We start from the raw sequence: 67,591 nt of genomic DNA, 5'->3' as shown, positions 1-67,591 counted from the left end.
CTCCCTCTCTCTCTGACCCTCCCCTGCTCACGCTGTCTCTCTCTCTCTCTCCTAGAAATAAATAAAAAAAACATTTTAAAAAAATAAATAAAATATAAATGTTTCTTTTTTTTATTTTTATAATGTTTATTTTTTGAGATAGAGAGAGAGAGTGTGTGAACAGGGGAGGGGCAGAGAGAGAGGGAGACAAGGACTCTGAAGCAGGCTCCAGGCTCTGAGCTATCAGTACAGAGCCTGACAGGTGGCTCAAACTCATGAACTGTGAGATTATGACCTGAGCCAAAGTTGGATGCTCAACCGAGTGAGGCCACCAGGTGCCCCTCTTTTTTTTAATGTTTGTTTGTTTTTGAGAGAGAGATAGAGTACAAGTGGGGGAAGGTGCAGAGAAGGAGGGAGACAGAATCCGAAGTGGGCTCCAGGCTCTGAGTTGTCAGCATAGAACCTGACATGGGGCTCAAACCCATGAACCTCTAGATCATGACCCGAGCTGAAGTGAGACACACAACTGACTGAGCCACCTAGGAGCCCCTAAGATTTCTTTATTCTTGATATTAAAGGTAAAGAAACACATGCATATTTCTATTGCTTTTATTTTTATTTTAAAAAAATTAATGTTTTGTTATGTGAAAACTGATTTGACAATAAACTATTAGAAAAAAAATTTAAAAAATAAATAAAAATTAATGTTTATTTTTGAGAGAGAGAGAGACAGAGCGCGAGCAGGGCAGGAGCAGAGAGAGAGGGAGACAGAATTCGAAGCAGGCTCCAGACTCTGAGCTGTCAGCACAGACCGTGATGAAGGGCTCAAACTCACAGACCATGAGATCATGGAGAGAGCTGAAGCCAGATGCTTAACCGACTGAGCCACCCAGGTGCCCCATTTCTATTGCTTTTAGCTATTTATTTATTCTAAGTTTATTAATTTTTTTGAGAGAGACAGACAGCTTGAGTGGAGGAGGGACAGAGAGAGAGAATCCCAAGCAGGCTGTGTGCTGCCTGTGCAGCTATCTGACATGGGCCTCAAACTCATGAAACCACAAGATCATGACCTGAGCCAAATCCAAGAGTTGGATGCTCAACTACTAAGCCACCCAGGTGCCCTGCTTTTAGCTTTTTAGGCTAAAATTGTTATTGGTGGGGAATGAAGACCAGCCCATATTCATAAGGGTTGTGAAAGAGATCTTGTAAAGTGTAACTAAGATTTATTAAGTAGATACAAATGAACCAGGATGCAGGGGATGCATGGAATCAAAAGTGCTCTGGAAAAGCCTTATGACTCAGAGCTAACTGTCTATTTTTAAGCGAGGATAAACCGAGGTGTCCTGAAAAAAGTTATAATGGAAATTTGGCCTGAGATAGGGCTCGGGGAGCATTTGCAGATGGAGTGTAGACAATTCTGAAGAGGAGCAGGGCTCCTTGTGAGAAATATTAAAGGGGACTGTTTGAGTGGAAAGGAGAGACCAAAAATCACAGGATAAAGGTAGGACACACAAAAGCAGTAAAAGTGAACATTTCTGTAAAAGACCAGTCAAGGAACTCACATGCACACACTAAAGAATTTAAAATATAATAACATATGCCTAGAACATGGGAAGGAGAGGAGAAAAGAATGGGTTCCGGCTTAAGTGGCCATCAACAGTATAGGTGGTTATACACAAACTGAATGCTAACCAAATATCTAAAACCACCAATAAGCATGCAACAAATAAAGAGGACAAAATCCAATATATTACTAAAGAAAATCAGCAGTACATGAAAGAAATACAAGAAAGGATCAGAGAAAATCTCTGGGAACAACCACAAAACAAGTAATAAAATGGCAATAAATACATATCTATCAACAATTACTTTGAATGTAAGTGGACTAAATGCTCCAATCAAAAGACATAAAGTGACATAATGGATAAAAAGAAGATCCATCTTCTATATGCTGCCTACAACAGACTCATTTTATTTTATTTTTTTAGGTTTGCTTATTCAAGAGAGAGCAGGAGCAGGGGAAAGGGCAGAGAGAGAGGAGGAAGAGAATCCCAAGCAGGCTCCACACTGTCAGCACAGAGCCCGATGCAGGGGTCAATCCCACAAACCATGAGATCATGACCTGAGCTGAAGCTGGAGGCTGAACCGACTGAGCTACCAGGTGCCTTTGGACAAACTAGATTTTAAAACAAAGACTGTTAAGAGACAAAGGCACTATATAATAATAAAGGGACAATCTAACAAGAAGGTATAACAATTGTAAATATTTATGCACCTAAATTAGAAACACCCAAATACATAAAACAACAAACATATAAGAACTAAATAATTATGCAATAATAGTAGGGACTTTAACACCCCACTTACATCAATGGATAGATCATCTAAAAAAATCAACAAGGAAACAATGGCTTTGAATGGCACACTGGACCATATGGACTTAACAGATATATTCAGAACATCCCATGCTAAGAAAGCAGAATACATACTCTTTTCAAGTGCATGTGGAACATTCTCCAGAATAAAGGCCACATATTAGGCCACAAAACAGGCCTTAAGTTCAAGGAGGTTGAAGTCACACCATGCACCTTTTCTAACTGCAATGCTGTGAAACTAGAAGTCAATCACAAGAAACATTTGGAAGACCACAAAGACATGGAGGTTGAATAACATACTGCTAGACAATGGATGGGCCAATCAGGAAATCAAAGAAGAAATTTAAAAAATACATGGAAACAAATGAAAAATGAAAACACAACTATCCAAAACCTTTGGGATGCAACAAAATCAGTCCTAAGAGGAAAGCATATAGCATTACAAGCCTACCTTAAGAAGCAAGAAAAATTTCAAACAACTTAATGTTAACACCTAAAGGAGCTAGAAAAAGCCTAAAGCCACTAGAAGGAAGGAAATAATAAAGATTAGAGCAGAAATAAATGATATACAAATGAAAAAAACAATAGAACAGATCAGTGAAACCAGGACCTGGTTCTTAAAAAAATAATAATAAAATTGAAAAACCTCTAGCCAGAGTCATCAAAAGAGAAAGAGAGAGAGAGAGAGAGAGAGAGAGAAAGGACCCAAATAAAATCACAAATCAGAGAGGAGAAATAACAACCAACACCACAGAAATACAAACAATTCAAAGAGAATATTATGAAAAACTGTATGCCATCAAATTGGACAGCCTGGAAGAAATGAGATAAACTGCTAGAAACCTATAAGCTATCAAAACTGAAACAGGAAGAAACAGAAAACTTGAACAGACCAATAACCAACAAATAAACTGAATCAGTAATCAAAAAACAGAAGTCTAGGGGCGCCTGGGTGGCTTAGTCAGTTAAGCGTCCGACTTTCGCTTAGGTCATGATCTCGCGGTTCGTGGGTTCGAGCCCCGCGTCGGGCTCTGTGCTGACTGCCAGCTCAGAGCCTGGAGCCTGTTTCGGTCTGTGACTCCCTCTCTCTCTGACCCTCCCCTGCTCACGCTGTCTCTCTCTCTCTCCTAGAAATAAATAAAAACACACAAAAAAATTTTTTTTTAAAAATAATAAAAATAAAATTAAAGCATAGTAGTAGATGGATTGACTAGCAGATCAAAAGCAGCTGATGATATAATCAGTGGGCTATTAACACATTAAAAAAATCACCTGGAATGTCACAGAGTGATAAAGAGATGGGAAAGATAAGAAATATGGTAAAAAGAAGCAGACAGTCTAACACAGTGCTGCCCACTTGAAATATAATGTGAGATTATACATAATTAAACATTTTCTAGTACCGGGCTGTCTGTGTGACTCAGTCAGTTGATTGTCCAACTCTTGGATTCATCTCAGGCCGTAGGCTCATGGTTCTCAGGATTTAATACTGCATTGGGCTCTGCATTAACAGCATGGGACCTGCTTGGGACACTCTCTCTCCCTCTTTCTACCACTTACTACCCTGCTTGCTCTCTCTCTCTCTCAAAATAAATAAACAAACTTAAAAAAATTCCAATACCCATATTAAATAAAGTAAGAAGAAACTGGCAAAATTAATAAAAGTATTATTTCAATATATAATCAGTACAAAAATTATGAATGAGATATTTTAAATTCTTTTTTTTTTCATTTTGCACTTACACCACTGCTCAGTTTGGGCTGGTCCAGCTCAAATGCTCAGTAACTACATGTTCTAGTGACTTCTGTGTTGGACAATGTAGATCTAACTTCCATCTAAAAGGTTCTTCAGAAGAGAAGAGAAATGGAGGAGGCAATAGTTAAAGAGTTAATAGTTGAGAGAGAAGTTTCCAAGGTTAATACGAGGCATGGATCTTCAGATTCATGAAACAGTGAGTCTTCATTAGAATGTAAATATTTTGTAGTGAAACTGTAGAGAGCCTATCACAGAGAAGATATGAAAATTAACCAGAGAAGGGGAGCCTGAGTGGCTCAGTTGATTGAGCGTCCGACTTTGCCTCAGGTCATGATCTTGCAGTTCTTGGGCTCAAGCCCTACATCAGGCTCACGGTTGTCAGCCTGTCAGTGCAGAGCCCACTTCAGATCCTCTGTCCCCCTCTCTCTGCCCCTACCTAGTTTGCGCTCTCCCCAAAATAAGTAAATATTAAAAAAAAATAAGAATAAAATTAACCAGAGAGATAAGACAGATTACCTACAAAGAAACTTCAATTAGACTAAAACAGTCATCTTTAATCTCTTTAATGCTGAATAAAAGTAAATGTCAGTGCAAGAATTTGTATACCCATTTGAACAATCAAGTATGAGAGTCAAGGGGTGCCTGGGTGGCTCTGTTGGTTGAGTGTCTGCCTTTGGTTCTGGTCATGATCTTGCAGTCTATGGGTTCAAGCCCCATGTGGTGCTCTGTGCTGACAGCTCAGAGCCTGGAGCCTGCTTCAGATTCTGTGTCTCCCTTTCTCTTTCTGCCCCTCCCCCAGTCTCTCTCTCTCTCGCTCTGTCTCTCAAAAATGAATAAATTGTTTAAAAAAAAGAATGAGGCAAAATAAAGACATTTTTAGTCAAAGACAAAATGTATCACTAACAGACTTTCACTGAAGGAGAATCATAACAAAACACAAATACAACAAGGTACCTGGAGGTCTGGGGTAAGGTGGCAGTGTGAGAGACAAGGATTTCCAAAGAGAGATTGAAAGATAATAGTGACACACTTGGTCTACTTTGTACTTTCTTTTCCCTTCTGGAGTTTCGATGGCAGCGAGTGTGCAGAGCCTGGGAATCACCACTAGCTTAGACTTGCTAACCTTACCTCCCCATCTCTGCACTGCACAGAGTATGAGGGAGAGAAGTGGAAGGGTATCTTCTTGTATTAGCAGGCTAGTACATGATAGCATTTCCCTATTTGATCATCTATGGGATACAAATCGTTTAAAAAGTTCAGTGCAGGGGCACCTGGGTGGCTTAGTCAGTTAAGCGTCTGACTTTCGCTTAGGTCATAATCTCGCAGTTCGTGGGTTCGAGCCCTGCGTCAGGCTCTGTGCTGACTGCCAGATCAGAGCCTGGAACCTGTTTCAGTCTGTGACTCCCTCTCTCTCTGACCCTCCCCTGTTCACGCTGTCTCTCTCTCTCTCTCCTAGAAATAAATAAAACATTAAAAAAAAATAAATTGACCCGCTTTTGCAGTGTAACTAGATGTTTCTACCTTCAGTGGAAAATCAGTAGTATTGGCCATAACTAGGATGTAGCTATAAAAACAAAAACAAGGAAGCCTAACGCCAGCTAGATACTGTTGCCTCCTCTCTCTTTGCTAAAGAGAAAGATGAAAGAATATTAGAGAGCCATTAAAAACATAATGACACTGGGGCGCCTGGGTGGCTTAGTCGGTTAATCGTCTGACTTTCGCTTAGGTCATGATCTCGCGGTTTGTGGGTTCGAGCCCCGCGTCAGGCTCTGTGCTGACTGCCAGCTCAGAGCCTGGAGCCTGTTTCAGAGTCTGTATCTCCCTCTCTCTCTGACCCTCCCCTGCTCATGCTGTCTCTCTCTCAGAAATAAATAAAACATTTAAAAATAATAAAATAAAGTGGCAGACAGCTTAAAAAAAAAAAAAGAATGGGGAATATGGCTTGGGTGGGCCTCATGGGGGTGGAAGTAGAAATCAGAAAGTTGTCAGGAACTGAGGTGGTATCCTTCTGTGCAGGTGTTTGGGTTCCCTTCCATGACATTCCTGCTTCTCTTCACTCATCTACTGAGTTTTCCCTCCACCAACTTGGGTCTCGTTGCTACCAAGTGACGGAGTTTGATTTCAGTTCCCTTGGCTAACTGGCTCAGTCTTTCAGTTCCCAACTCCTGAGAGAGGAATTGGATTTTGGTCCAGCTAATCTTTTCAGGCCAGTCCCTATACACCCTAGGTCATGGCTGATCGATCAGTAACAGCCCCTTCACTGCTCTTGCAATCTGAATAGCAATGCCTAAGCAGTCACATAGTGCAGGATATGGACAGTTAGGGCAGCAGCAGTTTATAGCAGGACAGATTCTAGCACTCATCCAACAAATATTTATTGGGTGTTTGCCATGTGTGTAAGCCACGATGTGGTAACTGGAGACTATAACTGTGGATGAGACCTACAAGGTCCCTGAAACCTCATGAAGGGAAGTGAGCTTTAGACAAGTGAGATAGTAAAATCATCGAAGACTGTTAAGTCCTAGGAAGGAAATCAACCGAGTGACATGATGGTTACTGGGCTGAAGGTAGAAGAAATTGCTTTAAATGGGATGCCACAGAAGGCCTCTTTGCAGAAACAATATCTCAGTTGAAACCTGGGGAGTGAACATAAAGGCTTTGAGGTGGGGAAGAATTTGGCATGTTTGAGGGAAAAGAAAACAGAAAAGAAAAGGAAAAGGAAAATAAAGAAATGAGGGGCACCTGGGTGGCTGTTAGTTGGGCATCCAACTTCTGCTCAGGTCATGATCTCATGGTCCGTGAGTTCGAGCCCCATGTCGGGCTCTATGCTGGCAGATCAGAGCCTGGATCTTGTTTTAGATTCTGTGTTTCCCCTTCTCTTTCTGCCCCTCCCCTGCTTGCACTCTGTCTCTCTCTCTCTCTCAAAAATAAATAAACATTAAAAACATTAAAAAAGGAAAGAAAGAAAGAAAGAAATGGGAAAAAAAAAAGCCAACTGAGCAGAGTAAGGGGTGAAGTTGGAAAAATAGACAGAGGCCAGGTTATGCAACACTTTGTGCCCCCCAGTGATGGGAATGGTAACCAGACCCTCTCAAGGCTCAGACTATCAGACGTATGCAGAGAAGGTTTGAAGTTCAGCATGGAGAAGAAAGGCAAAAAACAAAACAAACAAAAAAACCCCAACAAGCCAAAACAAAACAAAACACAAAAAACCTGCAAGAAGATGAGTGGGAGTTTTTAGTGACATTGGGAATGTCACATTCCTGAGAATGAATTACAGTTTTGGACCGAAGTTTAGGAATATGGGTTACCTTTCAATGCAGTCCATGGAAGGAGATTTCTAAGCAGTAGCTAGTAATAGGCATTACTATTGCTATTACTATTACTACTACTATTACTTCTCTCTCTTATGTAATGAAGGTGCTACATGGAAAGAAAGTAACATTTATGCAGCATGTCTCCATATGATCTTATCTCCTATCTTTACAGAAAGCTGGAGAAATATGTTTTATTATAACCGTGTTTTCTAGAAGAGAAAACCAAATATCAAAGAAATTAAGAAACATGTTAAAATGACCAGTCACTTAGTGGCTGGCCTGGATTTTGAAAGCATGTGGATGACTTCAAAACCTGCATTTTCTTTCTTTCTTTTTTTTTTCTATAAGTTCACTTATTTATTTTGAGAGAAAGATAAAGAGTACATGTGCTTGAGCAAGGGAGGGGCACAGAGAGAGAGAGAGAGAGAGAGAGAGAGAATTCCAAGCAGGCTTCGCACTGTCAGCACAGAGCCAGAAGTGGGCCTCGAACTCACGAACTGTGAGATCGTTCCCTGAGCTGAGATTGAGAGTCAGATACTTAACCAACTGAGCCACCCAGGGGCCCCTTTATTGCATTTTCTACTTGGTGATACAGTTTGAAAGAGAAAGGGTACAAAGTAGGGTTAGAGATTGTGCTCTTGGACTTGATGTGAAAGAAAGGAAATGATCAAGGGTCGGTAGTGTAATAGTCCTGTCTGCCTCTTGCATCTCCCACGGGACCACTGTATAGCCCCAATAGTAGGAGCAGTAAGAGCTTACATAACCTTTGAAAATGTTAGAGAAGCTGGTGTGGAAGTAGTGCCTGTGGAACGTGCTCAGGAGAATAACTAGTAGGTGATAATTAGCTGTGGTGGCACTGGTTGGGGGAAAAGAGGATTCGGTTTCGGTAACTCGAAAACTGAGCAGATAGTGTAATTGACATGTTAAAGGACTTGCTGCAGGTACTTTCTCTGTTGGATCTCCCATTTCATCTCCTGGATAACATCTTGGGCAAATCAGCTAACTTTTAGGTCATATCTAATGATTTTTTTTAATGTTTTATTTATTTCTAGGAGAGAGAGACAGCGTGAGCAGGGGAGGGTCAGAGAGAGAGGGAGTCACAGACTGAAACAGGCTCCAGGCTCTGAGCTGGCAGTCAGCACAGAGCCCAACGCGGGGCTTGAACCCACGAACCGCGAGATCATGACCTAAGCGAAAGTCGGACGCTTAACCGACTAAGTCACCCAGGTGCCCCCATATCTAATGATTTAAAGTCCATACTATCAGGGTGCCTGGGTGGCTCAGTCGGTTAAGGGTCTGACTCTTGATTTCGGCTCAGATCCATGATCTCATGGTCACGAGATCAAGCCCCTCATTGGGCCCTTGTTGGGCGTGGAGCTTGTTTAAGATTCTCTCTCCCCCTCTCTGCCCCTCCCTTGCTCATGCGTGCTCATGCATTCTCTCTGTCTGTCTTTGCTTTCTGCTCAGTTTTGCTGTGAACCTAAAACTGCTCTCAAGAAAATAGTTTATTACGAAAAAAAAGTCCAGTGCAGGCTAAATCGGAGCATTAATTTCATATCTAATTTAAAGCTTCTCCTCCCTCCAACTCTCAGCGGGAAATTTGTGTCTGGCTTATACTTTTCCTCTTTTTCTTTCTTTTCCCTCTCTCAGTGTGCCGTGTCTGGGTCTCCGCTGGCATGAGGGCTGGGGTGTGTGGGTTTGGGGAGGGCAGAGAAGTGGGAGGGATTAAAAGAAAGGAAGTAAAAATCTGTCACATGACTAATGCCATCGGAGACGGGGGTCCAGGTTGCTGATTTTCTCTTGTGGGGAACATTTATGGGTTCTTTGGAGGTCGTAACTGTGGGCCTTGAGATCCTTTTTCAGTCATAACTTCTTGATGTCCACTCTTCCAGCCTCTTATTACCAGGCCTTTTTACTCTGGCGGGAAGCCATATTGAGTTGGCCGCTTGTCTATGCCAAACACAGGTAGTGGGGGCCCCTCCCCGCCATGGCTGCCCTGTTTCCTCGTCCCACTGTGGAATGTATCAACCCCCTTCCCCAATTCAGAATTTGGCAGGCCCAAAGTGGGTAACCATCTTCATGAATGTGCACGAAGGCCCCAATCTCCTGGACAGACAAGTCTGGTTCACCTCAAAACTCTCACTACGGTGGTTGCACAGAGATAGCCTTCTAAGTTCCTGCAGTCAGCAGGACTCACCAGCTTGGGGAAAGATCTGGCAAACACTCCCAGTCTTTTGTAGTGCTTCCTCTTTATAGTGAGGTGAACGTTTCATCCTCTTTCATGATTTCTTCTAATGAATTCCTTTTGAGTTTTTATCTCTCCCTGATGGAGACTGGAAGTGGATGAAGGTTTTAGGAGCCCTCTAGTCAATTTTTAGTAAGTCTTTGAGGATGAACAGGTAGGCCTTCTTTAGAAGGTGAAGATACTTGTTCTCTGCTTTGGAATTTTATATCTCATTAGCATTCCGGTACAATATATTAATTGCACGCCATATTGAGGAGGGAGGAGTGCCTTTTTAAAACAACACAAGTCTTAGTTTTGTGCTGAGATTCATGGAATCTCAGAGTTAGGAGAAATCTAGAAGCCATTTAATCATTTCCCCACCAATGCCATGAATCCTGTTTACAACTTGATGTTAGTCAGTTTTCATCTGGATACATCCAGGAAGTAGGAACCCACTCCCTAACTTTCAGATCTCAGCTCTGTCAGGTACCATATCAGTTTTACCAAACCTTTTTAAACCCAGTTTGTCATCCAGGAAAGATGTGCAAATAGTATCTTCTTTACAGAACATTGTTGTGAGGATAAAAGAAGATAAATATATAAGTTACCCAACCCAGTCACAGAGGAGTGCAATGTTGGTTCCCTTTATAGGTTCCTTTAGGGGACAAACATATTCTGTTTTTGGATTGTCTTCACCCAGAGAAAAATATTCCTCATATTGAACTGCCTCTGTATATTTTTATTTATTTATTTATTTATAAATATTTTTATTTATTTCTAGGAGAGAGAGAGAGAGCGAGAGCGTGAGCAGGGGAGGGTCAGAGAGAGAGTAACAGACTGAAACAGGCTCCAGGCTCTGAGCTGGCAGTCAGCACAGAGCCCGACGCGGGGCTCGAACCCACGAAGCGCGAGATCATGACCTAAGCGAAAGTCGGACGCTCAACCGACTAAGCCACCCAGGAGCCCCCTCTGTATATTTTTAGCCCTTCCCTTAAGCTCTCCCTTCAGTGGTCACAGAGAATGTCTTTTCTCCCGCCACTTGACAGCCCTTCAGATATCTGTGATTTTAGTTGAAGGAACTGGAGATATTAGAGAGAAAAATCCATTATTTTTCTTTTCTGAGCTGGGAGTCCAGGTAGCCGTTAGACTTTGGTGTGACCCTCCGAGAGGGATTTATTGAGTGAATGGGGCAAAGACGGTATTTCACTTTCTAACATCAGTTCTCTCTGGCACTGGTGGGTTTAATCACAGGCTGGCTATGATTCTATAGGATTCTATCTTGGAAAGTGTGTGTGCGTGCGTGCGTGTGTGCCAAATGTCGTTAGACACTTGAACGCCTTTGAGTGGTGCTATTCTTTGCCACATAGTGAGCACTTTATAAGATCGTTCATTGCCCTGAATGAATGGTTAAACGTGGAAGCTATAAAAGCAGCCAGACGGCTCTCCACGAATACCTAGGCTGGTGCTCAAAAACTCCTCTCAAAGGCGAGGTAGGGGAGTCACCGCTAAGAGGCCTCTTTTGCGGCTTGGGGAGACTAGCCCCCGGCTCCAGTTCTTAGGCACCGCCTCTTTCGCCCGCGGGCTGGCCGCTAGGCGGTGCTGGGGAGTTTGCCGCCCGCCAGCCAGGGCGCCCCAGTGCCCACCCTCACCCCTCATGCCCCGCCCGGCGGAGAGACTACAACTCCCGTGGTGCTCTGGGAACGGGAGGGCGGGGGGCATGGGCGAAGAAGGCCGCGAGGGCGGGCTTTCCGGGAGTGTGTTTCCGGCGTCGGCGGCGGCGGCCGGGGACGGTGTGAAAGCGGTAAGATGGCGGCGGCGGCGGTGGTGGAGTTCCAGAGAGCCCAGTCTCTACTCAGCACCGACCGGGAGGCCTCCATCGACATTCTCCACTCCATCGGTAAAGGTCGCCGCGCCCCCTCCCTGACCCTGCCGGCTCAGCTCGGCCTGTTGAGGGTCGGCGGCGGCGGAGCGGGGCCGGGCTATCCAGCTCTGGTGCTGCTGACTCACTGTGTGTGAGGGGGGCCGGGCCGGGGGCACAGGCCGCTCGCAGCTCCCTGGAGCCCCCCGGGTCCCACCCGGGTGGGAAGCCCCGAGGCAGCCCCGGCGTCCCCTCGCCGGCTGCTGACTCACGGTGGGCTCGGCGTGGAGCGGGAGGGTGGGCCGAGCCGGGGCCCCCACCACTCTCCAGCCTTGCCCCCGCTCTGGCCCATGCGGGCTGGCCCGGGACCGGGAGCAGTGCCGGCCGGCGGGCTTGTCGCGGGCACAGCTGAGAGCCTGGACTTGAAGGGCCTTGGCGAGACCCGCTGTAGACAGGGTTTCCCGCCGTTGTTATCAGCACAGCCCGCTCCGGGTGGCAGCGCGAGCGCTCGCTTTGCTTTTGGAGTTTTCTTCCTCGGGACGCTGGGAGCTGCTGCCTCTCCCCAGCCTCACATCGGGAGGCTCCACTGAAGGGAGACCTCTTTCCGAGTGTGGGAAATACGGAGGGGACACACACTGACAATTGGCATTTGGCTTGAAGAGGCGCCCGAGACGTCCCTTTGCCCCGTGTAGGGTGTAAGAGCGAGATGGGACCGCCCGGCTAGAGGAGGTGACTAATCGTCCTAGTGTCCCCTGCAGAAGGTGGGAAGGGAGTTCGGGGAGTTAGTTGTCAGCCGCGGAGTTCAGCGAACCGGCCGGCCGGCTGCACGTTGCCGGAAAAAATGAGACAGTTTTCTGAACATTGTAGTGGGATTGCCTTACGCTTTGCGCACAAGAGGAAAGCTGAAACGGGAGCTCCAGCCCGTCCCTTCCGACAGGTTTCTGCCGGCATTCAGGTGTGAACAGAAGTAAACTTGTGATGACAGAAGGCTTTTCATGTTCAGGCGTAGAGGTTAGGGCATGGGCTTGCTCTCCATCGCACACGTAGTAATGTGATCTTTTCGGTGTAGCTGGAGAAGACTCGAGTGGGATCAACAAGTAGTGTAAGAATGCGCGTGCAGGGGACCTCCGGGATGTTGGCTTTCGTGTTGACTTCCTGGTCTGTTGAGTTTTGGTACTTCTGACTCGCACTCTGGAGAAAAGGCAATGACAGGATCTTGATGTCTCTTTGTTTTTGGGGTTCCTGGGAGGTGCGGCGAGGAGACTAAGACGCATCTTGTGGGTGGATCCTATTGGTAAACGAAAGGTTTTCCTTTTGAAGTTCAGATCTTGAATTAAGTTGTTGTACTTACAGAACTGAGTCTCCTCAATCACATACGTTTTTATTCTGTGAGCACACACTAATGTGAGAAGTATGAATTTTATTTTTGCGGGCGTGCTTAGTGCCTAATATTTTGTCTTTTGTAAAGTGAAAACTGTGGTAAAAATTGTAGTTGGAATATTTTGCGATTTCCACTGTGGTAGGAGAGAGTGGCCTGAAAGGGTCCCTGTTAGAGCAAGCTTGAGTCCTGATGGTCGCAGCCTTACTTTTTCCAGACTCCATCATGGAGTATCAAAATCTTGGTTTTTGTCAAGTCATGATGCTTTGTAAGAGAAGTGATAACTAGTGACGACCGCTAAAATTATGACCACAAACTCGGAGAGCTTATCCAGTGTGTGAGTGATAGAATAGTTACTTATTAGCAGCTGCAAGTGGGACAGATAGAACAAAGTTATTTTAACAGGTCCTGAATCCATCATAAAGCACCAAGCCCTCCTAAGGGTCACACTGGAGCTCCGATTGGGTTGTGCCCCCTGGATGGCTTCGCAGGACTGCTGTCCTTCACACACCCATCAGGGAGGCTTGCCACAGAAGTAAAGTTTGTTGAAAGGCTCTTGACTTTTTAGTCATCAGCAACTCGGTCATTTGATTTTAGTTTGTGGCAGGTAAGCGTATGTTTAGTATTTTCGATAACATAGTGCCTGGCATGGGGCTTACCACCGCAAATGAGGACTTGTTTGAATTTTGCTTTAACCAAGTGACTGCAACAGAAATCTCCGTGTATGTGGGTAAGGGAAATTCTAATTGATAGAATGAAAAGGCACACTTAAAGTCAGGGAGAAATCTGTTTTTGTAATTTACTTGGGACATATCCCACATGATGATTTCACATTTTACAGTTTTTTTTTTTTTTCTTAAAAAAGCTATCTAGAATTTGCCTTTTGGTGACAGCGTTGGTAATTGGTCTTGTGAGGGTGAAATTTCCCTCAGTCTTCATTTTTTTTTGTCAGAATTCTAAGAAGGTTTGCATTTTCCTCTCCCAGTGAAGCGTGACATTCAGGAGAATGATGAGGAGGCAGTGCAGGTCAAGGAGCAGAGTATCCTGGAACTGGGCTCTCTCTTGGCGAAGACTGGACAAGCTGCAGGTAAGTGCTGCAAATGGCTTGCTTTCTCTTTTACCTGAAATGCTGGGTGAGGCTTCAAGTCTCTGTCGCAGTAAAGGATCCCAGGAGTGCATCCACAGGAGTTCCTTAGTAGTCATTTTATTGTCAACTTGTTGAGCTTCAGTTCTTTAGCAGGAAGCTCGGTGACCTTTGAACTCTGTTCTTCTGTGGAGTGGTTTTGTTCTGCAGGTGAGGGAACCTCCTGGCCCTGCTGGGATATGGTGATCTGTGATTTGCTTCTGGTTTGAGTTTGCACTGTGTTCCCTTACATAAGGGCAGCCGCACAAGGAGCAGCACAGTGATTTCAGTTCTGTGGTGTTTGAGATGGATAGCGACTTAGGCCCTTGACTTGAAGATGACTAGGGATTTTTGCCTCCAACTAAGTTGACTAGCTGTCCTTTTTTCCTGATCCAGAGTAAGTGAGACATCAAATGGAAAGAGCCTTCCTGTGATTTCTCCACTGTTACCTGGGACTCTGTGCATGTCATTGCCCAAACATTCTAGTTGTAATTGAACCACTGACTTTCTAGGCTTGAGATGACATTCTGATGATGGGTGTGTGTGACCTTGGAATAAGAGAACAGGAAGGGCCTTTGACCTGTAAAGTGGTAATAGTATTTAGAGAGAAGGCTGCTCACGCTTAAAATGGATGATTTTTGTCAACCTTAAAGTGAATTTAGATATTATTTAATTACAGGGTATTAAGTTCTGGCAAGTGATCTCATGAATTACTTTCCCACAAATAATATTGTTATCCAGGAGGCGAAAGTTAGCAAAACTTCTTGAACTTGAGAACTAAGATTTTTTTGCAGTTAAGGATAACTAACTTATTAGGTTCAGGGAGTAGAAAGTTGAGTAAAGATGTATGCAGTGGGAGGATGTGTTTATGTGGGTTTTGTATCTTATTTAAAATATCATTAAACAGTATCTATGATAAAAAACAGTTTTTAAATGCTTACTATCAACTAGTTACTTTTTTTAACCACAAAAATGATTTAGTTTATTGCATCCTCAAAACAGCTTGATAATGTAGATACTGTTGTCCATTTTACACCCAAGGAAACTGAGCACAGAAAAGTTAGATGATTCATCCAAGGTCACTTACCTAGTATGTGGGAGAGCCAGGATTTGAACCGATTAGTCTCGCCTCAGAGCTCGTACCACTTATGGATTATCAGCGCTTGGTACTGTTTTTTTCCCCCTCCATTTAAAAAATGTATTTGTAAAGTTTTGTTCTTTTTTTTGTTTTGTTTTTTAAGTAATTTCTGCATCTAACATGGGGCTCGACCTCATGACCCCAAGATCAAGAGTTGCATGTTCTTCTGACTGAGCCAGCCAGATGTCCCTGTTCTTTTATTTTAGACTGACTTCCCTCCTATTTAACATATTTGTGGATTTCTTTTTGAATGTCAGTTAATGTGAGCTTTGTGTTGCATAATAGTTTTGATAGTTAGTCCATACAAAATATAATTAATAAGGTAATTTTCCTGAAAGAAATAGAAAGTTAGATAACGTGATTTAAGATTTTTCTGTTGTTGAAATATCCAAATGTCTGTTTTCCTCCAGTAGCACCGATAATTATAAGTAGCATACAGTAATAGTCAACACATCTTATCCAAAAATGTTAACCTTTCTGCTTGAAATTTTATTTATTTTGTGCTTTGCTTTCTTCTTATTCCTTGTCCCCTCCTTTTGGTGACTCAGTACCTGAGAACTTTAGAAGTGTATAGCTAAACCTGTTGGAATTTAACAGGTGAATCATAAGGACTTTTAGAAATGTTTCCAGGTTATTTATCATTGTTTTCCAAAAAAGAGTTTGATGGGTATAGGTATATACAATAGAAATGCTAAAGAAGTCTTGGGGCCTACATTCGTGTACCTAACTGCTATTCATAATCGATAGGTTTACATTTCCTTTGATTTTTGATTCCCTGAGAACAGAAGATATGTCTATTCCCAATCTTCAGTTTTGTTTACTTATGCACTTAATATACAGCTAGCACTGTGCTAAGTACTCCATTAAAAAAATTTGAGATAAGGCCCCTGACCTGCAGCAGTCATTTGGGAATTAGTGACTAAGGCAAGGTTTGCAGCATACTGGTAGTTGAAAGTGGTGCTGGGCATCATCAGACATGATGGCAGGGCTCAGGATCTACAGATTTCATAGCCTGAGATTCTAAAAGGATTATGTTGAATTCTGTGAGATTCTAAAAATGAAGTTCTGTTCAAATAATTATAAATAATCTCAATAGGAGGAATAAGTCAGTATGATTCTATGGGAATAAATTAATTTAGTATGTCAGAAAATAGAAGGAAATAGGGACTATAACCAGGAATGAATAGAAACAAACTAAAATGAACTGAGGACGAAGAGGTCATTTGTTTCTCAGTTAGGATAAGAAGAATAGCATTCAGTGCTTGGAGCAAATACTGTAACGCTAGCAGGTGCTAGGGCAAAAGGCAGGCTGCTTAGTTCATGTTTCACTTCAGCCTTTCCCAGGAAGGAAAATGATTTCCAAAAAGAAAAAGAGAAAACATCAGAAAGAGAGAATTAAAGCCAAGTTAGGTGAGAGAAGAGAGAGCAGATAGTCACTTTAAATAAGTTCAAGTCTCTAGGCTCTGACAGTTTTTGTCTTTTAATATCAAAAGCGTAGTTCTAGCAGATATTTATAGAGCCACCATTATTATTCTGAGAAAAGTCATGGAGGATGAAGAAGTATTAAGAAAACTGAGGATGGGCAAGTATTATTTCTCTTTGCATGAAGATAATGAAAAGAATAATTTCTAGATACTTTAAACTGGTGATCAGTAATATCTGGGACAGATTATTTGATAAGTAGGTTTTAATCACTTAAGACTGGGTTTATTAAGAAAGGATTATTCCAAACTCACCTCCATTCTCTTTGGTTAGCGTTATCAGACCAGTAGATTTGCAGAGCTCCACAGGCTTGCCAGCTGTTTTTATAAATAAAGTTTTGTTGGAACACAGCCACACCCATTTGTTTACATATCGTCTATGATTGCTTTTCACTACAGTGGCTGGGTTGAGTACTACCTGCTAATGAGACCAGATATCCCAAAAAGCTAAAATATTTTACCATCTGGCCCTTCACAGAAAAAGCTTGCCAACTTCTGGGTTAGAGGGATGATATAAACTATGTATCTGATGTAAGCAAGATATTTGAACATTTTCCATAATATTAATGGTGGGTACAAGTTATGAAAATCATTTGTCAACCTGAAGGGAAGTCTCTAGCATCCTGTCATAGGGATCTGTCCTTATTCTTCTGGTCAGCATCTGGCATTATGGCTAAAGCCATTTCAGAAGGCCTCCTTGTTTTCGTAGATGACTCAGTACAGTAGAGGACAGAGTTAAGATTCAGAGCTATTGCCAAAGCCAGCAAGATTAAATTCAGTGTGTTAAGTATAAAGATATATACTTCAGAGTATTAATCAAAACAGGAAGATGGGAATTACCTGTCTCTGCAAAAATGACCTTAATGGACTCAGTCTAAACAAAAAGTGCTATTAGAAAAAAGGAAGTAGGCTACCTTGTGTTCCATGTGGTGGCCAGATCAAGAGAATTAGGCCTTGGCTTTACTGGTCAGATGCTACCTGGAGAGTTGTTTTCAGTTCTGGGTACCACAAGTGGGATGTTTGCAAAGTAGACTTTATTCATTGACAAGGAATCTAGAAACCAGGACATTGGGGGAACAGTTGAGATAGCTAAAGATGGTTAGCTTGGAGAAAGGGAAAGTGAGATATAAATGGTAGTTATCTGCAGAAATTTGAAGCCATGTGGAAGGAGGGTACAGACTTGTGTTTAAAAAAAAAAAAGAACAATTAATTTAGTTTGACCAGCATTCGAATAGTCTGCTTTCTGAACATTCCTTGTCATTAGAGATTATTCAGAATTGTTCTAGCATAGTAGGAAATACTGTGGGAGAAGGGACATTGTACTAGACTACTTTTATTTATTTATTAAAACAATTTTTAAAGTTTATTTATTTTGAGAAAGAATGAGTGGGGGAGGGGCAGAGAAAGGGAGAGAGAATCCCAAGCAGGCTCCGAGCTCTGAGCACAGAGCCTGATGTAGGGTTTGGAGCCCACAAATTGTGATATCACGACCTGAGCCGAAACCGAAAGTCAGATGCCCAACTGACTGAGCCACCCAGATGTTCCTGTACTAGACTACTTTTATTTTTTTATTTTTTATTTTTATTTTTATTTTTTTTTCTAAATTTATTTCTAGGAGAGAGAGAGAGACAGTGTGAGCAGGGGAGGGTCAGAGAGAGAGGGACTCACAGGCTGAAACAGGCTCCAGGCTCTGAGCTGGCAGTCAGCACAGAGCCCGACGCGGGGCTCGAACCCACAAACCGCGAGATCATGACCTAAGCGAAAGTCGGACGCTTAACCAACTAAGCCACCCGGGCGCCCCTAGACTACTTTTAAAAAGCTGTGATTGTGAGGGCTGCTGGGTTGCTCAGAGCCTGGAGCCTGCTTCAGATTCTGTGTCTCTTCTTTCTGCCCCTCTCTTGCTTGCTCAATCTCTCTCTCTCTCTCAAAATAAATAAACATTAAAAACGTTTTTTTTTTAAAGCTATGATTGTATAATTAAGATCTGTATAAATGTAAAAAGGAATTTGAGAGGGAGAAATCAGTGTAGCCTGGGGTTGGCCTGGAAGACTCAGTAGGACATTAGCTGGACCTAAAAGGATGTGTAAGATTTACAGAGGCCAAGGGGCACCTGGGTGGCTCAGTTGGTTAAGCATCCGACTTCGGCTCAGGTCAGATCTCACGGTTCGTGGGTTTGAGCCCTGCGTCAGGCTCTCAGCCTGTTTCGGATTCTGTGTCTCCCTCTTTCTCTGCCCCCTCCCCCCAACTCATGCTCTGTCTCTCTCTGTCTCAAAAATAAATAAACTATACAGAGGCCGAGAAGGTGGAGAAATTCTACATGGGAATGCAGTAGGAGTGAGGCCTGAGAGCAGAAGCATGCATAGTCTGTGCAGGCATGAATGGAGTGGTAGAATGGGGAAAATCTTAGTGGAATCAAAGGTCAGTACCGGGGAGTGAAGGGAAAGATGAACTTTTCTACTGGATAAAGTTTTCCTTTTGTACCTGACACAGTCCCGTGCATCCTGTGACTATTCAGGCAGATGATGATTTCAGGACCCTGAATTAGCATTCTCAGGAGGGTGAATGAAGTTTGCTTGCCCTGAATTAGAATCCTCAGGAGGGCGAGTCCACAACTGAAGAATATTAAAGAGGTGGTGGCACTAAAGTAATTTTAACCTACATTCCAAATACTTCCTTATTGAGTTGAAGTATTCTCCAATTTTTACTCTTGTTTCTAAAGATACTCCCTTAAAATGACTGTTCCATCTTCTTTTCCTATACAAGAGAAGAAAAACTTCTGTGGTGGACACCTTTTTTGATCATAGTATGAGACTTAGGCTTTGCAGATTAATGAGGAATTTTAAGTATATCTTTAATGGATAGTATATCTTTAAGGGGAATACACCCTAACTTTTCTGTGAAAAGTTTATTCAGAAGAGTGCCAGGGAAGGGATATTGCTAAAAGCCTCACCTGGGGAAACTTTGGAAAGGGGAGCTGCTACGGCCGACTTGGAAATTCAACAACAACAAGACATCAGCAAAACACCCCTCCTGTAACTGATCAGATTTGTTGGTTGTGAGGGAGTGATTTTTGCCTCAGGCGTCGGAAGCACAGCGTATTTCACGTTTTAGAAAACTAGAAAACTGCGCTCTGAGACTGAGGGCTTTGCTGTTTCTCTCTCATTAAGATGGGTAATTGAGGCCTAGAGATGTGAGCTTTTTCCAGGGCCCTCATAGTAATCCAGGAGCTGAGTGCCGAATTGAATACAAATTTGGTATATGTTGACTCATTTTTGCTACTCTGTTACCTGCTAGGAATGCCTTACATTCCTACTATGCTTCATTTAGACTGATTCCAGTGGCACAGAGATGGATTTTATGATCTTGGATCATTATTTTAATGGGTATTTTGTCTCTAATATTGATGTTTACTTTTTCTTTTCTGAATTGCCTTCCACACAGAGCTTGGAGGACTCCTGAAGTATGTGCGACCCTTCTTGAATTCCATCAGCAAGGCTAAGGCAGCTCGTCTGGTCCGATCTCTTCTTGATCTCTTTCTTGATATGGAAGCAGCTACAGGGCAGGAGGTAAGCTACTTAGTGCCGGAAGGTAGACAATACGGAAAAAATCTGTTTCAGTGAAAGAAATGCCCGCGTGCACTGTGGTGCTGATGTGAAAGGGACAGCTGGGAGGGCAGCTCCGGACTTGTCATGTCAGTTTCCCTTTGTTACAGGGCATTTGATACTTTGGGTCTGTTCCATGCTTTGCTTTGTAAGTGGAGATTGTCAGTGGTCCCTGGAATCCTCATTACATCAGGGTCACAAACTGATTCTTGTCTTTGAGGTATTGTATTGCCACACCTTTGTAATGTTTTCTGTGTCTGTGGTCCCTTTCATTCCGTGTCACAAAGCTCCTGTGAGCACTAAGTAAGTCTCGTGGCATCCCTTCCTGTCGTGTTTCGTACCACGTATATGCCTTTACTGAGGGATGAGCATTCATGTGTTTGTGTCTCATGTGTGCGGAAGTGACTCTGCTCTACCTGTACCTGTTGTCTGCAAGTTCGGACCAGACCTGTAGTGAGGAGTGCCTCTTTGGAATCAGTGAGCCTCTTCTGAACTTTTTAAGCATAGCCGTATTTCTGTAATTCAGGAGGAGACACCACCAAAGTGAAAACTTACTCTGTAAAAAGCAGTAGATTCAAACAGGGTATTTTGTGGTTGTTTGAATCTGTTTGTAGGAAGAATATAGTCGTTGTCTTTTCTATAGACACATTGCTTAGTGTTCACCCAGTGCGTGTTGTGTGCTAAGCACTCCTACAGGTGCTGGGGATACATTTGTAAAAACACAGTCACTGCTCTCATGAGGCCTATATTTTAATGAGAAAGACAGGCAATAAATATATAAAATGGGGGCGCCTGGGTGGCCCAGTCTGGTTAAACGTCCGACTTTGGCTCAGGTCATGACCTTGTGGTTCGTGGGTTCGAGCCCCGTGTCAGGCTCTGTGCTGACAGCTAGCTTGGAGCCTGGAGCCTGTCTTCGGATTCAGTATCTCCCTCTCTCTCTGACCCTTCCCTGTTCATGCTGTCTCTCTCTGACTCTCAAAAATAAATAAAAAACAAAAACAAAAACAAGATATATATATATATATAATATGTCAGATAGTATAAGGAAGGGGTTAGGAATTGAGGCTTATATTTTAATGAGAAAGACAGGCAATAAATATATAAAACGTCAAATAGTATAAGGATTAGGTTAGGAATTGCTGGTTGGTTATGTGTCCAATTGTTTGCTGTAACCTTTGTGGATTACAAGTAAAAGGTATGAAAGGGCACAGTAAGCATATTGAGTAAATAACGAGGAATTTCAGAAATCTAGGACATATGCATTCCACTTTGAAATCAGGTCTTTTGTAGAATCTGCTTTCTAGCCTTAATGATTTTTTGAAACCTAGTTTAAATACCATATACCAACTTTATTTATAAAAAGTTCATTTGTAGAGAAGTCTTCAAATTTGTGGCAACACTATGTTTCATGATAGTAGATCAAAAATATTTATTTATTTATTTCAAATGTTTACTTATGTTTGAGAGAGAGAGAGAGAGAGAGGGAGAGTGAGCGAGCAAGCCAGGGAGGGCCACAGAGAGGGGGACAGAGGATCCCAAGTGGGCTCTGTGCTGACAGCAGAGAGCCCAACATGGGGCTTGAACCCATGAACTGTGAGATCATGACCTGAACTGAAGGCAGAGGAGCAACAAACTGAGCCACCCAGGTGCCCCCAAAATAGATAATATTTAGATGGCTGCCTTTTGAACCAAAACATTAGAATTATTTTTATGAATGACTTCAAAGAAAAAGTGATTTTAAAGGAGTGTTAACTCTTATCTAACTTAACTTTTTTTTTTTTAACTGTACTTTGTTCTCATGAAAAAGCGACACCATCGTTTGTTTGAAATAGGGTGCCGTATAACGGGCTGACCAAAAAACATTAGTGTGAAACGGATTGATATGTGCTACTTGGAACTTTTTAGGCAGAAAAAGTTAATTATCAAAACTTCTCTTTTGTACACTGACGTCTCTGGAATTTGTCCCTTCCCAGGGCATAGAGTTGACTCCATGGATAGAGTTGCATTTTTTTCATCATCAGTCTTCCTCCTCCTCTGTGGGAGTCGATTAAATCATAATTTAGCGCTGTCCCTAATTGGCTAGTGTGATTTCCTGGCCTTATCATGTGGTCCTCCTGTCTAAAATATCCTTATCTCTGCTTTACTTTTCTTCATATTTATTTTACCTCTAACATCTGTTTCCTCCTTAGAACAGAAGTTCCATGAGGAGAGCTACTTTGTCCTCTCCAGTGCTGTAACCTTGGTACTTGGAGTAGTTTGGCCCAGAGGAGCTACAGGACTAGTATTTGTTGGAGGAGTGTGTGGATTATGCCTTCCCTGTGGTAGATGCTTAGGAGATACTTTGTTGAATTAAGACATAAATGTTTTGAATTGAGACAAAAGTGTAAGTGTTGTTACTACATTTCTCTAGGTGACTCAGGATCTCCGACTTGGGGGAAATTGGAGCTAGTGTTCAGCTTGGAAAACTAAGTTCTTTTAATGTTTGATTGAGTGATGGGAAAGGATGGGGGAGCAAGTTTTAGGTCCCTATCATAGTAGTATTGTGACCTGAGGCAGAAATTGGTTCAGAATGTTGTTAAGAGGGCTAGAAGTTTTATGCCGGGGAGTTTGGTACCCAAGAGGTTGGAGGAGGGAATTTTCCCTTCCCTTTTTCTGATCAGGGATTAACCAGAAGTCAGGTAGATCTATAGAACAGTTTTCAGCTCGTTGTATTCTAAAAGGTGAGGATTGGGTCAAATACAGCACTAAGAGTTTGAGGCTAGAAAGTGAGGATGTATGTGTGACGAAAGGGGGTGGGGTGGGAGAGTGAGGGGATGGTTGGCAAGGGGAGAGGAGGGGAGAATTGGGGTGAGGAGGAGACTGAACCCTACCCTGGCCAGATAGTGAACTGAGATTTCATTTTTTTTTTTTTTTTTTTTTCTAGGAGAGAGAGAGAGACAGCGTGAACAGGGGAGGGTCAGAGAGAGAGGGAGTCACAGACTGAAACAGGCTCCAGGCTCTGAGCTGGCAGTCAGCACAGAGCCCGACGCGGGGCTCGAACCCACAAACCGCGAGATCATGACCTAAGCGAAAGTCGAACGCTTAACCGACTAAGCCACCCAGGCGCCCCCTGAGATTTCATTTTTAAAAAAGATTTATTTTTTATTTTATTTTTAACTTTATTGGTTTAGTTTGAGGCAGAGAAAGAGTGTGCATGTGCACACTGGTGCAGGGGAGGGGGAGAGAGTGAATCCCAGGCAGGCTCTGCACTGTCAGCACAGAGCCTGATGTAGGTGCTCGAACTCACGAACTGTGAGATTATGACCTGAGCCGAAATCAAGAGTCAGATACTTAACCTACTGAGCTATCCAGGTGCCCCCATATTTCAAAATTAACTTTACCTACCTTTCAGGGATCTCTAGGTAGTTGCCTATGGGAAGCCAGTTTTTGGTATAGCCTATCCAACTGAAAGACCACAGTAGCACATTTTAAGAAACCTTACATTGAATCCTGTTATCAAAATAGTTATTTCATGGAAAGGAGTTCATGCTAGAGAACTTGAGATTTGGAATAGTAGTTATTTTTCTCCTATAAGGATTTAATTAGTAAAGGCATTTTAAAAATATGGTTAAGTGTATTGATTTAAAACTTAAATGTCTGACTGGGGCTCTTGGGAGCGTCTGGCTCTTGATTTCAGCTTAGGTCATGATCTCACAGTTTCATGAGTTTGAGCCCCGCATTGGGCTCCATGCACTGACCTTGAGCATAGCCTGCTTGGGATTCTCCCTTTCTCCCTTACATAATCTTGCCTCCCCCCGCCCCCCACCTCCACCGGCCCCCGCTTGCACTCTCTCTTTATCTCTCAAAATAAAAAAAGGAAAAAAAAAAGAAAAAGACCTTAAATGTCAACCACATCAAGGTTTTGTACTCAAATAAGGGCTTCCTCCAGAAGCATGGGCTTCTCATACATCCTTATCCCCTTTATCAATCATTGTCAGCATTAACAAGGCACAAAGCCTCAAACAAAATAGTTGTGTAGCAAGGCCAATGGCCTTTAAAAGTTTTACTTAATTTGAGGTACTGGTTTCATTAATTACAGTCCTAGATAGTGCAGAATATGCACCCTGTAGTGGATAACAGTTCAGTTTGTAAAAAATTCCCTGCTCTAGGAGAGATATCAGTACTGATGTGAACAAGAGCACTGGAGATAGGGCCACGTTCTGATCCCAGTAGCTGTTACGTGACCTTGAGCGAGTCATTTCATGTCTGGACTGTCAGGGAAATGGGGACAAGTGAAGTGCTGGAGTAGAATTCAGTGTTTCTTAACTAGAGGTCTGCATCCACATGGCCAGCCTTTATTCCAGACTAGTGAATCAGGAGCCTTGGCGTCCATTTTTGTATTCTTTGAGAAAGCTCCCTGTGTAAAGCTGGGATGGAAGACATTTCTTCGCCCTCCAAAGATTTGTAGGACTAAGGATTCTTGCATTTTTGTTGTTAAACACATTCAGCAAAGTATTTTCAGTTCCATTTATATCATGAACAGAACTGACTTTGAGTTTGGCTTTTCAGAACATAGTGCAGAATGCTGAAATTATGGTTGGCTTGCTTTTATTTTAGAACTTTTATGAGGTGGGTTGAATTTAGTGCTGGAGATTAAATAGCCACCAGGGGGCCTCAGTGAGTTGTAAAGATTCCCGTGAATCTCTTGTAGTGAGTCCTCCAAATACCAAGTAATGTCATCTCTTTATTCACTAAACTTGGAACTTAGGATCTACAGACAGACGATCTGTCAGTCTGGATTATGTTCCTTTCCTTTTCCTTCCTTACAACATCTCTTTTTTTTTTTAATTTATTTTTTTTTTTACAAATAGTTTATTGTCAAGTTGGTTTCCACATAACACCCAGTGCTCATCCCCACAAGTGTCCCCCTCCATACCCACCACCCCTCTCCCGCCCACACCCATCAGTCCTCAGTTTGTTCTCAGCATTCAAGAGTCTCTCATGGTTTGCCTCTCTCCCTTTCCCCCACCATTTCCCCCCTTCTTCTCCGCCATGGTCCTGAGTTAAGTTCCTCCCAGTCCTCCTATATGTGCAAACATATGATAATTGTCCTTCTCTGCCTGACTTATTTCGCTCAACATAACACCCTCAGGGTCCATTCATGTTGCTACACATGGCCAGATTTCATTCTTTCTCATTGCCATGTAGTATTCCATCGTATAGATAAAGCACATCTTCTTGATCCATTCATCCGTTGATGGACACTTAGGCTCTTCCCATGTTAGCTTATTGTTGAGAGTGCTGCTATGAACATTGGGGTAGGTACGTGTGCTCCTGTCCATCAGCATTTCTGTATCCCTTGGGTAAATTCCTAGCAGTGCTATTGCTGGGTCATAGGGGAGTTCTGTTGCCTTACAACATCTCTTAAGAGAACTTTGTATTTAAAGACCTGTTGTATTAGCAATTAGTTCTATAGAAAGTTCAGTTTCTTTTTATCTTATGCTTTTGTTAGGAATCTTAATAACAAAACTTGCAGTAACAGAAGTGATATCAGATCTGCAGTTCTTAATATGTACTTTTTCAAAGCGAATATGTCACAGATACCTGATGGCGTATAGACCACTTAACGTAGAACACTCCTTTAAATCAGTTACTTTGCATATATCACTGTTTGTGTGGCAGATAGAACTGTGAGTTCAAAGCACCTTTTTAAAAATTTTTATTCTTTTTTTTTTTTTTTTTTTTAAGTAGGCTTACACCCAATGTGGGACTCAAACTCATGTCCCTGAGATCAAGAGTCACATGTTCTACTGACTGAGCCAGCCAGATGCCCCCAAAGCATACCATTACATAAAGCTTTAAAGTCCTTTTAAGTGCTAGGCTAGTTCTAATTTTATTTTTTATTCTTCCTTTAATATGTGCTAAGTGTATTGTGTTGTGATGATGAATTGGTTAGTTGCATTTTGGAAGGGGCAACTGTTAGGAACAAGGCATTTGTGATTAGGCTGAGAATTTCTCCCTTTTATTACCAATGGGTTCATGTTAACACATTACTGTTCCTATTTGCAACTATTTAGGGAGAAATCTCTGCTTTAACGATTTCTTAGCCATTGTAGAAACCTGTATTTCAGGGCTATACACGTTGGAAGTTCTGGGTCTCTCCTGGGAAGGTAGGAGAGGAATCTTAAAGATGAAGCTCTTTTCCAAAAGAACACAATCTAAGCACAAAGATACTTTGTAAAGAGCCAAGTTGATTCTCCATTATGATATAACTATTACACATTGAGATACCATGGATCAAGGCATGTCCCCTGTTGACATTAAACTGAGCAACGTGGGTAACACATAAAAGGAGGGAATTAAAGCTGTTCTCCAAAGCAAGATCTGCGGGAAGAATGTGAGGGCGTAATGTTGCATGTACTGTCTCTTTGTTGCAGGTCGAGTTGTGTTTAGAGTGCATCGAATGGGCCAAATCAGAGAAAAGAACTTTCTTACGCCAAGCTTTGGAGGTATGTGCCTACCCTAGTACTGATTTCAGGTCTCTGGGCATTAGACAGACTGTTGAGTGTAATTAACACCATTCTGATCAAAAGTATTTCCAGTAATTTTGTATTATCCAGGCAGCCAAATATTATTGATAGTAATCCCACTCAGGAGAATACTCTGGTGAAAGTTTTGAGATAGACCTGCTGTTTGGCTCAGAGAAGTAAGCAGTAGCCCAGTAAAGTTAACAGTCACTGTGGTAGGAGATAATGGGCTGGATTTGGTGCTCTCTCCAGAACTTGTATATTCAACAGTAACAGTTCTGTGATTGTCAATCTTTGATTTCTTTCTTTGGCCTTTTTCTTTCCTTCTGTCAGTCAATGCCTTTTCTCTTTCCTAGGCAAGACTGGTGTCTTTGTACTTTGATACCAAGAGGTACCAGGAAGCATTGCATTTGGGTAAGTAAGCTTACCCAAATGGTAGAAAGTAATAAGGCATCCTCGCTGGCTGAGTAAGTATATTCTGAATGTGGCCACTCTTACTAGTTACGTATTAATAACTTTTGTTCTGTTTATTTCTAAGAAGGATTTAAAGTGGCTTACATTTACTGAACCTGTCATGGAAAAATGCCATTTGAAAGTTCTAAGTAACTAACCAGAGTTAGTCTGTCAGGTTTAGAAAACAAAAGGATCAGACTGCAAGTGTTTGACTATTACATTTATTATACTTGTTGATGATTATACTTAAAATCTATTTTAAAGCTTAAGAAGTTAATTGGTGCAAGTGTATATGGCAGCGAGAGTGGGCTGACTACAGGCTTTCCTGGGGGCTTTAAACACCCTGGAGTCTTTGCCTGCTGCCTTTTTTTTAATTTTTTAAAATTTTAAATTAATGGGTAGATCTGGACTATTTTCCCCAGGTGGAAGAATATGGCTTCTCTTTTAAGTTGAAAAAATTGCCAGTATTCAGTTTTTATCCTGCAAAATGGCATTTCATATGGTTCAAATAGTAGCATTAAAAAACAAGTTTTATTGAGACGTAATTCATAGAACATAAAATTAACCCTTTTATTTATTTAATAAAATTTATTTTGAGAGAGAGCACACATGTGTGAGCAGGGAAGGGGCAAAGAGAGAGAGAGGGAGAGAGAGACTCCTGACATGGGGCTTGATCTCATGAACCTTGAGGTCGTTACCTGAGCTGAAATCCAGAGTCACTTTACCACCTGAGCCACCCAGGTGTCCCCAAATTCACCCTTTAAAAGTGCACAATCCACTATTTTTTACCACTGAATTTACACGAATACAGTATATTCACAGTTGTATAGTCATCTCCACAATCTGATTTCAGAACATTTTCATCACCCCAGAAAGAAACCACATATGTGGTCGTTGTGACTGGCATCTTTTTCACTTGGCATGTTTTCAAGGTTCGTCCATGCTGTAGCATATATCAGCACTGCATTCGTTTTTATTGCTGAATATCCATTGTGTGGTTATGACACATTATATTTATTTATTGTCTTTTTTTATTTTAGCCATCTTGCTGGGGGTGAAAGTGGTATATCTCATTGTGGTTTTGATTTGCATTTCCCTGATGGCTAATGATGTTGAGAATCTTTTCATGAACTTATTGGCCATTTGTATGTCTTTGGAGACATGTTTATTTAATCCTTTGCTTATTTTTTAATTGGGTTGGTTGTGTTTTTATTGTTTATTCTAGATACAGGTCCCTTACCAGATAATGATTTGCAAATTTTCCCCCGTATTTTATGGATTGCTTTTTTACTTTCTTGAATAGTGTCCTTCGAACCACATTAAAAACATTTTTATTTTCATGTTTATTTGTATTAGAGAGCAAGATAGTGTGTGAGCAGGGGAGGGGCAGAGAAAGACAGAGACAGAATCTGAAGTAGGCTCCATCCAGGCTCTGAGTTGTCAGCACAGAGCCCAACGCAGGGCTCGAACTTACTAGCTGTGAAGTTGGACACTTCACCAACTGAGCCACCTAGGCTCCCTGAAGCACATTTTTTTTTTTTTTTTTTTTTTAAATTTTGAGAGAGAGCTCATGTCCGGGCATGGGGAAGGGGGAGAGAGAGAGTCCCAAGTAGGCTCTGCTCTGTTAGCATGAGCCCGAGTTGGGTCTTGAACTCACGATCTGTGAGATCATGACCTGAGCTGAAATCAAGAGTCAGACGCCCAAACCCACTGAGCCACCAAAGTACCCCTGAAGCACATTTTAATTTAAAGTCCCATTTATTTTTTCTTGTGTTGCTTATACTTTTGGTATCATATTTAAGAAATCATTGCCTAGTCCCAGATCACAAAGATTAACTCCCGTATTTTATGGCTTTAGCTCTTATGTTCAGGTCTTTGATTTATTTTGAGTTAATTTGTATATATGATGCAAGTCTATTTGGATTTGATTTTCTCCTCTCAGATGGGAAGAAGGTATATTTGGAGAACAGTGGCATATCCAGAACTCTTTCTTCTCCCACCAGTCTTAGTGCCTGGCATTTTTTATGTAGTATTGTGATTGCTAGACAGGAAGAGAATGAGATCAGGTGGTTGTCTGAACTGAATAACTAGTTTCAGCAGGTTCTGGGTGGAGATTCTCATTGTATTCAGATCTTCTGAGGAAGCTTTTTGGACTTTTGGGGCTAAGGTTATGGCTAACAAAGGGGTATGTATTTTTTCCTGCTCCAGGTTCTCAGCTGCTGCGGGAGTTGAAAAAGATGGATGACAAAGCCCTTTTGGTGGAAGTACAGCTTTTAGAAAGCAAAACATACCATGCCCTGAGCAACCTGCCGAAAGCCCGAGCTGCCTTAACCTCTGCTCGAACTACAGCAAATGCTATCTACTGCCCCCCTAAATTGCAGGCCACCTTGGATATGCAATCAGGTAACACCCTAGCTACTCCAGGCATGTTTTCCTAAAGTTCATCCTTATCTCAACATGGGGAGGAATGGGGGGATCGGGATGGAAGATATAATTGGCTGATTCTGCTCAAGCTTCTCAGAAAAACCAGTTAAAGGATATATTCCCTCCTATTAACTGGCCGTGAACTGCCTTAAATATATTAAGAACATGGTTATCTGTGGTGGTTCAGGCAACATGATGGTTAGAGCCAAGAGCCTAGAAAGGTCTCATAAGTTTAAACAGCTCCCTTAACTTCCACCTTAGTTACTCACTGCGGGTGGTAGCACTTCTCTTCAGACTAATACAAGTCTCTTGTCACTTGGAGACCTTGGCAAAGCCTGTTGGACTTTTCCAAAGGACCTCAGATCAGGGCTAAAGGAAAGCCTCCTCCACCAGCCCCAATTTCAGTTTATGTAAGTGGATACCTTTCTGATGGAGTGTGTGAATATTGGGGCTAGGAGGCCATGGAGTGGCAAGAGAATGCTTTTTCTTGTAGTTAGCAGCTTTTATTAGTCTAGTTTATCATTATTGAAAGAGCACTGGAATTGGAGGCAGAAGACTAGTTTAGGGGTGCTTAGGTGGCTCAGTTAAGCGTCTGACTCTTGATTTCAGACCAGGTCATGATCTCACGGTTTGTGAATTCATGCCCTGAGTTAGGCTCTGTGCTGACAGTGCAAAACCTGCTTGGGATTCTCTCTCTCCCTTTCCCCCTGCACACACTCCCCTCCTCCCTCAAAATAAACATAAAAAAAAAAAAAAAAAACCACACACACAAAACACAACTAGTTTGAAGTCCTGGTGTTACCTCTTTGCGGGCTTTGTTTCCATAATGTAAGTGAAAGAATACCTGCCCTACTTGATTATCAGGTAGTGTGAATATCACACGGCATGTCTTGTCATTCAGAGGTTAAGAGCAGAAGTCTACAAACCACCTTTCCTAGTGAAATTTTGGTTCTGTTAGTTGCTAGCTATGTGACTTTGGGCAAGTTACTTACTGTATCTGTAGCTCATCTGTAAAATGGTGATAATAATTGTACCTTCTTATAGGATCAAGGTGAGGATTAAATGAGATGATGAACGTGAAGGTCTTACCACAGTACCTCGCTTTGACCAATATTGGCACTCGCTTTAAGCTGCTCCTCTTTCCTTATGTCCTTCCTTCATGGGCAAGATCTGATTTCTCAGAGGAAATAGAGGCCATGTGTACATGAACTTTTTTCTCTTTCCTCTCCAGAATTTGTGTCACTCATTCTTTACCTGCCTTTCTGTTCCATTCTGAGCCTTCAGTCTTTCTTCTCCACTTGGATCTTCCTCTTAGTCCTTGAACTGCCTGAGCTACAAAAGCATAGTCCTTTCTTCTTTCTAAATTGCTGTCTTTTTTTCTGTCAAGTTGCTTGAAAAAGTTGAAAGAGTATCCTTACTTTGGGGTCTCTCTGTTGACTCCTTGAAAGAAGTCAGTAACTCCCTTATAACCTCTACTTTTGGGGGGAAGTTGACCCTATTGAACACTCTAGTCTTCTTTGACATCACTGTCTTCTTGGTTCTCCTCCCTTGACTGACTCTCTTTGGTCACACTTGGCTGTTTTCCTCTTCCTTATGACTGACTTTTAAGCATGGGTGTTCCTCAGTGTTGTTTCTTAGTTTCTTTTCTCTTCCTGTTCTGTTTCCTGTCTAAAATCCCATACGCACCCATGGCTTTGCTGCTACACGCCACCAGTGATCTCTTCACCTAGGTCTTCAGTAGCTTCCCTCCCTCCTAAGTCCCAGATCCAGGTCTCCAGCTGCATAATGGACAGATATACCTACATGTCTCAGGTGGCTCACTCTCAGCATGTCAGAAAGCAAAGTTATTATCTAATTCTTCCCTCAACCTTTTTGTCCTATTCAAGGTAATAGTATCGTTATTGGTTTAATGTTTCTCAAGCTATTGTCTTGGGTGTAATCTTGATTCCTTTTTCTCTTTGCCCTTCATATCCAGTCCGTTGGTAGATCAGGTTCAGTCTGTCTCCAAACCTACCCACCTACCCTTTCTTTTCCCAAACTACGGTCACCGTTCTAATAAAGGTCTGGGGCATTGGAGCAATGTTTTGCTTATCTAACTGTTCCTGATCACTTTTCCCAAACCACTGCCGACCCCAAAGTCATTTTTCTCAAACACAAATCTGATCATGTAACTCCTTTATTTGGAATTCTCCAGTGGTTCCCCATTATTCCCAGGCTACATGCTACGTTCCCATGCTAACATGGCAAGCTAAAGAAAGGCATCGTTTCATCAGTTACCATATAACTTCATGTGTTCCTGCTTTTATGCTTGTGTATTTTGTCTTTGCATCGAAATTCCCCTTCTCATCTGTCCCCTTGGCAGACTTTCTGTGCATCCTCCCAGATCTAGTCGTGCTTTCTTTTCTTTTGGACATCCTTGTCAAAGCTGTGTTCTTTTGTACATGTTATGGTACTAATCTTGCTCTGTTTTGGTGACCATCTTTCCCACGGTGAGACTGTGAGCTTCACGAGGTCCTTTTCTCCATACCTATTTCCTCTGTGGTAATTATATCCGTTTCTGGCACATAGTAGGCATTCATTAATATTTGTGTTGAATGAGTGATGGGCTCTCAGGTTTTTTTTTTTGTTGTTGTGTTGTTTTGTTTTTTAAATAACCTCCTGGGGTATCTGGGTGGCCTAGTCGGTTAAAGGACTGGCTTTTGATTTTGGCTCAGGTCGTGATCTCACTGTTGTGAGATAGAACCCTAAGTCGGACTCTGTGCTGTGTGTGGAGCCTGCTTAAGATGCTCACTTGCTCGCTCGCTCTGCCTGCCCCCACCTCCATGCTCACATGCGTGCTTGTTCTCTCTCTCTCTCTCAAAGAAAAGTGTTCTCTTTAAATAAATAAATAGATAAACCTCCTATAATAGCCATGATGCTCAGAGTCCTAATGTGGGCCCTGTTAATGTATTTGGGAAAGCAGTATACCAGTTCTTGGGCCTTATTTTACCTTTTGTTTTCTTTTCTTTTTTTTTTTAAACCGGTCTTATTGTGGGTCTGGTCTATTCTCTTCTAGCTCTGGACCGGGAGCTATGGGAAATGGGGATTTGTCTAATTTAGTTTAGCCGTGTTAATAGTTTGTTGGACATTCTTGAGGGAACTCTCCTTGGCTACAGAGAAGGTGGATTTTCTCCAGCTCTCTTTAGTTTAGAACAGTAGAGAAGAAGGGTATGATTCCTTTAGCCTCAAAATGAGAGGTTTCTTGGGTAGAGTATTTTAAAAGCACTGGGGTGTGGCACATGCCACTCAGTAAATGGTTATTAAGTCGCAAGTTCCCAGGTGGTGTACAGGCACACAGGTATATGATAGGTGGGTTAAAAATGTGCTGAAACCCGGGGCACCTGGGTGGCTCAGTTGGTTAAACATCTGGCTTTGGCTCAAGTAATGATCTCACAGTTTGTGAGTTTGGGCCCCACATTGGGTGAGCCCCCTTCCTCCTCTCTCTCTCTCCGCCCCTCTCTGCCCCTTGTGGGATTCTGTCTCTCCCTCCCTCCCTCCCTCCCCTCCCTCCCTCCCTCCCTTCCTCTCTCTCTCTACCTCTTGCTCACTTGCGCCCTCTCTCAATAAAATAAAATAAAATAAAATAAAATAAAGTAAAATAAAAATAAAAATAAAATAAAAATGTGCTGAAACATTGTTCCCTTGGGTCATGTGTAAGCAGCTTCATCCTTTTACTTCACGGTGCTGAATACTTTCTCTGTGGACCTTGATGTGAAGAATGGTGGGAAGCACTGTGATAAACAAGTGGGGCTGAGGTCTGTAACCTCAAGGGCCTGAAGCAGAGTTAGAACTGATACACAGACTCTGAGGGCTTAGATGCCTTCTAAGCTAGAAAAAACTAAATTTTGTGTTATCCCAAGTGATAACGTAGGTTGGAAGTAATAGCAAGTTCAGTCAAAGTTAGTCTTATTGGGAGCAACTCAACTTTCTTTTTTTAAGGTTTATTTTTTAGTTTTGAGAGAGAGCGAGTGAGCGAGTGAGAATGCATGTGCCAACAGGGGAGGGTTAGAGAGAGGGAGACACAGAATCTGAAGCAGGCTCCAGGCTCTGAGCTGTCAATGCAGAGCCTGACAAACCCACAAACTGAGATCACAACCTGAGCTGAAGTTGGACGCTTAACTGATTGAGCCACCCAGGCACCCTTCCAGCTTCTAAACGGCAGAGAATTGTTTAGATAAACTATAGTATATCAGCCTAAGGAAGTACTGCTTAACCATGGCCAGTTAAATTAAGTTCATGGATCTGGCATTGTATGAAGTCCGTATATTGATTGCATCTAGGCAGAAGCATACCTGTAGATGACAAGTATCTGAAATGAGAGTATAAGAGATTGGATTTTTTTTTTTCTGCTTACATATAAAAATGTCAAGCTTAGAAAAGCTATCTTAAACATTATTAAAACTAGTCATTCAGGCAGTCCAGGGATGTTTGGTTCAACTTCCTGACCTATGAAGTGATGTCCTAAGAAGGTAAACATAGCCTTTTTAGTGACTTCAAAAGATAGCAAAACCACAGTGGTGATGGGAAGCATGGGGAAAGGTGTTAGTGTCTTTTTTTTTTTTTTTTTTTTTTTAAGGTTTTTAGGGTCCCCTTTGAGTAGGGTCTCTAACTCCTTTGGAATTTATATTGTCAAGATGACATTGAACTGGGTGACTAAAGACCTGGGTTCTAATCCCAGTGCTGCCACTAGCTGGCATTGACTTTGGGGCAGGCCCTTCATCCCTTCCTGACCTCATCACTAGGTAGATGGGGTTGGGATTGATTTCTGAGGCCCTTCCCAGCTCTGATCTTTGATGGTTCTATTATTTCATAGGGTTCTTTCTCCTTTCTTTTTTCCTTTCTTCTTAATGCCCAGGTATTATCCATGCAGCGGAGGAGAAGGATTGGAAAACTGCATACTCCTATTTCTATGAGGCATTTGAGGGTTATGATTCCATCGATAGCCCCAAGGCCATCACATCTCTGAAGTACATGTTGCTGTGCAAAATCATGCTCAACACGTAGGTGCACATTAACCCCGGGGGTGAGAACTCAAGCTCTTCACCTGAGGCTTTGGCCGTGCAGATGGCATGCACAGGGAGTGGGGCTCAGTAGAGAAGCAGTCATGGCCTCCTCTGGGGCTGGTTGACATAGAGTAGGGGTATCGAAGGTGTTCCTGAGCACATTTCTTGCTAGTCTTTGAGAATCAGGGAGGCAGATGTTAGAAATCTCCTTTCCAGACTCTCTTGGAGTGTTCTTATCATCCTGCAATTATTCTGACCAGAGAGCTGCTGAGCACCAGACAGTGGGCCTCGAAATAGCTTCCAGTCATGCACCGGCCAACCGGGCCACTCACAGTGGGGGGCGTGAAGGAAGAGGTTAGGGAGAATTTTGAGAAAGGGGACAACAGCAAGTATGACAGATCTTTGTGTAAGGAATTCTACAGAATTTATCAACATTCCTTTGGGGATAATGAGATACTGGCTTACATTTATCATTTTGCCTGTTGGGTCTACTACTTTTGGGACATTCAGTGTGGCTTTCTTTTTGATGCTGGAGTTTTTCTGCTCTCAAGTGCTGAGCTTGGGCAGAGAGTGAAGAAAGCCTGGCTTCTGCAAGGTGAGGGACCTATGGGTTTAGGGGTGGGGACTAGACCTCTGTGGGCAGTCTTCTCAGTGGAATTCTGAGAAAAAGAAATTTGCCTCAACTTATTCTTAGAAGCATAGCACCCTGGAGCAGTTGACCAAGTATGTCTTTTGTTTTCTAGCCCAGAAGATGTCCAGGCTTTGGTGAGCGGGAAGCTTGCACTTCGGTATGCGGGGAGGCAGGTAGGGAATACTTTGACTGCAGTTCTGATCTCTGCTTACTCTGAGGCCAACATGTTGTCAGTCATGATGCACAGTGAGACCAGTGCTCTTCAGGTCTCTATTCTGTTTTCTCCATGTGACCCCCCCCAGCCCCCTGCCACCCCTTTTCCTTAAGGGGTGTTCATTCAGTGTATTTCCTGTACTGTTGTATTTTGGCCTGGAGAGTCTGTGTTTGGTGCTCTTACAGACCTCAGGTGGTTTGAGGGAGTTATAAGAATTGAACCATGGAATTGTACAAGTTAGGCTGCATTTTTGCTTTGACCAAAATATTTATCTATCTTCAGCCTGACTTACAAACTTAACATGTGAAGGATATGAAATCTTGGGTTCTCCAAGACTTGGGAGCCCGGTAAGGTTGGGTACACGTGTGCTTTAGGGTGGTTGAAGAGCTTGGTGCAGAAACTAGGTCTTGATGGCTCACCCAAGTGTTCTCAGTACCTTTCCATTCATGTCCTGAGTGTGGGTGGTGCAAGAGGCCTTTGATAGTCGGGACCTCCTTTTGTGCTGGAGTAGGTACGGGTATGACCTGTGTAAAGGTCGCTGCAGATGTCTGGACCGTCCCTTCTTTGTACTTTGCTTGATTATCACTAGTAAAGTAATCTTTCCAGATTTCACATGCAGTGGTCTCTGAACAGTAGACCCATTAGCAATCTCATACCCTTGGAGGAATGGCCACAACACATAGAAGAAACCATCCTTCTCTACAAGTGGCCCTAAATGGATTTTCATCCGAAAAAGTTTCGGATCAGCTCATAGTTTTGACCACAGGAATAGTTGTTATTACTGCAGTGAAGACTCGTTGCCCTATATGGAACTAGAGGAAATGGGGTAAGAGAGGTCAAGTGTCCAGGACAGGTCAGGTAAGCAGTAAATGGTGGAGCCAGACTTTGAACTTGGGTTAGCTGGCTCTCATTTCCAGGTGTTTCTAATTGTGACATCTGTTCTCTCTGTGGCATAAGTGCTGAGACAGACTAATGATTAGCTCTGCACCATTTCCAAGTCTGCTGTACAACACACACTGCCCTTATGTAAGTGCACAGGCCGGTACCAGAGGAGGTCCTTTGTACCTTGACGGGAGCTTTCAGGCAGGAGTCAGCACAGTCTCCCAGAAAGACTGTAGATCTGCTGAGTGGAGACTTGATAGCTTGGTGAGGTGCCTTTTATTAACCTGGTTAGAAGTTGCCCTCAACCAGCGATTGTACCTTCATCCCTCTGTGGCATTTTAACATTGAGTGTAATATGTAGAATTCTGGTGTCTCAACCCTCATGAAAGTAGATCTTGGCTCGTGCTCTGTTGGGAAACCTAGGAGAATGAGAGTTGGTCAGGTATGATCAGGTCTAAGGGCAGAAAGTGTCTGGGGGTCCTGAGGATAAAGAGCCTTGGAGGAGGGGGAAAGAGATCACAGTTCTCTGTCATTTTCTAGCTTTTCTTCCCAGGCCCCTGAGGAGCAGTGGTGAGGCAGGTTCTTCTTGCATCCAGAAGTTGTGTGGACAGAGCGTACTGCTTATGACATTTAGTGGATGAGATGTGCATGCAAGATAGATCACTTTCTCTTTTTTTCTCTTTACTCTTAGACAGAAGCATTAAAATGTGTGGCTCAGGCTAGCAAGAACAGATCCCTGGCAGATTTTGAAAAGGTAAGCATGGGATCCGGATGATAGGGAATTGGGTGGAGGAGAGGGTCATTTACATACTTAAGAAAACCTTTTTGTTAAGTACCATTCACCCAGTTTTCCCCAGTGGTTACATCGTTATTATAGTACAGTATCAAAACCTGGAAACAGTTGAGCACTTTTGTTCAGTGAAACTTGTACAGATGAGTTGTAATACCTCATTTATATATGGTACCTTTCAGTTTAAAAAAGTTTTTTCTGTTATCCTTTTTCACTTAACTTTTCACAACAACCTCTTCTCTGCATTTTGTGGTTGAGGGGCTGGGGCTCGGCGAGGAGGCCTGAAGCCCCACAGCTCACGTGCCAGGGTCGACGGCCAGGCCTGGCGCTTGTTCCACATCCCACGGTCTCAGGGTTTCCTTCAGCTCCAGAAACGCCAGCTCTGCTTCTCGGGTCGGCACTGTGTGCTAACGGACCGGAACACACTTCCTCAGTTGACACTTTAGGCCCGCTTTGCCTCTGCCTTCCTTCCACTCACTGTTAGTGAAGGTTTGAAAGGGGAGAAGAACTTGCCTGAGCAGTAGTGTGAGACTTCTCCGTTATCTCCTGAGCCTCTCTCCTCTTAGTCTGAGTATGTTGACCAAGCTGATAAAAGCAAACCTAGATCTGGGAAGAAAAACGTGGTGTGGAGGCTAGACCGTTTGGCTCTGGGTGTCCCCAAGATTCATCATCTTTGTGGAGCTTTCTTGCTGGTTTCATTCACTTCCTCGCTTGTCATGATTTGCTTGCTTCTTTTAACGTCTTACAGCACAGCTGGTACGGGGCTGGATATGAGACCGTTCCTCAAGGTCGACAAGTTATGTTCATGAATAAACAAAATAGACTAGATCGTTTTATTTTAAAGTTTGGGATGTTTGATGGGACACTTCCCTCAATAGGGGTTCCTTGGGGAAAGGGTCTGGGAAACCTTAGGGCTAAACAAAATGAGCTGTTGTGCTTTCTGTAACTGTAGAACTGTATGCTGATGTTGTTGTGAGACTCCGCGAGCCAGTTGTGGAACGCAGCTCTTCCCAGTATTTCCCTCAGGATTTGTTTTTTCCTTGTTGCCCGCGGAGACCCTGTTCACTCTGTGGGCTACATGTTGAGAACTGCTTGTGTAGTCCATCTGGCCTTCAGGCTGAGCCGTTCTTGGGGCTCACATGGTTTGACCTTCCTGCAGGAAGATGGTGCCCAGAAGGGGCTCCATCTTTTACATCTTGATGTTTCTTTTCTTCTACTTTCTGTCATAAGCGGTCTTTCATCTCAAGTCCTCCAGAACTTCAGTCAACCATGGGTTTGCAGCGTCCGGCAGACCGCTTGGGAAGCTGGGAGTAGCGTGCCTTTCAGGTGCTCCGCTGTGCCAATCTCTGTGACCGGCTCTCTTGGCAGGCCCTGACGGATTATCGGGCAGAGCTCCGGGATGACCCAATCATCAGTACACACTTGGCCAAGTTGTATGACAACTTGCTGGAACAGAATCTGATCCGAGTCATCGAGCCTTTCTCCCGAGTTCAGGTGAGGCCCCTCTGGGGAGCCCTGGTTCTGGCTAAAACGCCCTCTCTGGCCCCCTCCCCTCCCTCACCAGGCCGCAGTAGGAACTTGCCTCCGGGGCTGGGCAGGAGGCCCCGGCCTCTCTTTCGGAGGTGCTGTGGGGCCGAGGCTGGGGAGATTGCCTCTGCTTGTAACCTGAGAGCAGTCCCCTCCTTGCTGCTGTAGTCACCGCGCCCGTGATAGGCATTCACGTAGGGGCATGGAGGAGGCATGTCCCACATGAATGTGGGACAGGAGTGTGTGTTGTCTGGCGATGAGAGGCAGCAGATGGACAGAGCATGAGAGACCTGAGCATGGCCAGAGCGCGTCTGTCCTGGCAGAGACGCTCGGCGGGCTTTCAGGAGATGCAGCGATCCCACCCCCACGTCCTAGATAGAAGCATGACTCAGTGTTGCTGTCTCTGCCTTTTCTTTTAGATTGAACACATATCTAGCCTCATCAAACTCTCCAAGGTAAGCAGTCCTGAGCTTGTCTTGGGGGCGAGGGTGGGGAGAGGGGCACGCGGAGGTGCTAGATGTACACTGGACGGGCCTGGTTGGAGGGTCGTCAAGCGTCTTCGTGTGGAATGGAGACCGTGAGCTCAGAGCGCGGGTTGCACTGTTGCCGTTTTGTTTTCAACCCATTTGCCCTTTTATGTAAACTTTCATGTCTGTGTGATCTTTGACTAGTGGATACCGGTCCCTTTAATCTGTGCTTTGATTTTAGGCCGATGTGGAAAGGAAATTATCACAGATGATTCTTGACAAGAAATTTCATGGTGAGTAACAGCCATACAGGTCAGGGGGCTGCTGGTGGGGGGGGGGGGGGGGATGAGGCACCACGCTCTTGTGTATCTTGAAAGGAGATGTTCCATTTGTGTCACCTGGTAGCTCCCTGGGATCCTTGCCCCTCTGATCCCCGTAATGAGAATGTGTGATAGACATGCACACACGGAACACGGAGGTGCTTTCTGGTTCTCCTCCTTTCTGGAGAAAGGGAGGTGGCTAGGGAGTGGGCTGCTTCTCAAGTGCCTTTGTGTCTAATCTGCTCTTTTACCTGGGTTGCCCTTGTGTTTCCTGCAGGGATCTTGGACCAGGGGGAGGGTGTCTTGATTATTTTCGATGAACCCCCAGTAGATAAAACTTATGAAGCTGCTCTGGAAACAATTCAGAACATGAGTAAAGTAGTGGATTCCCTCTACAACAAAGCCAAGAAACTGACATAGGTGAGTGCTGGCTCCGGGACCCAGGCCCGGGCAGCGCTGTCTTCTGCCTGTCGAGACTGAAAGCCGCCTGGTGGCCTCGCAGCTTCCCCGATTGACACTGCTCTGTCTTCTCTTGCAGAGTTGGATCTGTAGCGGTCCTTTGGAGAGTGTGTGTGGCGGGAGAGTGAAACCTTTAGGGAAAATGCTAGGAGATTCTTTTTTCTTTTTGTTCTACTTTTCGCTCGGAAAGTTTTTAAATCCTCATTTGGTGCATCTGTATTCCAGCCAATAGGTGTGCCAGTTTTCATGTAATCTTTACTGGCCCGACTTGGGAGTGGGGAAATTGCTTAAAAAAAAAAGAAAAAGAAAAAAAAAAAGGTTATTCTAAATAAAAGGAAAAAGGCTTACACTACCTAAAGCTGTGCTCTCTGCCTCCTGGGAGAGGGCTGCGAAGCCAGGCGCTCCGCCAGCCACCGGGGCTCCTCACCCACCCGCTGGGCGTCAGCTCTCCTCCTCTTCAGAATTGGGTGTTTGCCTGACCATCAAAGCAGCGACTTTTTATTCTGTTTGTACTGAACCAAAACAAACAACTGTGTATAGACTGCTATTTTCTTTTTTATTTGAAATGAGGCGTTTTGGTGTTCTTTCCCCTGCCACATGGCCTGTCTCCCGCCCTCCCCCCGCCACCATGGCTCCAGCACACCGGCCGGAGGGCCCGCCGCAGCCGCAGCCGCACCGCTCACGCCGACCTGTGGAGGAGTGGGGACGCGGCCAGGAGCTAGTGTCCACCAGGGCCACGCGGGAGCAGTGTGGGCCCTCAGGGGGCCTGCTGTGCATGTGGCTCTTTTTAACACAGTAAATTAGATTAGACGTCAGTGTTTTAATTGCCCTTCTCTGCTCTGCTCTCTGTCCCTTGTCTTTCCCTCTCAACCAGGAGACCATCACATGTCTCTCTCCCTCCCTCCTCTCCTCCAGGGGAGTCAGGCTGTCTGAAGTCCATCGGCTTCTCTCCCTGGCCCCCTCCTCCTGCTGTCACATGGATTTAGTCTTTTTTTAATAAGTGAACATTGGAAATGAGACTGTGGGGTGTGGGGGTTCTGGTGGGATTTTTGTTTTGTTTTTGTCTGTTTTTTTTTTAAATCTTCGTTGTTGGGTTTTCGAGCACCCTCATGTCCCCTTCCCAGGGAGCTTCTTTATTTACCTCTTAGAAATCGAATGGATGGGAGGTAGAGTTGTATTTCCGCATGCTTTGTTTTATGATGAGATCACATAGCAAGGCTTTCATGCCGTTGGGGCAGGTAAGCTTCTGTACCTCCGTCGTGCTCAGCTCTGTTTTCTTCCTCTCATCTCTTTGTCGCCTCCTCTCCTCCTCCCCTCATGCCTCCTTCCTGCTGGCCTCCTTTGATCTTTCTTTCCCTTTCTCAGATGATCCTTCCAGGTTTTCATAATAAATTTATATTTTGTAAAAGGATTTTGTTGTACCAGGTTTTGCATCCTCACTGAATCTGACTGGCTTTTACTTTCCTCTCCAAAATCAGGTTTTTTTGTTCTCAACATCTCTCCCCATCATGTCCAGTTACTGTTTTGGTTTTGGCACCATCAATATCAAATGTACAAACGGTTCTTGCTAACCAACACCAGGTATATCTGATGTTCAGATGAGTTCCAATAAAAACAATTTTTTTTTTCAAAAAGTGTCCTTTCTTGAGTGCTGGAGGGCTTCTGATCAAGTCCACACAGCTCTGTGTAGCCTTCTAGACTGGCCAAAGCTCTGGTATCTTATTTGCTTCATGGGAGATCTTTGGGTCCGGGGTAAAGTGGAGGGCTTTGGGTAAGAACGTTGTCGGTGAGGTCGGACATAGGATGCGGTGTGCAGGTACCTTCCATTTCCCCGAGGCAACATGGTCCAGTGAGGACACGGCGGTTTGGGTTGTCAGATCCCCTGCTGCTTCCGCGGTAGGTAACTGTGACGTGAGGCTTAGAGGAAGTCATGCAGCGCCTGGGGCGTCCTGACATTGAGTTGTGGTTTTGTTTCTAGTTGGAACCTTTTGGAAAATCAGTATGGTTTTCATGCCGCCCCTCAGACCTTGGGAGTGGTGGTTTGAGTTCTAGCCACCAGTTCCAATTCGGGCCAAACCACTCTGGCATTCTGTTTTAGTTGTGTATGGTCTCTGTGCCCTTTGACTGGCCGAAGGATTTTGCTTCCCTAAACGACTTTACGAGATACCCCACGGGACCTGGTCAGCACTTGAGCTGGAGAAGAGGGAGGGGTTCCCAAGCCCAGGGCAGCCCGGAGGAGCTCAGTGGGCAGCAGCCCTTTCCTCTGCTCCCTTTGTGGGTCTGATGACCCCCTCTAGACCTGTGCTGTCCACCATGTTGCCACTAGCCTCAGGTGGCTGTCGAGCCTTTTGAGATGTGGGTAGTTCGAAATGTGATGCGTTGCAAGTGTAGACACAAACCAGACTTTGAAGACTTGGTATAAAAAAAAAGAATAAAATAGCTCAATTTTTAAAATCTAGATTTTGAGCATCATGGGTTAAATAAAATATATTATTAAAACCCATCTGTTTCTTTTTATTATTATTTTTTAAAGTGGCTACTAGAAAATGCTCCATTTTATCTATGTGGCTTGCCTTTGTGGCTCACGTTCTGTTTTGGACAGTGCTGCTCTAGACCTCGGGGACTGCTTTCTGTCCCTGGCCTCCAGGGGGCTGGATCTGGGCCTGGTGGCCCATGGGCTGGCCTGGGCCGAGCTTCCTCACCTAGGGCCCCTTCTGGGCACTGGCCTGCATTGGTGCCAAGGCTTCCTTGTGTGCTAATGAGACAGCGCTGGGGCTGGTGCTGAGGTGCCTGGCTCAGGAACACTGCTGAGTGCTAGTTATGTAATCTGTGCTGCCCAGAAGGGCCACTAGATGCTGCTGTGATACCTGAAGGAACAAAGCATGGCTTCCTCAGAAGCCAGGGCTTATGGTTGCTTTATTTGGAGCCCTTTCTGGAAGGTAGCTGGCTGGCGCCTTGGCCTCTACTTGGGGTGGTGTGGGAACGGGGCCATGAAGAGGACGGGGATCCTCCGGTGGTACAGAGGACTGCCAGCTGTAGCATAGGGCAAATGGCATAGATACCAAGGAGGCCGCCCTTCTGGAAGCTAGAGGCAGTCTATAGGATAAATAGGCTGAGTGATTGTGGGGTCTAGAGCTCTTCCCTGCAGTTCTCTGAAAAAGACTGGGAAGAACACAGCCCTGCTTCATTCAGCTGGGTCTCCATTCTGGGGCCTTGATTCTGCCATTTGTGGCAGAGTATTGCCCTCTCTTCCTTGCCTTGCGATCGGAGCTGTGATGGGGGCCTGGGGTGGCGGTGGTGATGGTGGGTGCCTTGAAACAGTGGGCACAGCAGGGGTGGATAGGACTTGCAGTCAGCCTCTTTCCTCAGGCACAGTAGCAAGCGGGCTGGCAGTGTACGGTTCATTCTTGCCGCACTGCAAACATGGCTTTGCCTTTGACGTGTAAGGAGATTGAGGTGGTAATGCAGAGAGCTCTTTTTGAAGGTGCTTGGGAAGGCTGGCTGAACAGAGGCAACAGAAGATCCCAGAGTGTGGCCAGACTGGAAAAAGGCCCAGGGTTTGGGAAATGAAATGGGGTAAAGTGGACCTTGGTGCTTTCTGCCATGAACTGGCCAAGCTAGAACTGAAATTTGTAGGTACAGGTAACAGGGTGAGTCCAGATAGTTCTAAGGGGAGGATTACAGCCTTTGACATCTAGGCGTATTTTGTGAAATGGAAAGCATTTAACCTTTGCTCAACACCAGAATCTGAAGGTGACCCTGAGAAGCAGTATGGACGAAGGCTGGGCCTCTGGGCCTCTCCACCAGGGGCTGGTGGGGAAAAAGCTTAGCCTTAGAGAGAGAGTAATTGGGCCAGGGGACCTGGAGGAGATTATTTCTTCAAGCTCCTTACTGTAGGGAAGGGGAGTTGAGGAGCGCTCCATTTTTAGAGCAGGCAGAGGTGGTTACACCGAGGAACATTCGGAGGGAGGGGCACAGTGAGCTAAGGGCCTGCTTTCATCTACGATGACAGCTGCCGTGGATGTTTCACAAGTAGTTCTCTGGGTACAAAACAATGCATTTAACATTCTACGGTCATCAAAGTCCCTAAAGCTTTCAATTGCCACTATTGACAGAGAAATCGCTGGGTAGTACATATAAAAATTCTAGCACTTTCTGACTCGATAGCAGCATTGTTCTGCGTAGGGCAGTAGGCGGAACAGGCAGAGCTGGCACAGGTGGACAGCCTCGTGTGCTGAAGTGGCCAGGGACGTGGGGAAGTCTAATCTGGATTACCACTTCCTTATCTTTCGTTCCAGAGGTGATAATCTGGATTAAGATGCGGTTTGAATCTTCTGTTTCGAACTGGTTTGCTGTCAACTCTAAATCAGTTTCCAGAACCAAACTAAAAAACAAACGAAGAATGGTTCTTGTGAAGGATCTGAATTGTCTGTGCGAGGAATTGTTCGTAGTAGAGTCAGAATCTTACAATTTTGCTGGTGCCAGGTCTTCAAATGATACATGCTTTGCATGAGAAACAGTTAAATGATCAGAGACTGGTTGGAAAACACGGCTGTTTCAGCTTTACTAGAACTTATAAGAGGGCCAGTGGAAATGTTGAGTTCACATCTGTAAAGGATTGGCCCATCTCTGGGGCAGCGCCGACCCAGGGCTCTCAGAGCCCTGTTCCAGGTGTGATGTGTGAAAGCCAGGCGGTGTTTGCCAAACGGCCCAGAACCGCCTACGCCTCTTTGGCCTGGATTTCTGTTTACCTTTCGGCCCAGGGCAATTACCTGGGGTGTGGGAACAGAGGCCCTGAAGGGGGAGGCACGAAAGTCGATGGGACAGCCCATCGGGATGCGAGTGGCTTCAGCAAAGGCTTCTCCCCCGGCTCCCCAGCGTCTTTCCCGGGAGACGAGGATGTTAATGGGAAATAGGATTTCGGAGCTGCGGCCAGCCTCCGTGGACGGCTTCTCGCGCGGCAACCTCAGTCCGGGAGGGCCGCGCGTCGCCAGGGCGGGGACGCGGCCGAGAGCGCCCCCGCGGCCCGCGGCTGCGGGCGCCGCGGCGGGAACAAAGGCAGCACGTGTCTGGGCGGGGCGGCGGGCGGATTCGGCTCTCGGCTCCGCCCCCGGCACCCCCTCTTCCCCTCCCTCTCCCCGCCCGGCCCGAGCTCGGCTGCGCTGGGCGCCCGGGACTCTCACGCGGCCCGGCTGCTGCTGGCGCGGCGGCGCAGAGCGGGCGGCGAGCGGTGCGGGGGGGGCGGCCCCAGGGGCGGGGCGGGGCCGGGCCGGCGCCGCGAGTACCCGCCGCCACCGCCCGAGTCCGGGTACCTCCATGGGGCGCGACGAGTAGAAGCGCTCGGGATCGCGGCCGCGTCCTTGCCCGCACCGCGCCCGGCTGGCGCTGAGGACCGCGGCGGCCCCGGGCTCCCGGGCCAGAGCAGGCCAGTCCGGCGTGTGGGCCGCGCACGCGCGCCCCCGACAGCGAGGCCGCGGAGGTGCGCGCCGGGGCGGGAGCGGGAACGGGAGCGCGGCGGCGGCGAAGGCGGCCGGCGGGGGGCGGGGCCGCGGCGCCTGCAGAACCTTGGACAGAAGCTCCGGAGCCGCCGCCGCCGAGCGCGAGCCCCGCCGAGCCCCGCCGAACGCCGGGACCGCGGGCCCGAGCCGCGGCGCGCATTGCGGAGGGAGGGCGCGGAGCGCAGGAGCCGCCGCCTGCCGGGTAAGCCTGCGCCCCGCGGCCGCCCGCTGTCCCGGAGGAGCCGGGGCCGGGGTCGAGGCCGCACGGGGTGTCGAGGTTGGGGGTCCCCGGGCGCCTCCGCCGGCGCGCGGGCCCCTCCCGCCGCTGTCCGGACCGCAGCGGCCGCGGCAGGCGGGCGGGCGGGGGCTGCTGCAGTGGAGGCGGCCGGGCTGAGGCGCGGGGGCGCGGGGCCGGGGCCAAGTCCGCGGGGGCCGCCTGGCCCGGGGTGGAGGAGCGCGGCGCCGAGCCCCGCCTGGTGCTGAGAACCATCTTGTTTTCCACGCAGATCCGAAGGGGCAGCACGCGCCCCCCCGCCCCCCCCGAGAGCGCCCCCGCCTCCTGCCCGGGGCCGCCGCGGGCTCGCTGAGCTGTCTTCTCCCTCCCGCCGGCAGGCTGGGCGCACAGGGGCGCGGGCCCCCGCCCGGCGCGCAGCGGCACCATGGGCACGGTGCTGTCCCTGTCCCCCAGCTACCGGAAGGCCACGCTGTTTGAGGATGGCGCGGCCACGGTGGGCCACTACACGGCCGTGCAGAACAGCAAGAACGCCAAGGACAAGAACCTGAAGCGGCACTCCATCATCTCCGTGCTGCCCTGGAAGAGGATCGTGGCCGTGTCGGCCAAGAAGAAGAACTCCAAGAAGGTGCAGCCGAACAGCAGCTACCAGAACAACATCACGCACCTCAACAATGAGAACCTGAAGAAGTCGCTGTCGTGCGCCAACCTGTCCACGTTCGCCCAGCCCCCACCGGCCCAGCCGCCCGCGCCCCCCGCCAGCCAGCTCTCGGGCTCCCAGACCGGGGTTTCCTCCTCGGTCAAGAAGGCCCCGCATCCGGCTCTGAGCTCCGCAGGGACGCCCAAACGTGTCATCGTCCAGGCGTCCACCAGCGAGCTACTGCGCTGCCTGGGCGAGTTTCTCTGCCGCCGGTGCTACCGCCTGAAGCACCTGTCCCCCACGGACCCTGTGCTCTGGCTGCGCAGCGTGGACCGCTCGCTGCTTCTGCAGGGCTGGCAGGACCAGGGCTTCATCACGCCGGCCAACGTGGTCTTCCTCTACATGCTCTGCAGGGATGTCATCTCGTCCGAGGTGGGCTCGGACCACGAGCTCCAGGCCATCCTGCTGACCTGCCTGTACCTCTCCTACTCCTACATGGGCAACGAGATCTCCTACCCGCTCAAGCCCTTCCTGGTGGAGAGCTGCAAGGAGGCCTTTTGGGACCGCTGCCTCTCCGTCATCAACCTCATGAGCTCCAAGATGCTGCAGATCAACGCCGACCCACACTACTTCACACAGGTGTTCTCCGACCTGAAGAACGAGAGCGGTCAGGAGGACAAGAAGCGGCTCCTCCTCGGGCTCGATCGGTGAGCCCTGGGGCCCGCGTCACGGCTCAAGGATTCAATTCATTTTTAAAAATTTATTATTAAGCAAATCAGATTTTGTGTACAGTATGTGTCTAGCCAAGCCACCGAGGGCCTGTCCCTTCCCACCTTCTCTCCTTGGGGTTTTCTTCAGCCCTGCCGCGAACCCTGGGCGCTTTTGAACTCCCGAACCTTGTGCAAAACCCAGAAGATGCATCCAGAGCCACCCGGGCCGCCGACCTCTCAACTTTGGGGAATGGAAAGTACTGACCCGCCTCTGTCGCCTGTGCCCTTGCTGGACCAGGGCAGGTGAGGCTGCCCGCTGCGCCTGGCATGGGAGCCGGAGGGGGGAGGCGCCTCTGGCCAGTTGGCCCAGGGAGCAGTTGGCGTTTCCGGCTGGAGGTCCTTTTCTGGCTCCTGTTTTGGGTCGTCCATTCTCCCCGAGGCCTGTGGAGGTCGCCACCCTGACTGAGCCACGAGTGGGGATGTGAAGGCAGGATGCCCACCACCCTGGGACCCCTCTTCAGTCATGGAGAAGCCGGCCTGGCACAAAGATTGCGTCCTGCCGTTTGGCCGCGCACGACCCCGGTTTGCTCCTTTTTCTTTTTTAGGGAGAAGGGCTTTAGTGAAGACACGGAACTTGCCTCCCGGGGTGCCCCTCATCCCCTGCCCCCAGCCGTGTTGGTGGTGGTGGTTAATGAGCTGGTTTGACTCATTAAGTTCTTTGATTTTGGTTCCTCACTGAAGGGGTGGGGTGAAGCTAGGGACAGTTCCTTTCCTGGGTGAATTTTTCATTTGACTAATGCAGCTTACTCACCCTGTGGCGGAGGCCGGGGCAGCTCAGGTGCCCATTACCGACAGCCTGCCTCCTGGGCGGGTGGGGGTGTCGTGCGGGACACCGGCCAGTGCCCACCTAAGGCCTCAGGCCTCTTGCCGGTGCATGTGACATTCGGGCTGCCGAGCCGGGGTGAGGGGGTGATGTCAGGGATCAGGGTGATGTGGTAGTGATTGCACCCCTCTCCCCCCAGGTCCCCACCCCTGTTCATTTAAAGCTGTTTTCCAAACAGTTCAGTTTCTTCTGAAGACGGCGCCTTGCCCGCAAGGCCCCGGTGAGGCCACTGGATCTTGGAGGCCTTTCCAAGATGGGAGTAACGCTCCCGATTGCTTCGGAAGCCTGCTGAGTCTGCGCCTGATCATTTGCAGCTGCCGCTTGGGGTGCCCACCTCGCCCTGGCGGCCGCGAGAACACGCCATGTGTGCTTAATCAGTTTCCTTTCTACTTCTCCCCGATTTGGTGGCTCGGGACTTGGGAGAGGGGCGGGAGAAGGGAGCAAGCCTTCCTCCATGGCCCCGCACTCCGGCTTTGGGGAACAAAGACCAACGTGAAGCCGCTCTGGGGACTTCTCTCTTTCAGTCCCAGCCCCCCCCACTCCCCCTCCCCAGGGGAGCTCTGGAAGGGGGAGGGGCCCGGGGGAAGGCAGAGGGTCCTTTGACACAGGATTAGGTTCCAGGTGGCTGCTGGTTTCGGCATAAACACTACTGAAATTGACACTTAACAAGAGAAAGCTGTGAAACTGAGGCCCGGGTTTAGGAGGAGCGCTCTCGTTCCCGGCCCAGAGGAGGAGGGCCTGCGCCGGGCCGGGAGAGCGTCTGCCCGGCTGCGCCTCCCGCGGAGCCCTCCCCGGGCCTGCCAGCGAACCTGCGTGGAGCCGGAAGGGGCCTGTGGCTGCCAGCGCCGCGGGCACAGACTGGCCGCGGCGTCCCCTCCCCGGCGGAGCTGTCACACGGCCTGTCTGTTCAGATCCTGCCGCCACGTGCGACCTGAGGTAGGAGGCCCGAGGGGGCCGCAGGCCCTGGCGGCTCGCAAAAGGGAGGTCCGGGAGCCAAGGGGCGCGTGCCCATCGTCCGCTCATTCAGAGGCTGAACTTGGCCTGGAACCGTGGGGTTAGGTTGCATCCCCTCTCCGCCCCTCCCCCCCATTCCGGTTTTGTGCGTTTCCTTCTTTCTCCGTATTTATTTTTTTATTTCTTGGAGGAGGTGCAAATTTCAGGAGTGGTTGGGGACTTAAGGAAATAAGTCTCTGGTTCCCTCCCTCCCCCCCACCCCCAGTGTGAAGCCTGCCACGTTCTGCCCCCTGCCCCTGCGCCGGTCAGGATTGTGTGAAGGAACCCGTGTACTTGAGCGTGCAGGCAGTGAACCCATTTGACATGCTGCTATGAAGACTACTTTTAGAACAACGATAAAAAAAAAAAAAGGAAAAAAAAAACTAACAGGAAAAAAAACCCTTTATTCTTTAATTGTTGCTTTTACAGTGATATTGTGCATGCGAACCAGGAGCATTTTGTGTCTTAAGAAAAATAATCTTAGAACAGATGGCCGTGAGCATTACACCCGTCGACAGAACAAGTCACAGGAATAATAGTTCAGGATTTGGTTTTTCTCTTTTTCTTGTAAACCTGAAGGGTTGATATATTCTTTCCATACAATTATTAGAATCTAGTTTTGTTCCAACAGTTGTTAAACTTGCAATGAAAAGAAAATGTGCCATTTTTTTTTCCCACTCGGATTTATTCATAGCTGTATATTTGAAACTGCTAATTACGCGTGCGGTGTGTGTTGGTTCTTAGTGCAATTTGTTCTGTAGCTCTTCTTTGACCAAACCGTGGGTATTGTTAATATTAATTTATATTTGTCTCATTCTGTATGTGTGTGTAGTGTGTTTGTAAGTATGTGTGGTTTATAAACTGACAAGGTCATGAAGCTCAGTTTGGCTGTAATTTAATTCCCCTTCCCTTATTTTTATTTATTTTTGTACTGTGCTGATTAAATAAAATGCACTGACCATCCATTACATAGGCCTCTTTTTGTGGGCAGGTCATTCACGAGGGGGGGGTTGTAGAAATGATTCCTCTGCTCCGAACGTAATTGGATTTGTGTTATTGGTGGGGGGGGGGGAGAGGAGGGAGGACAGGGCTCAGGGAAAGGGCTTAACCAGTGTGTTCAAAGTTAAGGTGCTTAAGAGAGAGGCATAGGTTAAGTCAACTCAGGCTTAGTTGGGCAGCGGGGGGCAGGAGTTGCTCCTCAGAGGCTCCCTTGGAGCTGGGTGACTGGGAGGTGCGGCCAGGGGGTGGGGTGGGGGGGGAGGAGCAGGCCTAGGCGTGGCCAGGCGGAGTCCTGTTCATGGCTCCTGCAGGGACACCAGACCCAAGACCCCATTTGAGGAGCTTGGCTCTGGGGCTGCTGCCCCCACGCGTCCCGGGCCAGGCTCCGCTCAGCACCCATAACCGGAGGCTTCGTCTCTGGCCAGCACGTGTGGAGTGGGGTCTGCCTGCCCTGCCAGTTCAGCTCTGTGCGGGTCTCCAGGAGTGACAGATCCAGCGCCGGGGATCCCAGATAAGCAGCCATCCCAGCCCTTAATCGTGGCAAGGGTGGAGCCCCTACTGACTCTATGGCCACTAACCTGTGCCTGCTCCTGCCACCGGCCTCAGCTTCAGGGCCTAGGGCAGTGTGGGCTCAGGCCTCCCCGGGACCTGCACACTGTGGTCCGGACGTGGCCCTGGATGCTAGGAAGGCATTTCCACCCGTCAGCCTTGTGATTGAGGCCACTGGCTTTTCTCAGGGCCTCTCCCTTGGTCTGAGTCACAGAAGCTGGGCTGCATGCGCTTCCCCACCAATGACAGGGCCCAGGTAGCCCCTGGGTGCTGGGGATGCTCTGCCATCTGGGCACCTTGTGTACCTGCAGCGCCCCCCGCCCCCCTATCCTGAGTGGTCTGGGTTCCTCGGGCTCTTTCTCCGGCCAGCCAGCCTGGCGAGAGGCCCTCTGGCCACAGTAGGCATCGGACTTCAGTCACCGTGAACTTGGTGAACTTCGAGTCTAGTGCATGGGCCTTAAAATGGTGGAACAAAATGCTTCCATTGAACGCTGCCACCCCCTGGCCTTTCCGCAGCTTGCTTCTCGCCGGCTGTGTAATAGTTCTGTTCAGAAGCCTCCGGTAACTTGCCCTCCATTTTTACCTTATTTGTGCTTAGCGCTCCCTCCTGTCCCCTGGGCTAGCAGCTTTTTACCGGCTGAAATGTCACAACTGTAGGTATAGTTTTCAATTACAGATAAGCAGGACACCTTTAAAAATAAGATTTAATGCTTTATTGCTCTTGACGGTAAATCAAAATACGCTCTAGAAATAAAGTTAATTTAATGGAAAATAGTAATAAACGCAGCAAACCATAAAACTGCATTTAATTAGAGCAAGAGAAACCCTTCGTTGCATACAGTCCCTGTGTCCTCCAGCTCCCCCTGCACCCCGCAGGCCGACAGAGATCATACCCTCAGTTCCTGGTCCTCCTCTCCTCGCCACGCCCTGGGACTTCTGAGGACATCACGAGAAAGTGCTTATTGACTGGCCCTCAGCCGGGAGGCCCCTGCGCTGGGCCGGGGAGCCACAGGCAGCCCTGGACGGCGGGAGAGGCGCTCATTTGGCATCGTCCATTTTGGTGTGGCTACGACATCCATGTGCACGTATCTAGCGTAAAGCAGCAGGTTCAGGGACATGAGTGGGAAGGAGGGGCGCCGTTCCAGTTGGGGTGGTTCGTCTAGTGTCAAGGTGATTGGCAAATCTCTGTTGCTAAACCAGGCTGATGGCACCTCTGTGCGGTGCAGGCAGCTGACCAGGCCTCGAGAAGGAGAACGGGTGTCTGAGCACAGGATGCCAGGAGGAGTTTTTGTTGTTGCAAAACTGCACAGGGTGCAAATGTTTGCGGGCCCTGGGGAGTCGGGGCTGGGGGTGTGTGTGCGTGAGAGCAGGTTGCTGGGGCCACCTCGGGGTCGGCCAGGTGACCATGTCAGGCACAGGGGGCTGTGCTCAGGCACTTGGGTGTATTCTGCAGGGTCAGGGCAGCAGGTCAGGAGCGCGGGGGCAGGGGGAGCGTCTGTGGCGGAAGGCGAAGAGAACGTCAGCACGTCCCTTTTGCACCCTGCCAGTCTCCTGCTGAGCCACGGGCTCACCCTCAGCGGGCCCCCGCCCCCCCACCCCCCGACGGGAGCTGTCCCAAGTCCCTCCTTTTGAGGCTCCGGGCCCGGAGGCCTGGGGCCGAGTCCTCAGCCGAGACTCAGGAGCAGAGGGGTCTCAGGAGGGCCTGTGGTGCTCTCTGCGGGGCACAGACTGGCAAGACGGTGGCAGTCTCCTGGCGCGAGGTCTGCGTGCCCGGCCTGGGCCCCAGCTGCGGCGGGGGTGTCTGCAGGGCGGGGTGGGCATCCTGGCCTGGCCTGCAGTGCCAGGACCCCCAGCTCTGTTTCTGTCACTCCGCCCCTCAGGCCCTGGTCCTCATTCTCCACGGAAGTATGAAACCGAGGTGTGGGAAGGGGAAAACACCCAGGCTCCCCCGCGCGGCGGCTCCCTGGGCCCTGCAACTCCGTTTTCTGATTGGCCTTCCTGACAGGAGCGTGGGCACAACAGACACCGTATCTGAGGAGTGCCCCGCAAACGGCACAACGTCCGTGTGCAACAACCTCCGCCCGGGCCGTGCCGTGAGGGCAGCCGGCCTTCGGAGCACCTGCTCGCTCTCGGAGAGGCGGCCGGCAGGCCCCCGGGCACACTCCGGGCTCCGGGGCCAGCCCTGCAGGTGAACCTGCTCACCTGGGGCCTCTGGCTGACTGCTGGGGGAGGGGCTCCACCAGAGCTCTGAGCGAGGGGGGGGGGGCTGTGGTCCCCTTGGGGGAAAGAGGGGTGGCAGGCTGGGCTCACGGAGAGAGTGGGGCTCCATCCCCAGCTCATCTTCACCAGTCTCTCCCACGTCCCCCAGGGGAGCATGTTTTCGGGGGAAACTGCATCCACCCCTTGGATGCAGGCCTGGTCGCAGGTCAGTGGGTCAGGGCACACTGACCTGGCCGGGGGGTGGGGGAGGGCAGAGGCTTCGCTGACTCCAGGCACCCTCAAGTTGTCTCCGAGGGTATGAGCCCGGGCTCTGCAGCAGGGCACCGGGGTCTTTGGTTTGTTGAGTGAGGACCGTGGAAAGTTGGGGCAGAGGAGGATGGAGACCAAAGGCAGAAAAGCAGCAAGAAAACCTCAGGGGCGGAGCCTCGGAGGAGGCAGAAGGGGGGGCTCGGCTCCAAGCACGGACCCTTGCGAGCTGATTTCTAGCGGGCAGTAGCGGGGAGTCAGCAATTAGACAGGGACCTGCGATGCGGCGCGGCGGGGGGGCTGCCCGGCGCTGCGGCCCCCCGCGCCCTGGCGAGGCCTCCCTGGGGAGCGGTCAGTTCCCGGGCACGCTGAGGATGAAGCCCGAGCGGTTCTTGGTGAAGTCGGGCTCCGGCTGGTTGAGCCGCGTCTCCACGGAGACCGTGCACTTCTTCCCATGCAGGCTGCACTGCACAGGGTTGGTGACGTTGACTTGAAGGTGGCGCTTCTCGCTGGAACCGAAGAGAAAGACAAGACAGGCGGTTAGCAGGCGGCCGGCGTGGGGTGAATTTCCCCGGCTGCCCCGGGGCCCGCTGATCGCCAAGCTGCTTTGGGCCTCGTGGGTGCCCTGGGAGCCCCGGGTGCAAGAGCACCCCCCCCCCGCCCCCCACACACACCGGAGAGGGCAAGGGCAGCCAGGGCCGGGGCTGGGCTGCAGCCTCAGTCCAGAACCCGCAGACAGCAGGGGCCTGCTGCCCGGCTCGATGGCGCCCGGCCTGTTGTGCTGGATGTGGCGGGGAAACGTGGTGGCACCAGAGCCGCTAAGGCTCTGGCCTCAAGCCGAGGGCCTTGCCAAGAGGGGCACAGGGCTCTGATTCGGGACTCCTGGCCATCTTTGGTGGGAGCCCTGGGAGGCGTCCAGGGGTGACTGGCGGCACGCGCCTGTGCGCCCTCCCTGCCCAGAGGAATGGCTTCCAGGAGTCCTGGTCTGTTGCACCGAGTGGAGCGGGCCGCCGCCTGTCCATCACTCCCTCATGCTGGCGCACCCCCAGCGCCCGGCTTGTGCCCGCCCCTTCAGCTTCTTCGTGCCTGGGAGGTGCAAGCAGTTAAGACGAAGGCCTGCGGTGTCTGCAGGTGCGCCCCGCGCAGGCCGGTGCAGGGCACCTGCCCAACTGTGCAGCACGGAGGACGGATGCAGCCAAGGTGGTTCAGGCTTCCTCACGCCCCTTCCCGCCTGCTTTCTGGGGGAGGGGGGTGTTGTCCCACAGGCAGACAGGGGACCAGGAAGAGACCCACGGTTATCACTTGTGGGCATCAGGTATCTTAATACTTAATGTCTTGTCAGCTGCAGCTAAACCCTTGGCTTAGCTATTTTTAACCAGACTTGGACATAAAGATAGAGTCCACCAGAGGCAGCGACTCAGGCACGCTGGGTCCCTGCGGAGCTGGGGCTGCTGTGCAGGGTCAAGATGTGGGCCCTGCGACCCTCGTGCCCACTGTCGTGCTGGCCCAGGGTGGGCAAAGCCCCTGCGCTGCAGCTCTGCCCGGAGCCTGCACCTCCCAGAGCCCGGTCAGCCCCCGCGTCCCTCCTGTCACCCTGCCACCGCCTCTGGTGCCTCGGGCTGGGATCCCGTCCTCTGGGGCCGTCCCCCTTCTGACTCCGGCAGAGGCCTCCGCTTCGCCCTTCCCTCAGTGCACTGCTGGGGCCAGCCTCTGCCCCCCACATTCTGTGTCTGCACCTCTCCTGGAACGGCAGTGTGCCCACGGTAGGTTCTACATGCACCCGGGGACTCCGTCCTGAGGAAACGGCTCTACCAGGGCCACATTCCAAACACTGATCGGGGGATGGGACTCACCAGCCGCCCCCATGTTCTTGTGTTGGTATGGCTGGGACACCGCTACTTTGGATGGAGGCCCTTCGGACGCTGGCCCCTTCGCGGTCCCGAGTGCAGTGTCCGCAGAGCCGCCCCTGATGTCTCTCTCCCTCCCTTTCTGGGCATCTCTGCTCTCTGCTCCAAGGGGCTGTGGGACAGAGAAGTGTCTCTCCCAGCCTTTCTGTGTCCCCGTCCGACAGCACTCTCAGCACAGGCACTGGTCTCCGCTTCTAGACTGCGAGTCCCTGGAGGGCAGGGAGGACCCACGGGGTCACGACTGCGGCGTGCGCGCGGGGACGCTCCCCCGTGCTGCTGGGGACACGTACACTTGTAGCCACACTGCTCTTCTGGGCTCACGGGGCCCCCATGGCAGCAGCCTTGTGTCCTCTGCTCTACAAGCTGCTCCCTCCCGGCAACACCTCTCTGCCAACCTCAGGTACCCCCTCAATGCTGGGCACGCGGCTGAGGTCCTTGTAGGACTCTGGAAGGGAGGCCTGCCCCTTAGGAAAGGAATATTCCGTGTTGTCGCCTTAAGTGACAGTCTGTGCCCTTGCTCCTTCCCTCTGCGTAGCCCTGAGCGGCCCTGCCCTGATCCCAGCCTATCTTCATGGGGTGCTGGGGGGCTTTCCCAGAGGAGGGGCTGCATGTGAAGCAGTGAGGGGCTGCATGTGAAGCCTTTTAAGTTTACTTATGTATTTTGAGAGAGAGTGCAAAGAAGCGGAGGGGCAGAGAGAGAGAATCCAAAGCAGGCTCCCCACTGTCAGCGCAGAGCCCGATGTGGGGCCCGAACCCCTGAATCACAAGATCATGACCTCAGCTAAAACCAAGAGTCAGGCACTTCACCGACTGAGCCGCCCAGGTGGCCCTGCATGCGGCGCTTTTACAACAGAACAGTGTTGGCTGGAGGAAGAACCAACTTTCTGGTCTCAGGAGCTGGGCTAAGCAACATCGCCGATGCTGCCCACACACGGCCATCGGCAGGTGACGGAGTAAGATGGTGTGGATGGAGTCGGGTGGTTCCTCAGTAAGTCACACACAGACGTGTTACCACGTGACCCGGCGATCCCTTCTGTTCCTGGGGATCCATCCGAAAGAGCCGAAAGCAGATGTTCACAGCAGTGTTATTTACAGTCAACGACTGGCAGGAACAATCCAAATCTCTGAACTGATGAAGGGACAAAGCCTGTCCATTCGATGAAGTGGTGTTCGGGAAGTGCTGACACAGGCTACGACACTGACGGACCCAGGACACACGCCAAGTGAAAGAAGCCGGGTACTGTAGAATCCCACTTACAAGAAAGGTGCAGAATACCCAAATCCACAGAGCCAGAAACAGGAGCGGGGTGGGGAGGGACTGCTTATAGGCTTTGGGGTTTCCTTTTGGGGTGATGAGAATATTCTGGAACTAGACAGGGGTGATGGTTTGCACAGCACTCTGTGAATGTGCTCAATGTGACTAATGGGAACTTTATGTGTCTTTTACAAAACAAAAGAAAACTGGATGAATCTAAAGGAAACCTAAGAACTTATGTTCAAGCCATGTTTTCTTTTCTCATTCCAAGCACAACCAAAATGGTTTTAAGACCAGCAAGGGGTTGCTTGTGCCCGTGCTGGAGACAGGGCAGTTGCTGGGTACAAGTGGCAGACAGGAAGTGGACGTTCCGGAAGGGTCAGCTGACCTCTCTTGCTGGAGCTTCCCCACACTGGAGATCTTCATAAAGCCAGCGAAGAAGAGCACCTTCTTCATTTTGTAAAGAAAGGAGAGCAGATTTAATAGATGGGGGCTGGGTGTCTGCCCCTGACGGCATGCCAAGCCAATGACAGCTGCCGCTGGAGGCTGGCTGCGAGGGGGTGGGGCTTTTTCCTCCCCATCTTCTATTACAGGATTTAATGGCTCAGCAAACTCTGGAATTCGGGGGCTTTCATCTCGTTTCATCTGTTCTAAGCCATCCCTGCCGGCAAATGGCCTTTATCAAATTACGTGCCTTCACTTTGGATCTAGACTCATGTCCTCATGAGTGAAATCTGTGGATAAATGCAAGACCCATGGGAGCCTCCAAGTGAGCCCTGTATTTTTTGTAGGTCCTGCACAGGGCAGGGCAACAAAAGTCTCCCCAGGAGCTGCATCGGCCCAGAAAACGTCCCCTCCTGTCCAGCCCTGCCCAGCTGGGATGCAGAGACCCCTACCCCCCGGCCTGCTCCGTGCCCACCAGGACGTGCAGAAAGGAGTGGGCCAGTTCTTCTTCTCAGGGGTGGTGCTGGCATCCCGTGCTGGAGTAGTGGTGGCCCTGCTGGGCTAAATGCACTTTAAAGGGAAACAGAATGGAAGAGTGGGGGGCAGTGCAGGGCGCTGGCTCAGTGAGCACCTTCTCTGGGGGTCGGCCCGGTGCTCCCGAGAATGGAAGCTAATGCAACATGCTCTCGTGTTTGCTCACAGGATGTGGTGGGAGGAAGCTCGCCTCACACCGAGCGGGGCAGGTTATAAACAGATACTTCTCAAAGTGATCAGAGGGGTAATAAGCGTCCCGTGACGGACCCAAGAGACCCCGAGTCAGGCCGTTGTCTATTTGGGCACCACCAGGACGCAAACGCGCAGGCTCGGCCACTGGCCAAGGACATGCCACGGAAGGGGCGTCTGGGGCTCGTGTGTGCAGCTGTTCCGCGTCCGGAAGCAAGCCCCTCTGCTGGTGTCAAACCACAGAGGGCCGGCCGTTCACAGTCCGGCTTTAGGAAGTGCTACTTCTGTTTTTGTTGGGACTGAAAGGGTACTTGGACCACGGTCACTTCTACAGTAGGAGTCCAGCGCCGTGCGGTCCTGAGAGTGGGGGTGTCCCACCTCCCGCTCTACCGAGCCCCGTTTGGGTTTGCCTCTGGTGAGGGATGGGCTCACTTTTCTTTGGAAGATAAAACTCTCCGTCGTCGCGTGGCTCTCCGAAGGCAACTTGTCCCGAGGCCCCTGCCCAGCCTGGCGCCTGCCTCCACGGCACTGACCTGGTCCAGCTCCCAGGTCTGGGGGGCAGAAACCCACGGACCCTACTCGTGGCCCTGCCTCTCCTCTCTCGGCCCTGAGCACCATCGCCCATCTCTCTCCCATGTGCTCTGCCCTTCGCAGTGACTTACTGAGCACCTACAGTGGCTGGGCCGCATGCCTGGAGCTCAAGGCATTCCCATTCTTTAAAAAACAATTTTTTAAATGTTTATTTATTTTTGGGGGGGAAAGGGGCAGAGAGAGAGGGAGACACAGAATCCAAAGCAGGCTCCAGGCTCTGAGCGGTCAGCACAGAGCCCAACTTGGGCTTGAACCCACCAGCTATGAGATCATGACCTGAGCGGAAGTCAGATGCTTAACCGACCTAGCCACCCAGACCCACCAAGGCACCTCCATTCTTTTTTTTTTTTTTTTTAATACTTTTTTATTTACTTCTAGGGGAGAGAGAGAGAGAGAGAGAGAGAGAGACAGCGTGAACAGGGGAGGGTCAGAGAGAGAGGGAGACACAGACTCTGAAACAGGCTCCAGGCTCTGAGCTGGCAGTCAGCACAGAGCCCGACGCGGCGCTCGAACCCACGAACCGCGAGATCATGACCTAAGTGAAAGTTGGACGCTCAACCGACTAAGCCACCCAGGCGCCCCCCCCCTTTTTTTTTTAATATTTTTTTATTTCTAGGAGAGAGAGAGAGACAGAGTGAGCAGGGGAGGGTCAGAGAGAGAGGGAGACACAGACTCTGAAAGGGCACCTCCATTCTTGAGGGGGCGACAGGCACCTGCAAACGCCCTGTGATGCACATGGGATGCATGCAGCAGGCCACGTGGTAACATCCGGACTGGCATCTCAGGAAGAAGGGGGGTTCCCGCAGGAGCAAAGTTACTGCTTAAGTATTGCTTTCTCTTTAGTCCCTTTCATCTCAGACGGTACCCACGGTAGTGTCACCCATGCCTGTGGTTTTGATGACAGTTCCCCAGTCAGCGTCCTTAGCCTAGCATGAGGTCCAAGCACGTATCTGCCGCCACCTGCCAGACAAATCCCCTGAGTTGCACTGACAGCTGGGTCTTCCTGTGTCCAAGGCTGAGCTCATCGCCTTGGACCCTTCCCCAAAACTGGTTCCCTCCTCTCGTCACACCCACGACTGCGAGAGCGGTCATCCAGTCACAAGACCCGCAGGCTGGGAGCCTGGATCCTTCCTCTCCCTCTGCTGCCCACAGCCAGTCACCAAGCTCTGGTCCCTGCGCTTTCTCGGTCTCTCTCTGCTGCCACTGTCACAGCCCAGGACTCGGCCCTGATGAAGCCTCCCAACAGGTTCCCCACTTCAAATACGCCCTCTATCATGTCATCAGAGAGATCTCCTCAAGGCACAAAAGGATCCCGTTACTCCCCTGCTAAAATCCCTTCGGCCAGTCCCCAGAGCTTTCGAGAACTGCCCGCCCCCACCCCGGGCTGAACTGGGTGTCCACCGTGTGTCCACTGCTCGCTCTCGTGGCTCAGAGTGTGTGACGGTGCTGGGCCAGTTCCAACGGCGGGATCAGAGCTCACAAGCTGCCCTGACTGCTGACTGGTGTCTAGAAATCTGAATAAAGTCCCACCGAAAGAATATTTAAAATCAAAGTGGAGGCTGGAAGAAGGAAACGATGACCTCCGGGAGCTGGAAGGAAGGAGGGGACAGGAGGCCACTGTGAGAGGGAGGGCCCTGCAGATGCCAGGCGCGGGGACAGGCTGGCTTGAGCAGGAGGCATGCCTGCCCCAGCCACGCGGGAGGGTCCTGGGTCTGAGGTCTGGAATGAGGCTGAGCCCTTGCAGGCTGCTGGGTCTAGTAGAAGGTCACCCGAGTCTGCCTTCTAGCCTGGGAAGTGGCAAGGGATCACTGTGTGGGAAAACACAGTTTTCCAGTAAAGACTCGACCCCTCAAGCTTCCTTCATTTAACCTCTTGAAAAGCAAACCCCACTGCAGGTCACCAAAGGCAACGAGTAAACCTTCAGAACACCCACAGGGAAAAGACACATTGCTTGCAAAGGAACAGCGGACCTTCTCATCAAATGTGAGAAAATAATGAACACCCAGACTCCTCCAGGTGTTTAAGGAAAATAACCATCAACCTAGAATCATCTTGAGCCCCAGGGCAAAAACAAAGACTTTCTCAGACACCAAGTTAAATTTAAACAAACATTCACTGTAGGTATGCATGTCTGAATAAATAAATAATACTGACTTTAGGGGTTCAACCCAACACTGATCTGAAGTCCTGGCAAACAACATGCCTGATGGGGTGATGGTCCCAGGGAGGCATTTGGGGGTCCTTCCTCATCTGGGAGCAGGGTAAGAGCGCTGATGAACTTTAGATTTCCTAAGACCTGCACAGGTGTGAGGAAAATGAATGGTAAACAAGAATGTTTGACGGAAAAATGCAACTCTGGAAGAAGTAGGAGGAAGGCGGAAAGAAAGTCTGCCTCATCTAACGCAAGGTAGAAAACAGGAACCGAAGCAGTCAGGAAGCAACGTGGGAACAAGAGAACAGTAATGTGATTGTGGAAACCCGTGTGTGCGAGCCCCTGTTACAGGGGATGTCTCACATTTAGTTCAGAAATGCAGCTACATGCTATTTGCAAGAGACTCATCTAAATCCTCACGATAGAGAAAAAGAAATGCAACAAGACACGAGGCAAATATGAATCACAAGAAGGCTGGCAAAAGGCACTTCTGGGGAACGAACTCATTAGGTAATTGTTTTCCTTCCCAGGGAGAAGTTCAGCGGGATGGTAGTCCTGATACATCTACCATCAGAGAAAATGATCTTAGTATGCTTTCCTAAAACACATACACATCAGGAGATGCTATTAAAAGAACATAGCTTTGGAGCACCTGGGTGGCTCAGTTGGTTAAGTGTCTGACTCTTGATTTCAGCTCAGGTCATGGTCTCATGGTTTGTGGGTTCGTGCGCCATCAGGGCAGAGCCTGCTTGGGATTCTCTTCCCCCCTCTCTCTGCCCCTCCCCTGCTCACATTCTCATTCTCTCTCTGTCAAAATAAATAAACTTAAAAAAAAAAAAAAAAAAAAACCTTTAACAAAAGAACATAGACTGGAGCCCAGTTAATAAGCTTGTGTGTATGTGTATATTCACTACGTTCCACAGAGAACTGGCATTGGGCACACGGATCAGGTACTAGACCACAGAAGGAGGTGCCGTAAATACCTAAGAATTACCATCAGACAGAAACTATCTTCTGACTATCCTAGGATAAAAATAAAAGGTGAATACAGGCATACCTCAGGGACCCCGGAGGCTTGGTTCTAGACCCCATGATAAAGCAAGTCAGATGAATTTTTTGGCTTCTCAGTGCATGTAAAAGGTAAGTTTACACTATAGTCTATTAAAGTGTGTAATAGTGTTATGTCTAAAAAAATGTACATAGCTAATTTAAAGAATACTTTATTGCTAAAGAAAAATGCTAACCCTATCTGAGCTTTCAGGGAACCTACTATTTTTGCCAGTGGGGGGTCTTGCCCAGCGCTGACGGATGCTGACTAACCAGGGGGCTGGGGTGGCCGCAACAGTTTCTTAAGACAAGACAATGAAGTCTGAGTCTTCCTTTCGTGAACAGTTTCCCCATAGCACGTGATGCTGTTGGAAGACAATTTACCCACAGTAGAGCTTCTCTCAAATTTGGAGCCCGGCCTCTGGAATCCTGCTGCTGCTTTATCAACAACACATGCATCCTATTCTAGATCCCTTGCTCTCATGTCAACATCTTTGCTGGGAGTAGGTTCCGGTACCACTGTCTTGGCTCAGCCTTCAGCAGCAACTCCCCATCTGTTCTAGGTTCATCATGAAATGGCGGCCATTCGGCCCCCTCCTCAGGCACCACTTCTAACTCTAGTTCTCTCGCTCTCCCACCACATCCCCAATGAAGTCTCGAACCCCTCAAGGTCCTCCAGGAGCGTGGGAGTCAACTTCTCCCAAGTGTCTGTTAACATTGATATTCTGACCTCCCCCTGAATCACAGATGTTCTTAATGGCATCTAAAACGGTGAATCCTTTCTAGAAGGTTTTTAACTTACTTTGCCCAGAGCCATCAGAGGAATCACTATCTGTGGCCGCTACGGCCTTACACAATGCATTTCGGAAATCAGACTTGAGAGCTGAAATTACTCCTTGATCCGTCCCCACAGGTGCTCTTGGGTTGCTGGGTGCTCTGTCAGGGAGCAGTCCTATTTTGAAAGGAATCTTTTTCAGAGCAGTAGGTGTCAACAGTGGGTTTAACCTATTCAGTAAACCCATGTTGTAAACAGACGGCTGTCATTGAGGCTTTGTTGTTCCATCCGTAGAGCACAGACTGAGCAGATTTAGCAAAATTCTTAGGTACCCTAGGGTTTTCAAAAGGGTCAACCAGCATTGGCTTCAACTTCTAGTCATCAGCAGCCCCTAAGAAGAGAGTCAGCCTGTCCTTTGAGGCTGGGAAGCCAGGCACTGGCTTCTCTCTACTCTATCCAAGTCCCTTCTTCTTCCGACTGAAGGCTGTTTCACTGACACTGAAAACCACCTTCATGAATGATCTAAGCTGGATCTTCCGAGAACTTGCGGTGGCTTCTCCATCAGCACTTGCTGCTTCACCTTGCACTTGTGTTATGGCGACAGCTTCCTTCCTGAAACCTCATGAACCAACCTCTGCTAGCTTCAGACTTTTCTTCTGCAGCTTCCTTACCTTTCTCAGCCTTCAGAGAACTGAAAAACCTTAGGGCCTTGCTTTGGATGAGGCTTTGGCTTAAGGGAATATAATGGCTGGTTTGATCTGCTCTCTGGACCACTCAAGACTTTCTCTGTATCAGTGATTGGCTGTTTTGCTTTCTTTTCTCCCTCTCCACTTTTTTTAAAGATTATTTATTTATTATGAGAGACACCAGTGTGAGTGGGGAAGTGGCAGAGAGTGAGGGAGAGAGAGGGAGGGAGGGAGAGAGAGAGAGAGAGAGAGAGAGAGAGAGAGAGAGAGAGAGAATCCTAAGCAGGCTCCTCACTTGTCCACGAGAAGCCTGACGTGGGGCTCGAACCCACAAACTGTGAGATCATTACCTGAGCCGAAACTGAGAGTCAGATGCTTAACTGAGCCATCCGGGTATCCCTGGCTGTTTGGCTTTCTTACCATCCATGTGATCATTGGACTAATGCTTCTAATTTCCTTCAAGCCCTTTTCTGTTGCGTTTACAACTTGGCTATTTGGTTTAAGAGGCCTAGCTTCTGGCCTGTCTCAGCTCTCAACATGCCTTCCTCACTAAGCTTGATCAGCTCTAGCTTCCGATTTAGAGAGACATGTGATACTTCCTTTCACCTGAACGCTTAGAGGCCACTGTGGGGTCGTTAACTCCCCCCATTTCAATATTGTTGTGTCTCAGGGAACTGGGAGGCTGAGGGAAAGGATGTGAAGTGGGGCTGGGGACAGAATACACACATTTACTTACTAGTTCCCATCTTATCTGGGCCACAGTTCTGAGCACCCCAAAACAATTATAGTAGTGACATCAAAGATTGCTGATCACATATCACCATAACCAATATAATAATAATGACAAAATCTGAACTAGCGGGAGAATTACCAACGTGTGAGAAAAACAAAGTGAGCAAGTGCTGGAGGAAAAATGGTGCCAACAGGCTTGCTTGACGCCAGGTGGCCACAAACCTTCAATTTGTAAAAAACACACAATCTGCGAACTGTAGCAGAGTGAAGCCCAATAAAATGAGGTATGCCTGCCCATGTGCTTCCAAGAATTCTTTAAAACATTTTTTTAATGTTTAGTTTTGAGAGAGTGCACGAGCACATGTGAGTGGGAGAGGGGCAGAGGGAGACACAGAAATCCGAGGCAGGCTTCAGGCTCTGAGCTGTCAGCACAGAGCCCGACATGGGGCTCGAACTCACGAACTGTGAGATCATGAACTGAGTCGAAGCTGGACACTTAACTGACTGAGTCACCCAGGCGCCCCTCCAAGAATTCTAATTACACTTCTCGATCTTTGATCTGTGAAGCACAACAAAGGGACGCACAGTAAACAAGGTATGCATGTATAATATTAGAATAGCAAAAAAGCATATAGTATGTACTAAGTGCTTTACAAATGCCAGTTCATGAGATCCTCATGACAGCATGTGGTATGTTCCATTTACAGAAGAGGAAATAAGGCTCAAAGAGGCTAAGTACCTGCCAAGGTCACACAGCACAGCCAGAATTTGAACCCAGGCAACAAGGCTTGAGACCAAACCTTCACCTCTGGGCATCCTGTCACGAAAATAGTCGTTAGACTTTGACTATTTTTTTTTTTTTTTTTTTTTTACAAATAGTTTATTGTCAAATTAGTTTCCACATAACACTCAGTGCTCATCCCCACAAGTGCCCTCCTCCATGCCCCTCCCCCCCTCCCCCCCACATCCATCAGTCCTCAGTTTTTGTCAGCATTCAAGAGTCTCTCATGGTTTGCCTCTCTCCCTTTCCCCCACCATTTCCGCCCTTCTTCTCCCCCTTGGTCCTCCGTCAAGTTCCTCCTAATCCTCCTATACGTGCAAACATATGATATTTGTCCTTCTCTGCCTGACTTATTTCGCTCAGCATAACACCCTCAAGGTCCATCCATGTTGCTACACATGGCCAGATTTCATTGTTTCTCATTGCCATGTAGTATTCCATGGTATAGATAAACCACATCTTCTTGATCCATTCATCTGTTGATGGACACTTAGGCTCTTTCCATGTTTTAGCTATTGTGGAGAGTGCTGCTATGAACATTGGGGTACATGTGCTCCTATGCCTCAGCATTTCTGTATCCCTTGGGTAAATTCCTAGCAGTGCTATTGCTGGGTCATAAGGGAGTTCTATTGTTAGTTTCCTGAGGAACCTCCACACTGTTTTCCAGAGGGGCTGTACCAGTTTACATTCCCACCAACAGTGTAGGAGGGTGCCCGTTTCTCCACATCCTCGCCAGCATCTAGAGTTCTCTGATTTGCTCATTTTAGCCACTCTGACTGGCGTGAGGTGGTATCTCAGTGTGGTTTTGATTTGTATTTCCCTGATGAGGAGGGATGCTGAGCATCGTTTCATGTGTCTGTTGGCCATCTGGATGTCCTCTTTGGAGAAGTGTCTGTTCATGTCTTCTGCCCATTTCTTCACTGGGTTGTTTGTTTTTCGGGCGTGTAGTTTGGTGAGTTCCTTATAGATTCTGGATATTAACCCTTTATCTGATATGTCATTTGCAACTATCTTTTCCCATTCCGTTGGTTGCCTATTAATTTTCTGGGTTGTTTCCTTGGCTGTGCAGAAGCTTTTAATCTTGATGAGGTCCCAACAGTTTATTTTTGCTCTTGATTCCCTTGCTTTTGGGGATGTTTGACTATTTTTTTTTAAATTTTTTATGTTTTATTTATTTCTAAAAGAGAGAGAGAGACAGCATGAGCAGGGGAGGGTCAGAGAGAGAGGGAGTCACAGACTGAAACAGGCTCCAGGCTCCGAGCTGGCAGTCAGCCCAGAGCCCGACACAGGGCTCGAACCCACGAACCGCGAGATCATGACCTAAGTGAAAGTCAGATGCTTAACTGACTAAGCCACCCAGGCGCCCCAGACTTTGACTATTAACAGTAGCTGATCTCCCGATCTACTATGTGCCTCGCAGCACGGCAGAAGTGAGTGTTTTTCATCTCTCCCATTGGGGGGATGCTCCTAGTGTAGCGTCTAATACAAAAAAGGAGTTGCACAGGGCGCCTGGGTGGCTCAGTTGGTTGAGCATCTGACTTCGGCTCCAGTCATGATCTTGTGGTTCGTGGGTTCAAGCTCTGCATCGGGCTCTGTGCTGACAGCTCAGAGCCTGGAGCCTGCTTCAGATTCTGTCTCGCTCTTTGCCCCGGCCCCGCTCATGCTCTGACTTGCTCTATCTTTCAAAAATAAATAAATGTAAAAAATAAAATAAAACAAAACAGAAACAAAATAGGAGTTGCAAAAAAGTCTCTTAAGAATATTTTTTTTTTTTAAAGACGTGACTGAGAAAGTAATGGGGACTCACTGTGACATAAGACACCAACCGGAAGCCCGGAGGTCAGCCTGGGGCATCTTCAAAGCAGCGTTGCTGAGGGGTGAGCTTGTAGGGCTTTCAGGCACACATGCCTCTGGCACCTCACTGAGCAAGGGTCTGTTTCCGCGGAGAGGGCCTCGTAAGAGGCATCAGGGGATGCTTTTTGTAACAGGAGGATCCCTTTGCAAAGCGAATCATTATCCTGCTTGGTGAGTCCAAGCTTTCCCAGGGTGCGTGCGCCTGCCCCTCTGCTAAGGGAGTTCTCAGGGAAATAACACATGGGAGGATGGCAAACAGGTGGACCTACGGGTCTGGGGAACAAAAATACATCTGTAAATGCACATGTGCTGACTAAGGCTGGCGTTTACGCAGTAGCGTGCCCCGTGTAGCTGTAACGCGGTCATGGATCGGGGGAGCGCAGGCTGAAAACCAGTGTACATTCATCGAGAACTTGCCACGTACGACGCACTGTATTAAACATTCCGCCCTTCGCATCGCCCCTTTTGATCCTTACCCGAACCTCACGAGGCACTGAGATCATGTCTGTGCTATAGACGGGGCCAGAGACACTCACACGGGTCAAGGATCCCCCACGGCGGCAAAGTGCTGAGGCTACCCACCCCCTGCACAGGACGTGCATCTCTGCAGTGACAGCCCCGTCCACTGAGCCCCTTCTGTTCAGTCCCACACAGGGACGCTCCTCTAGCACCTGTGTGGGCCACCAGCTCTGCGGCACGGAGTCCTTCAATCCTTGGTGCTCGAGAGTCAGATACGAAAGCATTTATTACCCGCTGTGATGACGCCGAAGTTTGGACTTACTTGCCTACAACTGCAACCCCCCCTTAACCACTTGTGCATTTCTCCCTCTGGGCATTCACTTGGCCGCTCCCTGGCCCGAAGGTGGCTGATGCTGCCGGGCACAGCTGATTCCAGGTTGTCAGAGAATGGGAGCGCTGTCTCGCGCTTGGAGAATTTGTGCACGCTTTGGACTATTCCCTGGTGCGTATCAGTGCCTGACTTTGCACTTGGCGTCCCTGAGGGGGACACTCCTGGTTTCTGATTTTGTCAGCCAGCAGGTCTCTGTCCCCTGCGTGCGGGCAGCCCTGCCCTGGAGGGGTGGGGCAGGGACCGCGGCTTGTTCTGTGATCTGTCTCCCCTCCCGCCGTTGGAGATGAAGACGGCGAGGATGCTACGTTCTGCTATGTATATTTGGAATCTGGACTTTCTTTTAAAGTCCTTTCTTTGAAGGCTGCATTCCTCCGTCCCTCCCAAAATGCCCAAATTGATGCTTTATGTGAGGGATAATGAAGCCTCTGAAAACCAAACTATAAGGACAAAACCATGTCCGCAGCTCCTCAAATATGAGGAAAGAACAAGAAACAGGAGCAACAGAACACAACAGCGCCAAACCAAACAAAGAGCCTACCGCCAGACCAACGGGCCCGCGGCTGGGAACACAGGCGGGGTCGGGGGCTCCCAGCCATGTCGCCTGGTTTCCTACAAGAGGACGGGGCTCTGCTGGCTCTGGAGCCCTTGGGGGACGTGTGTGTGGAAGCTCCTTCCATCGCTCCCACCCTCCCTCCCCCTTCCTCTCTCCCTCTCCCCCTTCGACTTCTCATCTCGTGCCGGCGCTCTAGGGGGCTTTATCTTACCAAAAAATATCTGTTTGAGAGCTTTTTTTTTTTTTTTAACATCTTTGCTGTTTCCGGCTTACATTTCTACTTCTCCTATCTTGACACTTGTGTTAACAGCACCTCCAAAGTTAG

The 67,591-nt window shown here is 48.1% G+C and overlaps 3 protein-coding genes across 3 annotated transcripts in view; 2 read left to right on the top strand and 1 right to left on the bottom strand.

The window, feature by feature from the left end:
• The first annotated feature begins 11,416 nt into the window (after positions 1-11,416).
• On the top strand, positions 11,417-41,574 carry PSMD11 (proteasome 26S subunit, non-ATPase 11). Its single transcript, XM_039253002.1, has 14 exons — positions 11,417-11,548; positions 13,873-13,974; positions 20,071-20,195; positions 26,648-26,719; positions 27,094-27,151; positions 29,399-29,593; positions 34,509-34,653; positions 35,400-35,460; positions 37,075-37,137; positions 38,542-38,667; positions 39,120-39,155; positions 39,409-39,460; positions 39,765-39,907; positions 40,026-41,574. The coding sequence occupies exons 1-13, from the start codon at positions 11,458-11,460 to the stop codon at positions 39,905-39,907; spliced, it is 1,269 nt and encodes a 422-aa protein (XP_039108933.1). The 5' UTR covers positions 11,417-11,457; the 3' UTR covers positions 40,026-41,574.
• A 4,429-nt stretch (positions 41,575-46,003) lies between these two features.
• CDK5R1 (cyclin dependent kinase 5 regulatory subunit 1) lies at positions 46,004-49,870 on the top strand. The gene has a single exon (XM_039253565.1). It carries the CDS (start codon positions 46,104-46,106, stop codon positions 47,025-47,027), a length of 924 nt encoding a protein of 307 aa, XP_039109496.1. The 5' UTR covers positions 46,004-46,103; the 3' UTR covers positions 47,028-49,870.
• A 2,239-nt stretch (positions 49,871-52,109) lies between these two features.
• Positions 52,110-67,591, bottom strand: part of MYO1D (myosin ID) — a 351,929-nt gene continuing 336,447 nt past the window's right edge. The window contains exon 22 of the mRNA XM_039251930.1: positions 52,110-53,425. Within this exon, the coding sequence (XP_039107861.1) occupies positions 53,269-53,425 (157 nt within the window). The 3' untranslated portion in view covers positions 52,110-53,268. The remainder of the gene's footprint in view (positions 53,426-67,591) is intronic.

Source organism: Hyaena hyaena, unplaced genomic scaffold (assembly GCF_003009895.1).
Source record: "Hyaena hyaena isolate Hyena2069 unplaced genomic scaffold, ASM300989v1 scaffold_10, whole genome shotgun sequence".
Classification (NCBI taxonomy): domain Eukaryota; kingdom Metazoa; phylum Chordata; class Mammalia; order Carnivora; family Hyaenidae; genus Hyaena; species Hyaena hyaena.
This window is presented reverse-complemented; position numbering and strand designations above follow the sequence as displayed.

What these genes read in the sequence shown, in the direction of transcription:
- PSMD11 (XM_039253002.1), top strand. Translation starts at nt 11,458, where the DNA reads ATGGCGGCGGCGGCGGTGGTGGAGTTCCAGAGAGCCCAGTCTCTACTC. An exon ending in CCAGGAAGCATTGCATTTGG is followed by an intron (nt 27,152 to 29,398) that starts GTAAGTAAGCTT and finishes TTCCTGCTCCAG; the next exon opens with GTTCTCAGCTGCTGCGGGAG. An exon ending in TGCAAAATCATGCTCAACAC is followed by an intron (nt 34,654 to 35,399) that starts GTAGGTGCACAT and finishes TTTGTTTTCTAG; the next exon opens with CCCAGAAGATGTCCAGGCTT.
- CDK5R1 (XM_039253565.1), top strand. Translation starts at nt 46,104, where the DNA reads ATGGGCACGGTGCTGTCCCTGTCCCCCAGCTACCGGAAGGCCACGCTG.